Source organism: Convolutriloba macropyga, chromosome 1, assembly GCF_964194025.1.
Source record: "Convolutriloba macropyga chromosome 1, txConMacr16.3, whole genome shotgun sequence".
NCBI classification, from domain to species: domain Eukaryota; kingdom Metazoa; phylum Xenacoelomorpha; order Acoela; family Convolutidae; genus Convolutriloba; species Convolutriloba macropyga.
In genome coordinates, this window is record NC_134468.1 from 71,879,116 (window position 1) to 71,950,701 (window position 71,586).

Below are 71,586 nucleotides of genomic sequence, written 5' to 3' on the forward strand. Positions count from 1 at the left end.
TGTCAAATTAAAAATTCAGGCCTAAAAAAAGCGCAACTGTCGAAAAATTTTCATCTATTTTTTTTTCCTAATGAGTTATCAAATTTTAATGATTCTCTTTTTGGGATCTTTAATGGTAAACAAGAAGAGCGATCCAAGTATGGGACCAAAACACAGGTGAAATAGGAAATATGCGAAAACTACAGAAACGCTGAGCCGGGACCACCCGGTTGAGCAAAAGAAGAAACTTTACAGACCTAGCATCTAAATAAGCAGCAATCGTGAACTGTGCCGCCGAACAAGACCAAACAAACTACAGTACGGCGAGGAACAAGCATCAAAAGCAGGACATGGCGGAACGACTGAATGCTACAATTAACGAGCTCTCTCAACCTTAGTAGAAAATCAACCTTAAAGGTCACGGACCGCGGCCAGAATTTGACATGTCTCAGTGAGAACCTGACGCAAAGGCTGCTTCAGCATAGAATTTTCTTCCTTCAACATCTACGGCCTTGTGTAATCACAGTTGATATATCAGGTATTCTTAAACGAAGAACTAAGTCAATTTGATGCGTTAAAATCAACGTCAACATCTTAAATTTGAAATCATTTTTCTGGCGCCATTGATACTGTTTTGGAATTTTGGATACTTTTGTCTGCTTTTTGATTCTGAGTCAATCAACAAATCATTAATCAAACTGTTACGATTACTTTCCAACAGAATAAAAAGTTCCGATAACTCTGGTGCTTGAAAATTAGACGGTAAATTAGAAGTCAAGGCGTGATTTTATACAGTCTTACAAAACTCGACGTCCCCCTTGCAACGCAAACCACCATCAGAGAAATGTGATTTTTTCTGTGTATAGATAAATTGAATTGGGTTTACACTGTAAACTCAAATAGCAAAAAAGAGCGCTTTTATGCATGTTACTTTTTCGGCGCATTATTTGAAGCAGGACACCATGAGCTTGCTCTCATAACGGATAACAATCTCTAACGTCACCCTTTTTTTCTCAAAATTTCTTCTAAAAAACTAATTAATTAAAAAGATCAAAAGAGGCGAAGCAAAATTGCTATAATCAACCGGAATTATGTTTTAAAAGGCTTACCGGATCGCAACAATGAAGAAACTGACAATTTCATAACAATTTTACTATTTTTTTATTTTCCAGTAATTCACATCAAATGATTTTAAAAACACTAAATTTTGACCAAAAATTGATTTAATTTTCCTAATTATTCGCTCGGTTCGAACAATACCAAACAAATGGTTTCTAATTAGTCTGAAATTTCTTAATTACCACAAGTTTGTTTTAGATGTCCTGATTTATTTCTGTCAACTGTGGATAATTTAGTCTATTCTTCTGCATGTCTTTTTCTACGCAAGTTGTCTCAATTTTACACTTTTTCAATGTTTGGCTGGACCGCCGAGACGATCATCAAAAATGTTCCAGGTACCTGACTGTCAGGCAAAAATGGTGACTAAAGCCACCTCTCACTCTTCTAGGCCGACAAACCTGATGATAATTGAAAACCAGTTGTCTTTCTTCTCTTTTTTTCTGTAGGTGGATTAAAACGACAGCTGTCGTTGACTTAGCATTACAAATTTTGAGAATAAACCAAAAATTTTGACCAAAAACACGAAATCAAGACTTAAAATTCAGACATCAACTGAGTTTTACTCTGTTTCGGCGCAACAAACCCCGCTACTACTTGTGTTTGGCTACGCATTATCAACAGAAATCTCAATACTAAAAAAGACGAGCGAGATAAACAGATGCAACCCGGGTTGAGGTCCAGATCCAAATGATCGTCTGATAAGACTTTCCAGACCGAAATTATCTCTGATCAAACTTTCCAGACGGAAATTAACCCTGATCAGACTTTCCAGACCCAAGATACCTCTGATCATACTTTCCAGATACAAATGGTCTCAGATCAAACTTTTCAGACCGAAGGCGTTCTCATCAGACCATCTTCAGACCATGGTCCAGACTCAAATTCAGACCATTGCCCAGAACTTAATCAGAATATGATCAGACTCAAGTGGGCTCGAAGAGGTTATGATCAGACCCAGTTGCGCTCAAAGCATTCATGGTCAGACTGAAGCGCGCTCGAAACCGGTTCTGATCAGATTCAAGTGCGCCCGAAATAGTTTGATCAGAGAAAGATTTTACTTACGGACCAATCTCTTATTTTTGCTATAATAAATTCAATTCATAAAACTGATGTTTGCAGTATTTAATTCATCTGAGGAAAAATTAATTATAAAAGTATTGCTAAAGAAAAAGAAAACCAATTACTGAGAACAAATTTTATTTAAGGTACCGTTTAGTGTATATTTCTGACTCAATGGACGAGTTTAGACAGCTTTCCATAAGAAAAATAGTGGTCTCCAGTTGATCAAAGTTTCCTCTGAAGGGGACCGGCTTTTGCTATCAGCTGAACTCCTTTTTTTCTGAGCAGAGCTATCGGACTTCAGATGAGTCTTTGATCAGAACACTGTTTTATTGTTGCCTCTTTGCAGAGCCAACATCTCTCAGTAAAAAAAAGACAAAAAATAATGAAAAAAATAGGGCGCTCGAAATTGTCCCTGATCAGACCCATTTGCGTTCGAAAACATTTCTGATCAGACCCAACGGCGCTCGAAGAGGTTATGATCGGACCGAATTGCGCTCGAAGTCACCTCTGATCAGAATCAAGTGCGCTCGAATCCGCCTATGAGCAGACTTTTCAGACCAAATTAACCTCTGATCAGACCATCTCCAGACCATCGTCCAGACTGTAGTGCGCTCGAACTTCCGTCCAGACCCTGTAATTCAGGTCTGGGAACACACGGGTGTGCGCTCGACTGGCTCTGATCATAAACCAATTTGGGTCTGCACCTCAACCTGGGATTCTTACAAGATTAATCAGAGATCAACAAATGCAAAACTTACTCAATCACACGACTAGCAAGGTTGTCGGTAAAACGTTTTTGATGCTCTTTTCAAGGTGAAAAAAAGTCGAAACTGAGATTATCTTGACCTCTAGATTCGAAGTATGCAGCAGAAAATCCAACTGGTTAACTCTAGGTTAAGTGAACTAGGTTCTAATAAATAATGCAAAAGCAAAAGTTTCGTACTATTTAATTTACTTACCCCAATCTGCAACACACCCAAGCCCGGACGCACATACAAACACACACACACAGGAGCGCGCGCGCACGCACAGACACATAAACACACACACGCTAGAAGTTTTCTATTGAAAGGGAAACAGATGGGATTTTTCACTGCGTTAAATGAAGGAGTAAGGACTCAAAGAAGAGTGCACCTGTTTATTTTTTGTTTAATCATAGCCCGTTATTATGATCAATATAGGCAGTTTAATGTGTGGACGCCGTATTGGCAAGACAAATTGTCGACTGAAACATAAAAATGGTTAAAATTCAGCAAAAAGGAGCAAATTGTGCTGCAAGTGAAACTTGGGGCGGTGATTGTTCAAATTCAAACGTTACTTTTGACGCTGTGAATGTGAGATGCATGACGGATTTTTGTTTTTTGGAGTGTAACTAATGTCTTTCCTTGGTGGCCTCTCGAGTATGTTCTAATTTTATCGATACTTTCCCAGTTTTCATAAAGAATTTTGCTTCGTTCAAGTAACTAATTCTATAGTAATGGAATCAAATAAGTGACATTACGAGCAGAAGTTCATTTTCCTATCTTAGTGGCTGTTAGTGGTTTTTCGTGATTAGAAGTGATAATACCTTGTCACAGATTTTCGCATTCAGTCACTTTTAATCACCATGAGAAATCTCTACGTTAATTATGGACATAAGTGACAAAAACTGTGCATTTCGGTTTTAGTAGTCAGGCTTAAGCGTGACCCTTATGTACGCATATAATTAGCTTAAAAACATTTTGCGCCTAAAATTTTTTTTAATAATTGGGAGCCAAATCAAAGACTGTCAATCTAAATGTTCTTGTCAACCGTGGTATGGGGAATGGCAAAACTGCTAATTATCTCACTAATCCGAAAATAGTATTGCGAGGGATGCTTAAGAAATTAATCAGTTATTACACTTTCCTTCATTTCGGTCGGTCTAATTGACGCTATTGTAATTTTTACTGCAACCGTGGATAACAGTGACGCGTGGGCAATTGTGACAAGGACTGTGCTTAATAAAGTCAAACTCGGTCCCTGTTGTCCACGCTTGCACCAAAAAAGACTTCGTGGATAACTTCGTGGACACATTTTCTCAAACTTTCCAATTGGCAATAAAATTGCTCACTACACACGCTCATAAACCTATTTTTTAGAAATGGTTATGAGTAAAACTGACGAAGTCGAGCAACTGAACTCAAGCAAATTGCACTTTTGCTGCGTAATGAGAACAAGCTAAAGAGTCACAGCCAAATTACGAACAAACACAAACAAAATAACAAGACATTCACATTTTATTGAACCTGATTACTGCAAGGGAGACAGGAAAAATTGGATCACGTCCACAAAGACTACTTGCTGCTCTAAATGTATACAGCCAATCATGATAGTGTCTAGTGAAATGTATTATAGATCACAGCTGCAATGTGGTTTTTATCGTGCCTGCATGGTTGACAAACTGACAAGAAACTGGTCCTTGCTTACGCCAATCACAAAGATTCTTATCTCTTCCGGGTAATGCAACGACACCGCACTCCTTGATTCACAGGTTTTTAAATACTTTGCAATCCCTGATGCCATCAAGAGCAAATTTGGCAAACAATTGTTTTTCTACTTTGGTGGTACCTGGCAGCTAAAGATGATTTTCACACTAACCAAAGAAGGTAGCAAGAGGCAAGCTGGTAATCGCAAACACTCAAAAGTGAAGATGTCTCTTTTGTTAGAATTACCAAAAGCAATCAGATGCCACATATCAACAAAGTTGAACAAAACTGCCTACATGAAAAAATGTGGAAAATGGTCAAAAGAGGTCTGACCGATTACAAAACCAGCAATTGACACGTTACGACCAGGTACTCTATTCGACTACTGGTAACCCTTTGCGCATGAACTGAGCAATCGGAGACAAATTATTCTTTATTGTACAATGAATAGCTGATGCGCTAAAAAAGTCTTAGTCTTACCATAGCCATTAAAAAATGTGTAGCCTTACAGTCATGATCTCATTGTGTCGTTATAATTGAGAAATTTGCTCTAGAGGTGTTTCACCAGTCTTTGGTTTCTACAAAGACATTTTTCACGTGCAGTAAAGTCGTAGTTAACTTCACTGCACGTGAAAAAATGGATGCACTCTATCGCCACTACAAAAGACTTTAAAAGTATCCCAAAAAGATGGGCCAGAATGATAGACGTAGGTAAAGCGATATCCAGCTTTTTCGCCCCCATCAGTTTCACCACCGAATATTGACATTGATTATTTCAATCGTCCAACATTTCACCCCGATTTCAACCCGATTTCATAGATAAAGCATTTGATGCGTTCAAAGCATTGAGCATACGATGTGTCTCGAATAGCAAACGCATCTTTATAGCGAGCATCTTTTCCCAGGCTGAGGTCCCATCCGGAAGTGACCTCTGATCATGCGAAGTCCAACGCACACGGTGTGTTCCCAGACCAAAATTACAGGGTCTGGGATTTGGTTCCCGATGGGAATGGGCTGGTCATAGGTCACTTCCGGATGGCACCTCAACCTGGGTTTTGCTACATGCTACTAGGAAATTTCTCAAAATACACCATAAATACAGTACTTCACTGCAGAGAAGATGGATTCGAAGTCTCTAAAAACTAAGTAAGCTGCGAGCAAATGAATAAAAAACAATTAAATTGACATCGGTTGTTTTCCACTGTTACTTTGCTACTGCCTCCAACATTTCAATTTGATGACGCTTTATTTCGCTTTCAAGTTGGATTTTTAACTGAAAACTTGCACAGGTAAAAAATTTTGCTATCTTTTTTTGTTCCATGAGCGCTTTTTACTCTAAATATGCTAAAATCAACAAAGTTGTATTGGTGCTAGGCGTAATCGTGAACTTTTTCTGCTTTAGTTTGCGCTCATTATAAATATAACTAAATGAACAAGCGCTACTTTTTGTCGTAATAGCACAGGTAGTAAACAAACAAGCAGGATGCAATTACGACAATAATTGGAGGTTGCTTGTGGAAAAATATAGATTTGTAACGCGGAGAAAATATTTCACTTTCAAAGCGGAATAAAAGCATCGTTCAGCTATTGAAAAATGGAAAGAACACGAAGTGAAAATAATTGAAGTTTTGATAACAGAAAAACGCTTTTGTTTGCATTTTGTTTTGTTTATTTTTGCGCTCACAACAATAATAACAATTTTTAGCTGCTCAAACGTTTTTTATAGTTATCTAATCAACTTTGCGGAAACATCTGAGTGCGTATAAGAGTTTCGGCGCCAGGCAACAAAAAAATTGAAAGAAAGTTGCCGTTTTTGCTGCAATTTTAATCATCTCAAGTCAATCAATTCATCAGCTTAAGTGCTGAGAAGAAGAAACAAATAATTGAAAGCGAGAAAATTTTATTGACATTTGAGCGATTTTTGAGTGAAAAGGAAACGATTAAAAGAAAGAAGGAAAGAAAAGTTTTGTTTCTATTTTGAGACAAAAATGAGTGATAAATCGGAACAGAGAACGGCGTTGTTGTCGTTGATCGAACAGCTCAAATACCAAGCCAACATGAAACGGGAGCCGATATCAGTCACCGTTCAAGGGTAAGTCTATCCTTTCTTCTCACTCTCCCAAAACTCCTCCTCTTTTCTCACCAATCTAACTCTTTTCAGAATTCAACATTTCAAATTTCACTGTTACAAAATTTAACACAAACTTCTTGTTCATACGAAAGCGTTTATTTACATTTATTTATCATCTTTTTCTATTTTTCAAAATCTCTAAATACCAGTGGCGAAAACAAAAGTGAATCTTGTAAGATCTTGTTTGATTTTTGCAAAATAATTAGTCTTGTAAGATCTTATAAACAAAAATAAAATTAAAATCAAATGAATGGGTTTAAAAATCTAATCACTTCTTATTTTCTGTTCATACTTTGGGAAGTCATAGCAACCAAGATCTGACTGACACTGACCGAATATTTCAACACAAATATAAAAAGAACAAAGTATTCTTTCTTTTACGGAAACTTATTTAACTCGACCATTTACAGTTACTGACATCCAGTTAATACACGTAGAAAATAAATCAACGCAAAGCAGCCGCTCAGCTGATAGAAATTTCCTACTTCTTGAGGTTTTTAAAATCGTCTAACAGAGGTCTTTCCTCAACGGGATACAGCAACGGAGATGCCAAGATTACATTACGTTGCCAATTTCAGAAAAAGCATATTTTGTCATAGGCATACATTGTGTCACGTGTATTTATGGATGGCCGTAACCCGTTTCCACAAGTTGAGCACGTAAGAAGCCAAAAACTTTATAGCCAGAATTTTATTTGTAATTGCTTGAGACCCAAGAAACGTAACCGGAAGACTCCGGAACCGACTTCACTAAGGCCCCAGCCAAACACTCACTAAATGAAATGATCCTATTAATTGGTTCACTTATCATAACATTAACAGAAGAAAATATAACATCAGAAAAGCTAAAATTGATATCTGGAAAAACACCTGATAAATAATATGTCACGAATTCCGACTCTGAAACAACAACAATCGGCAAAACAGCTTGCAATACAGATAGAAATCATTCAATAAATGGCCACCATATGATTAAAAAAACAACAGAAACGGTAAATACAGAAAACCCTGCGGAAAAATGAAAAAAAAAATTGATAAAAAAAATTCCATAAGAAATTAAAATGCTACCTCCGGAATTGTTTTCTGGAAATTCTTCATACTTAATTAGGATGTCCATCAAAGAACATCCCAATGCTAGTCAGAAAACGCTAATCAACAACCATAAGAGTAACAAACAACGAAACGTTGAATCGAAATTACAAATGTATATAGTTCATTGATTTGTTTCAGTAAAAATGTAGAAATATGTAGAAGCCCGAAATGACAACTCTTAGTAGCAATGTATCTTATTAAAAAATATTAGCTCAAGATTATTTAGTGAACAAGAAAAGCTGCTGCAAAAATTTTAATTTAAATTTAAACATAAAAAAACGCAAAATTTTAAAAATGAGTAAAAATTGGACAAAATTTGATTAAAATTTACGCATTTTCTCTAAAAAGAGGACCTCAAAATAAAATTTATTGGGACGAAAGACCATCTGAACCACTTAAACTGCTAAACTCAACCAAAAAACTACATAGACCCCTTGATACAGGAAAAATTTTCCAAAAACTGCCAATAAGTGTCCAACAGTGCAAAAATAGCTCAAAATTGCATCTTAAAGTCTAATATTTGCATCTAATGTTCAAAAATGATTCTAAACGTACAATAACTAGCTTATATAAAACAGACAAACATCTTTGGCTGAAAAATTGGAGGTAAAACTAAAACCGCAATATGAATAAAGAACCGTACCTCAAAAAAATTATCGCCAGCTTTACACAAAATTATTTCACGCCTATTTTTCTCGCGCTTTCTCTCTTTCTCTCCCTCTCTCTTTCTCCCTCTCTCTCTCTCTCTCTCTCTCTCTCTCTCGCTTTCTTTCTCTCTCAGAGTGATGCGGGAACAAAACCGCTTTAAATTCTCTCTCTCTGCTTAACTTTGTTCAGCAGATTGTCCTGAATAATTCTTTTCACGTGCAGTTTTGACTTTTTCTAAAACACATCCTCTTGGAGTAGAAGTTCGTGAATAAAACATAGCCCGAATATTTCCAGATACGAATCCAAGATGACAATTAACCACCCTAAATGACAATGATTCTCCAACTTAATAACAGAAAGTATTGCAACGCTCACAGAAGAAGCAACTATATATAGAGTATTGAACAAGCAATTCATAATAAGCTACAAAACTTGTCTAACGTAAGAAAATAAACAAAAAAAACTGTACAAAATTTAAGGAAAATAATTTAAAAATTTTGTCATAATTTAAATTTTTATTGTATTGTCATTTTTCTCAACGAAAAACGTTTGATACTAATATTGCTGCAATCAGTTGGCATTGAAAACTATAAGTATTCGGCGTCTTTTTGCATCCCACAAAAATCAGTTAATTAAAACAAAAACAGCAAAAACGTAGAAATTGGCTTAAAATTCGGCAAAATAGCAGTAAAACTTCCAAATTGGTATGGAATTCAATTAATTACCAGAAATCATCAAACCACTATCAAAACAACACTAAAAACAATACAAAATCATATTCAAACTTTTAAACAAAAAAAAATAAGAAAAATTGTTTTAAAAATTTGCACATGAACAAAAATTTGGCTCGCTTACAGAAATTATTGTTCTGATCTCAATTTCTCGATTTCTCTAAAAAAACAATCTGAACAAAAAAAAAACATTCTACTTTCGTTCAACTCTTCAACTTTGTTTAGCACAAAACTCAAAAAATTTTCACGCGTTTCATTTCCTGCTTCAAAGTTCACTCCGAAAAAAATAAATAAAAGAAAGGTCTTCTTCAGTACTCCTTTTCAAGTCATCTTTCGCTGAAGAATTGGAACTAAAACCAAAATATGAAAGTTACCGTATGTCATAAAAAACAGCTTTAAGTAAAATTATTTCACGTCTATTTTTCTTGCGCTTTCTCTCTCTCAGAGTGATGCGGGAACAAAACCGCTCTAAAATCTCTCTCTGCTTAACTTTGTTCAACAGATTGTCCTGAATACTTCTTTTCACGTGCAGTTTTGACTTCTTCTAAAACACGTCCTCTAGAAGTAGAGGTTATTGATAAAAACATAGCCCGAATTTTTCTGGAAACGACTCCAAGATGACAATTAACCACCCTAAATGACAATGATTCTCCAACATAATAACATTAACCATTTTGAAACAATTAGGAGAGCATATAGAGCCAAAAAAAAGTTCCTTGGAGCAAAAAGAGTATTGCAACGCTCACAGAAGAAGCAACTATATATAGAGTATTGAACAAGCAAGTCATAAAAAGCTATAAAACTTGTCTAACGTAAGAAAAAAAAACAAAAAATTGTACAAAATTTAAGGAGAATAATTTAAAATACTGTCATAATTTAAAATTTTATTGTTTTGTCAATTTTCACAACAAAAAACGTTTGATAACAATGAAGCTGCAATCAGTTGGCATTAAAAACTCTATAAGTATTCGTCGTCTGTTTGCATCCCACAAAAATCACTTTAACAAAACAAAAACAGCAAAAACGCAGAAATTGGCTTAAAATTCAGCAAAATAGCAGTAAAACTTCCAAATTGGTATGGAGTTCATTTAATTACCAGAAATCATCAAACCACTATCAAAACAACACTAAAAACAATACAAAATCATATTCAAACTTTTAAACAAAAAAATAAGAAAAATTGTTTTGAAAATTTGCACATAACCAAAAATTTCGCTCGCTTAAAGAAATTATTTTTCTTATCTCAATTTCTCGATTTCTCTAAAAAAACAATCTGAACAAAAAAAAACATTCTACTTTCGTTCAACTCTTCAACTTTGTTTAGCACAAAACTCAAAAAATTTTCACGCGTTTCATTTCCTGCTTCAAAGTTCACTCCGAAAAAAATAAATAAAAGAAAGGTCTTCTTCAGTACTCCTTTTCAAGTCATCTTTCGCTGAAGAATTGGAACTAAAACCAAAATATGAAAGTTACCGTATGTCATAAAAAACAGCTTTAAGTAAAATTATTTCACGTCTATTTTTCTTGCGCTTTCTCTCTCTCTCAGAGTGATGCGGGAACAAAACCGCTCTAAAATCTCTCTCTGCTTAACTTTGTTCAGCAGATTGTCCTGAATACTTCTTTTCACGTGCAGTTTTGACTTCTTCTAAAACACGTCCTCTAGAAGTAGAGGTTATTGATAAAAACATAGCCCGAATTTTTCTGGAAACGACTCCAAGATGACAATTAACCACCCTAAATGACAATGATTCTCCAACTTAATAACATTAACCAATTTGAAACAATTAGGAGAGCATATAGAGCCAAAAAAAAGTTCCTTGGAGCAAAGAAAGTATTGCAACGCTCACAGAAGAAGCAACTATATATAGAGTATTGAACAAGCAAGTCATAATAAGCTACAAAACTTGTCTAACGTAAGAAAATAAACAAAAAAAAACTGTACAAAATTTAAGGAAAATAATTTAAAAATTTTGTCATAATTTAAATTTTTATTGTATTGTCATTTTTCTCAACGAAAAACGTTTGATACTAATATTGCTGCAATCAGTTGGCATTGAAAACCATAAGTATTCGGCGTCTTTTTGCATCCCACAAAAATCAGTTAATTAAAACAAAAACAGCAAAAACGTAGAAATTGGCTTAAAATTCAGCAAAATAGCAGTAAAACTTCCAAATTGGTATGGAGTTCATTTAATTACCAGAAATCAATAAATCACTATCGAAACAACGCTAAAAACAATGCAATATCATAATCAAACGTTTAATTCGAAAAATAGGAAAAATTGTTTAAAAAAATTGCACATGACCAAAAATTTCGCTCGCTTGCAGAAATTATTGTTCTTATCTCAATTTCTCTAAAACAACAATCTGAACAAAAAAAAAACAATCTACTTTCGTTCAACTCTTCAACTTTGTTTAGCGCACACAAAACTCAAAAAAATTTCACGCGTTTCATTTCCTGCTTCAAAGTTCACTCCGAAAAAAATGATTAAAAGAAAGGTCTTCTTCAGTACTCCTTTTCAAGTCATCTTTGGCTGAAGAATTGGAGGTAAAACTAAAACCAAAATATGAAAAAAACGTACGTCATAAAAACAGCTTTAAGCAAAATTATTTCACGTCTATTTTTCTTGCGCTTTCTCTCTCTCAGAGTGATGCGGGAACAAAACCGCTCTAAAATCTCTCTCTGCTTAACTTTGTTCAACAGATTGTCCTGAATACTTCTTTTCACGTGCAGTTTTGACTTCTTCTAAAACACGTCCTCTAGAAGTAGAGGTTATTGATAAAAACATAGCCCGAATTTTTCTGGAAACGACTCCAAGATGACAATTAACCACCCTAAATGACAAGGATTCTCCAACTTAATAACATTAACCATTTTGAAACAATTAGGAGAATATATAGAGCCAAAAAAAAGTTCCTTGGAGCAAAAACAGTATTGCAACGCTCACAGAAGAAGCAACTATATATAGAGTATTGAATAAGCAAGTCATAAAAAGCTATAAAACTTGTCTAACGTAAGAAAAAAAACAAAAAATTGTACAAAATTTAAGGAGAATAATTTAAAATATTGTCATAATTTAAAATTTTATTGTATTGTCATTTTTCACAACAAAAAGCGTTTGATAACAATGAAGCTGCAATCAGTTGGCATTAAAAACTCTATAAGTATTAGTCGTCTGTTTGCATCCCACAAAAATCACTTTAACAAAACAAAAACAGCAAAAACGCAGAAATTGGCTTAAAATTCAGCAAAATAGCAGTAAAACTTCCAAATTGGTATGGAGTTCATTTAATTACCAGAAATCATCAAATCACTATCGAAACAACACTAAAAACAATGCAATATCATAATCAAACGTTTAAACCGAAAAATAAGAAAAAATGTTTAAAAAAATTGCACATGACCGAAAATTTCGCTCGCTTACAGAAATTATTTTTCTAATCTCAATTTGTCGATTTCTCTTAAACAACGGTCTGAACAAAAAAAAAACATTCCACTTTCGTTCAACTCTTCAACTTTGTTTAGCACACACAAAACTCAAAAAATTTTCACGCGTTTCATTTCCTGCTTCAAAATCACGCCGAAAAATTGATTAAAAGAAAGGTCTTCTCCAGTATTCCTTTTCAAGTCGTAAAAATAAATCACCATTACTCAACTTTGAGTGTTAGCAATGAAAACAACAATAGAAATAAAAAGTTATGAAGTTTTAGAACGGAAAACATCTTAGCGTCTTGCTCGATTAGGTCGAGCATAAATGTTCGCAAGCTTCAGTTCGTATAGCTTCTGCTGAGGAACTGTTTGCGGGACTTGCCTTCCAATTGTGAAGTTGAAGCATGAGGTCATTTATTCGAACTAGTAAAAATCGGGTTTTACAAAAATCAAAACGGCGATTTTAAAAACAAGGTATTCTTGTCCTTATGTTGAATCCTTTCAACAACTGTTGCTAACAGTTCCAGGTTTTTTTTTTTAACTGAATTGACTAATTCGTGCGACAAATTGTAAACAAATGATTAGAAAAATGCATTGCAGAATTTTTGATGCCTTTTGTATTCGGAGTTATCAATGCAAAGTACGAGTGCACTACATTATGTGTAAAGTACATACGTAGAAAACTGTAACGTTTGCGTATATGTCAATTGATTCTTTTATTAGTTGTGGTACGCTAAGAAAATTATTTTATTTCCATTGTTTTGCTATTAAATGAAGCTGTTCTTTTATGAGATAATCATTTATATATGCCATTCCAAACACGAATGGCTTAAAACTCTATGAAAGAATTAAAACTTTGATAAGAGGATGACTAATTTGTAGGAAATGAGAGTTAAAACTAAAGGGGAACGGAGTTCGTAAAATTTTTATGGCCAAAATAACTGTTAATAAATGTTGTTTATTTGAGCAGCTTATTCACTTATTTAATAGCAACAATGACAAATCAGACTCAAGGAGACATATATTGAAAATTAGATTGGATTTTCAAAAAAATAGAGAAAAATTATCGAGAACATCAACAATTTGACCTCATCCATAAACCACAATCACCCTTAATTTTGTTCAGTTTGTTATTTTACTTCTTTTTTCAACCTCAGTACGCACAAAACTTAATGACTAAATTAAAAAACTTAACAAATTTCAAAGTTTGCAACAAAATTGACCAAATTTATTTCGATTTTTGCCTGCAGTTACTCTAATAAACATATTACTATAACTACGTTGCAATTTTTATTGACTGAGTTTTGGTTAAACATTTAGTGCAGATCCAATTTCAACAATATCACAATTTCAATGACTTTTTCTAGAGTGAAGTTGACAAATTGTTTTTGATTTGAAAAAGAAGATTCCATTTGTTATAATTTGAGAGACAACGATTTGTTTAATTTAATTCGTGAATAACACGGTTTTTTAACAATAGGCTTTTCTTTGCTACTAGGAAAGAGTAAAAAAGACTTTGTTACTGTGAAATGGTGACTAAATAGAGCAATAGTTCAGACAGAGGAGGTCAGTTGCATAGAGCATCAAATTTAGGCAACTTTGTTGAAAATTTTCATTGAGTACGCGTTTTTCCACGTGCAGTTCTGGAACCTAATTGCAAACTAATTGACTAAACTCACTGACAGAACTTGTGCCTAACTATATTTCACCTTCGATTCTCTATCGTTTAAAAGTCAAGCTATTCAAAACCTATTTGTAAACTTGCGAATAGCTTCCGATTATGTGAATATCTTTTAGCTGATTTAACTGGAAGTTGAAATTATCGTCTGTTTAATTGTACCATACACAACTATAAACCATATTTTCTTGGCTAATTTTCCGTCAGATTTTCTGCATCTTTTTGGGAAATTGCTTAGATAACTATCTTGATAAAGTTTCGGGATCTATTCTGTTTCAACCCCAGCACCCCTCCCCCTCCCCTATCGCCACTACCACCAACTTAGTGTACATATAATTTTCATTCCCCAGGCATACGCGCTATTTTCTTACATAGTAACGTGCTATATAACATTATATAATTGTGCGTGGGAGGGGGGGCATAAAAAGCACTGGAGGCCGAAACAGAATAGATCCCAGCTTCTTGTTCAAAAACTTTAAAATCCGACATTTTGAACAAAATTTGTTTCTTCTGTGAGAATTAGTGGATGATAGACATCCAAACACTATATAGTTTAAATCACACAATATCCTTGTAAGTTGCACGTTATTAGTCTTTCTATTAACATTTTTGCAAATTCATATTCAGAATTTATTTACCGGATTTTGTTCTTGGTAATTGGCTTATTTCTGGACATTACTTACTTTCATGGAGCTTTCTGTACAATGCAGACGCTCACACTAGTTCTCGTAATAATCACATCTTCAAAAGAGTTCAACTTTTAAAAAAGCTGAAATAAATCATCATTTTCAAATAGTAAGTGAGGCTAGTTGTTGTCTATGAAAGTTCTAAGCATGATAGCGGGAAAGGTGTCTCATTGAGATCCTCGCAATCAAATTTAGCTCATCATAAGGAAATAAATTTATTTCTCGATCACTTTGCCGAAGACATTAGATACTTTTAGAAGCAAAACTGAAGCAATTCTGGAGCAACGGGATTGGCCGCTGCAATTGGGGTCTTTCTCTATTTTGTTAACTCTTGTTTAACGCTGTTGTTGAATTTAAATTCTTATGAAAATAAAAATTAACTTGCACAAAATTTAACTAGTTTTAATTTTAAATATCTAGTTATTCTCCACCTCCATATTCATCATGTATACTCAAATATTTAGTGATCCTCACACACTCACAAAACCTTAATGTTCGTTGCTTTATGCGGAGATAACACATCTAACAAAAAAAGACATTTGCCTCGGATAATTGCGCATCTCTTATTAAAACAAAAATACTTTCCCAGCCAGTCTCCTTGCATTAAAACCTATTACTACGGATGCATCGCCTTTTAGTTCAATAGTTATATCTCTTCCATTTGAGACACTCGAAAACAGGCCTTTTAGGCCTAAAAATGTTGTCACCGAGTGTCCTCTGGACTTGAAAGGTCCGCAAATAGTTTTGAAGAAGTTACTAAATTTAATTGCAGCCTCTGAAAACTGTTTATTATTATTTGCCTGGACGGGAAAATCAGTTCCAGCATTTAAACAAAATTCTCCCTTCTGTTGTCAACGTTCTATAATTTGCGCGCGATAATCACATTCAAATTGTTCCTAAAGTTTACAATTGAACTACTTTTAATTGGATAGCTTCATGGCCTTTTCCTCTTCACTCAATTTTTTTGAGCAAGAATAGCTGCTACAAAATGAACTATCGTGTCAGTTGACATCAATCAACAACTGACATCTAAAAATTAGATTGCGTACTAGTACTAATTGTTCACTGTTTTCACTTACTTTTACGGCACCGTGGATCCCCCCCCCCCCCCACCCCCGGTCAACTATGCTCATCTATTTCACATTAGCATAACATTTTAATGCGCTCTTCTTAAGGCCCTACAACACTTTTCAAATTATTGTAGATTAGATTTCAAATCTTGACAGACAGATACTGTTTATGCATGTCCTTACTGATAGTTATCAAGGGTTATGAAGCACTGAATTCTTGACCCACACAATACTCTTAATTGGGGCGTCATTATTTTCAGGTTGATAGACTTCATGGAAAATGAGAAAGAGGAGGACCACTTTGTCAATCCAGTGAGGGAGAACAAAAACCCGTATGCTGACAAAGCCAAATGCGACCTACTCTAGTCACACGACCACACATACTTATTCCCGACACAAGAAGCACACTTCTAGATGACACATCAGTGCATACCCGAATGGCACACGTACATACCATGCTTATCCACCAAAAGTGACACGGAACCAAGCAACTTTTTCAATTATTTTTTAGAAATATCACTCTGAATTTTTCATGTAGTTCATTTCTCCTATGACCGTTCATTGCTATTTATCCTCAGTAACTCAATAAAACCTCTTCTGAATCTTTTCTAAATTAAAAAAACGCGTTTCGACCTTACCTAATAATGAAGACTCTTTTTAACAAGGCTCGCATCATTCTCTGCGTGACACAGAATGTTCGCATGTTTTTAACGGCGTGGCGTAATTTGCGTCAAAACCTTACCGAAATTTTTGCATTTATTCAAATTACTTGCATTTATAGCATGTTTGTTTGAGAAGGCTGCTCAAAAAACTGTTTTATTAGGATATTTTTTAAAGGAGGCGCTATAGAGAAATTTTTGGGCCACCAAACGCGGTCAAACAATCTTCAGTTTTGAATGAACTCGATGTGTACGTCGAACTCTGATCATAGTTTCCACAACATAGTTTGAAGGTCCACACCACATGAACCGTCTGAGATGTGGGGAATAATTGGAAAAGGACAGCTGGGAACAGGCTACCGTTAATACACTGCAGACTGAAAGCCTACCCAGGTTGAGGTCGCGCTCGAAATTGTCCCTGATCAGACCGTCCCAGACAAGTGTGACCTCTGATCAGACCGTCCCAGACCGAAGTGACCTCTGATCAGACGAGTGTGCGCTCGAAGATCGTTGTGCGCTCGAAGTGCGCTCGAAGCCGCCTCTGATCAGACGAGTTCCAGACCGAAGTGACCCCTGATCAGACAACTTCCAGACCGCTGCCCAAACGAGTTCCAGACCATTGCCCAGACTAAAGTGCGCTCGAAATATTGTCCCAGACCATATGCATGGATGATCTCTGCAGACCTTCAATAACGAAAGTATTGCACAAAATTGGCAATAAATAAAAAAATAAAAAAAATCAATGAAAAAAAAATAAATTTTCTTACCAATAAACGAGTCCGTATATAGCCCAGGTTAAAGTACCGAAGAGAGTATGTCCATACTGAAGATGAACAAAATGCCTGGAATGCTAAATTTTGGGTTAGTGGATTCTTAGAATAGACAGGGATGCTCAGTCATATACGCTCCTACACAATGTACCGACTCCGCTCATCCACGTTTTTATTTAATTGTCTACCAAATGATGAAGAGATGAAAATTTTCAAAATTCCACAAAACAATGTGAAAAATAATGCTGGATTAAGTGAACAAATATGCTGGACTTCATGGCCGATGAGACTTGCCATTAATGAAAGTAAAAGACATCAACAACAATAAAACCGTATAACAGAAAACAAAAATTGCGACACAAAAGTTGGTGTCTAATACAACTCTAATTAACAAAGTGAAAAAGGAATCAGCTAAAACGTGATTTCAACAAATTAACCTGTTTCTCACTAGATAAGATACGAGGCCTTTCAGTAATGAGATGCAGTAACAGGTCGACGAAGAACAGAAAAGAGGCAAAGATCAAACATACGTTTTTGTTTTCAAAATAGCAATCCTCCAATCGATTTAAACCTATACATATCAACTCGCCACATTAACAAAATATATGTGGAACCATATAGGAAGTTTTTAAACTTTCATTATATGTCAGATGAACACAAAAAGAACAGTAAAAACAAAAAATCAAAAAAAAATACTAAGAAAGCTTTATCCTTGTCGTTAAAACCCTAGGCTGTTCAAAAAAATTGAACTTCTTAAATAGCGTTTCTATTTTTCAAAGTTCAATTTATTTCAAAGTTCAATTTCACATGACTTACTTCTTCAAAATTCAAAAACAAATCAAAGATAGTTGGAGTCTATAACAACAAAAACTGGAACAAAAATTGACGGTCTGTGGGTCGTCTTAGAGTAAAAAACTGGGAAAATAAGTATAAAACAATAAAAAAAAATTGTTTATTTTTTTGCAAAGTATATTTTTTTCAAGTTTATAGTTTCCTTCTGATCAAGAGATTGAAAAGGTCCTTTCTCACATTGACTTGTTGTTTTTACTTCATCAATAGAAATGCTCTTGTGAAAAAACTTTTTAAGAAAATCAGCAAATCTTTTTCTGATGATTTTCAATTTTTTTGCATCTTGAGTATCATTAGCTCTCCTGGAACAATCGCCACTGTAAATAATTTTCTGAGAAACCACTTCTTGTTGCCTTATTTTTGGTTCACGGGAGCTGAAGAATGATTTCACAAATCGAGACGACTATTGGATATTAAAACGAAAGACTAAGAAAAATCTGCAAATTATCATTTCTGATTTTTGCTTTCCTTTTAAAAGAGTGATGTGCCGGATCTTATTCGGTCAACTGAAACCAATTTACATGAGAAAATCATTTAAAAAACATTACAGACGTCGTATCCTGATATAAAAATGTGAAAACAGACCTTGGTACTAAAAAATATACATAAAACGATCATTAAAAAGGATTTGTTCTTCATTATGTTACTGATTCGTCAAGGAGTGAAAATTAAATTAGCGAGTATAATAAATTATCAACATTTTTAGTAAATGAGCCGTAAATTAATTTATGACAGCACTAAAATCAACTTAAATTAACGGGCGAGTGCTAAAATTAATAAAGAAAGTCACGGTTTTTTACAAATCATGGTTTAATAAAGAAAATCATTGAGAATCTTATATTTGTTTATTCGGGCATTGTTTTGCAAAGTTTTTCAGATTAAAATTTAGCATTTTTAATGGCTCTTACAAACCAAAAAACGTTTGTATTTTATTTATTTTTTGAACGGTATTAAGACTCTGTAGTGCTACTAAGAATTACAAAGTTTTCGAATTTTTGGTCACTTAATCTTTCTCGTTTAATAACTTTTTAGTTAGGGTGAAATCATTCGGGTGATAAAGTCCATTTTCTAGAAGTTTTGACGTTGTTTCTTGTTAAATATAGATATATGTTAACTTTAGTGTAGTTTGAGTAGAAAAATTTATTTCGACAAAGAAATTTACCTTTTTTTTCGAGAATTTTTCACTAACATTTTTTTGTTTATGCAATATTTTGCAAAGTTTCTACAACTAAAATTTAGCTTATTTAACGTGTCTTACAATCCAAAAGAAAATCTTTGTAGTTCATTCAACGTTGGCGCTGTAATAAGCCTCTGTAGTGCTAGTAATAGTTGCAAAATTTACGAAATTTTGATCATTATTAAAGATTCGTTGTTTAATAACTTTTTAGTACGAACGAATTGAGAAACGTACTATAGCTCATTTTCTTGCATTTTTTACGCTCCTTCTAATTATAAATATATAGTTTTTCAATTTAAGGTAATACAAAACAGAAATTTTGTAAAAGAGTAACTTTCGACAAAGAATTTTACCTTTTTTTCAAGAATCTTTCACTAAAAATTTTTTCTTTAGACAATATTTTGCAAAGTTCATATGACTAAAATTCAGCTTATTTAACGGGTCTTAAAACCCAAAAGAAAATCTTTGTAGTTCATTCAACGTTGGCGTTGTAATAAGCCTCTGTAGTGCTAGTAATAGTTGCAAAATTTACGAAATTTTGGTCATTATTAAAGATTCGTTGTTTAATAACTTTTTAGTACGAACGAATTGAGAAACGTACTATAGCTCATTTTCTTGCACTTTTACGCTCCTTCTAATTATAAATATATTTTTTCACTTTAAGGTAATACAAAACAGAAATTTTGAAAAAGAGTAACTTTCGACAAAGAATTTTACCTTTTTTTCAAGAATCTTTCACTAAAATTTTTTTCTTTAGACAATATTTTGCAAAGTTCTTATGACTAAAATTTAGCTTATTTAACGGGTCTTAAAACCCAAAAGAAAATCTTTGTAGTTCACTCAACGTTGGCGTTGTAATAAGCCTCTGTAGTGCTAGTAATAGTTGCAAAATTTACGAAATTTTGGTCATTTTTAAAGTTTCTTTGTTTAATAACTTTTTAGTGCGAACGATTTGAGAAACGTACCGTAGCTCCTCTTCTTGCATTTTTAACGCTCTTTCCGAAAATATATAAATATATATATTGGGTACTTTTGTTTTAGCTTGTAGCAAAAATTTTTAACTTTTCTAAGGGATGTCAGTTTGGCCGAATTCCGGTGTCGGGCTAAAAATCGTCAAAATTTAAAAACTGTTTTTCGGAACTTGTTTATGCTCCAGATGATAGCCCTTTTCTTTCTGATTCCAAAACACCTTCATTTTTAAGAATTGGTTCAGTAGTCTTGAAGACATGGCGTTTTGAAGATCTAGCCCCCTCGTTACTCCCGTGCCCGACAAACTTCCACCCATCCCCCACTCGTCGCTGGTTCTAACGAAACTGAAATAATTTCATTTTCGTTAATTCGGTTTAGTAACAGCTTTTGAAATATGAAATTTGAATGCAAGTTGTATTTCGCCTCACTACAGGTAAGTTATGTGTTGGCAATGTGAAATATTCGAATGAACTGCCGCATTGCCAAATGACCAGCTCTATACAATCTGAGCATGTCATCTGACAGCAGGAGCAGTGCTATGAAGCGCTGTCCGGCTAGACCATTATAATTAACCTGCAAAGAGGTGCATAAGAAATGAAATGTATCGGAAACATTAAAATGGTGATAGTAAGTTAGTGAAAGCAATGAGAAAGTGTCAGAGCCCCCCCACCCAACCCCCCCCCCCAAATCCGGCAGCTACAACAGAATACCCCCGCCCGTGCTACGTGTCGTACCGTACGAGTGTTGCACGTCGCAGAATAGCTGCGCGCGCTGCTGTAGAGCGCAGATCAGAGTGTCGGGCGTGCCCAAGGTCATTTTAATAGCAGGAACTGAGTATTTTAGATCAAGTGAGATGCAGTCAAGGTATTTTGACGACCATGTACCTGGACAGGGAGTTAATGTTAATGAGTTCTTGAGTCCAGGAGGACGCAAAAAAGAGATAAGAATTAAATGTTTCGAAGGTTTTAAAAAAGACAAGCAATTATATAGGACAAGACGTCAAGTTGATTTAGATCTCGCAACCTCTATAAGGTTCGTCAATTTCCAAGCTAAGTGCAAACCTGGGCAAGTACTAGCGAAAATCTGGAAGATATTTAAGAATGCGAAATCGATCAAGTTGGGCAAATTAAGACCAAATCAGAAAACGGGCGAAAAAAAACAATGGCGTTACAATGGCTGGGTCAATTTTTTTGGCAGTGGAGACTGCAAACGTGCCAGGAGTCTTATCGAGAAAAAGAGAGAAAAATATGGCGAAATGATCATTGAAAAAGTTGGCAGGATCCGATGTCTCGGTTTTCATACCAAGAGGAATGTTGTAGCTGTACCAAAAAAAAAGAATTCCTGCGAAAAAAGAAGTGCCTCGGCAATTTTCCAGCTGGGGTAAACGATGGTCCCCAATAAACGAAAGTCGATTTGCGGATGACGTTTTTGATTGCTTATTTTCAAATGGTGTTGTGCTAGTAGAGTAATTGTTATAGCAGTGTTGTTTTAGTGTTTGTCTTGTTGTTTTTTCTTACATATTGAGAAATTGTTTATTTGATGCTTATGATTTAGCTAATCTGAATTCAGAATTGTCCCATCTGAGAGCTTTTTTTTCTTTATCATTTATTTGTACTGCTTCTATTAACTTTTGCATGGTTTGTTTTTGAGAATTCTGCAGGGGAAACAATAGATTACCAACAGAATCGTTGGAAACATTCCAATATATGCTCAAAATTACGATTTTTCCGCATTTTAGAAATTATAGAATTTTAAAAATAGGTCTTTTTCATCGGGTCAAGGAGTTATTCAAATCGAACCAAACTCGGTATGGAGTATCCCCTGTGTATCTAGATTCTAAAACAGAAAAAATTTTGGTATAGCTTGCCTAGGAGAAAAGTTAGCGTTTGATACGGAAATTTGCGATTATTTCGAATATTTAATTTCAAAAATAGAGAAATTTTATCGGGTCAAGGAGTTGTTCAAAGTGAACTAAATTGATATCTTAGACTACCAGTACTATTTAGGTTGTAATGCAAAAAGAATGGTCCGTCTAACTGTCCAAGAAAAAAAGTTCGTATCTCAATCGGAAATCTCGACTTTTTCGCTTATTCTATTTTCAAAAATATAGAAATTTCATCGGGTTAAGGAGTTATTCAAATCGAACCAAACTCGGAATGGAGTATCCCCTGTGTATCTAGAGTCTAAAACAGAAAGAATTTTTGGTATAGCTTGCCTAGAAAAAAAGTTAGCTTTTGATACGAAAATTTGCGATTATTTCGAATATTTAATTTCAAAAATAGAGAAATTTTATCGGGTCAAGGAGTTGTTCAAAGTGAACTAAATTGATATCCCAGACTACCAGTACTATTTAGGTTGTAATGCAAAAAGAATGGTCCGTCTAACTGTCCTAGAAGAAAAGTTCGTATCTCAATCGGAAATCTCGACTTTTTCGCTTATTCTATTTTCAAAAATATAGAAATTTCATCGGGTCAAGGAGTTATTCAAATCGAACCAAACTCGGTATGGAGTATCCCCTGTGTATCTAGAGTCTAAAACAGAAAGAATTTTTGGTATAGCTTGCCTAGGAAAAAAGTTAGCTTTTGATACGGAAATTTGCTATTATTTCGAATATTTTTTTTCAAAAATAGGTCTTTTTGATCGGGTCAAGGAGTTGTTCAAATCGAACCAAACTCGGTATGGAGTATCCCCAGGGTATGTAGAGTGTAAAACAGAAACAATTTTTGGTTTAGCTTGCCTAGAAAAAAAGTTCGTATTTCAATCGGAAATATCGACTTATTCGCTTATTATTCGCTTATTCTATTTTCAAAAATATAGAAATTTCGTCGGGTCAAGGAGTTGTTCAAATCAAACCAAACTCGGCATGAAGTATCCCCAGTGTATGTAGAGTCTAAAACAGAAAGAATTTTTGGTATAGCTTGCCTAGGAAAAAAGTTAGCTTTTGATACGGAAATTTGCTATTATTTCGAATATTTTTTTTTCAAAAATAGGTCTTTTTTAACGGGTCAAGGAGTTGTTCAAATCGAACCAAACTCGGTATAGAGTATCCCCTGGGTATGTAGAGTGTAAAACAAAAGGAATTTTTGGTATAGCTTGTCTAGGAAAAAAGTTCGTATTTCAATCGGAAATATCGACTTATTCGCTTATTATTCGCTTATTCTATTTTCAAAAATATAGAAATTTCGTCGGGTCAAGGAGTTGTTCAAATCGAACCAAACTCGGCATGGAGTATCCCCAGTGTATGTAGAGTCTAAAACAGAAAGAATTTTTGGTATAGCTTGCCTAGGAAAAAAGTTCTTATTTCAATCGGAAATATCGACTTATTCGCTTATTCTATTTTCAAAAATATAGAAATTTGGTCGGGTCAAGGAGTTGTTCAAATCAAACCAAACTCGGCATGAAGTATCCCCAGTGTATGTAGAGTCTAAAACAGAAAGAATTTTTGGTATAGCTTGCCTAGGAAAAAGTTCATATTTCAATCGGAAATATCGACTTATTCGCTTATTCTATTTTCAAAAATATAGAAATTTGGTCGGGTCAAGGAGTTGTTCAAATCGAACCAAACTCGGCATGGAGTATCCCCAGTGTATGTAGAGTCTAAAACGGAAAGAATTTTTGGTATAGCTTGCCTAGGAAAAAAGTTAGCTTTTGATACGGAAATTTGCTAATATTTCGAATATTTTTTTTTCAAAAATAGGTTTTTTTGATTGGGTCAAGGAGTTGTTCAAATCGAGCCAAACTCGGCATAGAGTATCCCCTGGGTATGTAGAGTCTAAAACAGAAAGAATTTTTGGTATAGCTTGCCTAGGACAAAAGTTAGCTTTTGATACGGAAATTTGCTATTATTTCGAATATTTTTTTTTCAAAAATAGGTCTTTTTGATCGGGTCAAGGAGTTGTTCAAATCGAACCAAACTCGGTATGGAGTATCCCCAGTGTATGTAGAGTGTAAAACAGAAACAATTTTCGGTTTAGCTTGCCTAGGAAAAAAGTTCGTATTTCAATCGGAAATATCGACTTATTCGCTTATTATTCGCTTATTCTATTTTCAAAAATATAGAAATTTCGTTGGGTCAAGGAGTTGTTCAAATCAAACCAAACTCGGCATGAAGTATCCCCAGTGTATGTAGAGTCTAAAACAGAAAGAATTTTTGGTATAGCTTGCCTAGGAAAAAAGTTAGCTTTTGATACGGAAATTTGCTATTATTTCGAATATTTTTTTTTCAAAAATAGGTCTTTTTTAATGGGTCAAGGAGTTGTTCAAATCAAGCCAAACTCGGCATAGAGTATCCCCTGGGTATGTAGAGTCTAAAACAGAATAAATTTTTGGTATAGCTTGCCTAGGAAAAAAGTTCGTATTTCAATCGGAAATATCGACTTATTCGCTTATTATTCGCTTATTCTATTTTCAAAAATATAGAAATTTCGTCGGGTCAATGAGTTGTTCAAATCGAACCAAACTCGGCATGGAGTATCCCCAGTGTATGTAGAGTCTAAAACAGAAAGAATTTTTGGTATAGCTTGCCTAGGAAAAAAGTTCGTATTTCAATCGGAAATATCGACTTATTCGCTTATTCTATTTTCAAAAATATAGAAATTTCGTGGGGTCATGGAGTTGTTCAGATCGAACCAAACTCGGTATGGAGTATCCCCTGTGTATCTAGAGTCTAAAACAGAAAACATTTTTGGTATAGCTTGCCTAGGAAAAAAGTTAGCTTTTGATACGGAAATTTGCTATTATTTCGATTTTTTTTTTCAAAAACAGGTCTTTTTGATCGGGTCAAGGAGTTGTTCAAATCGAACCAAACTCGGTATGGAGTATCCCCAGGGTATGTAGAGTGTAAAACAGAACGAATTTTTGGTATAGCTTGCCTAGGAAAAAGTTCATATTTCAATCGGAAATATCGACTTATTCGCTTATTCTATTTTCAAAAATATAGAAATTTGGTCGGGTCAAGGAGTTGTTCAAATCGAACCAAACTCGGCATGGAGTATCCCCAGTGTATGTAGAGTCTAAAACAGAAAAAATTTTTGGTATAGCTTGCCTAGGAAAAAAGTTAGCTTTTGATACGGAAATTTGCTAATATTTCGAATATTTTTTTTTCAAAAATAGGTCTTTTTGATCGGGTCAAGGAGTTGTTCAAATCGAGCCAAACTCGGCATAGAGTTTCCCCTGGGTATGTAGAGTCTAAAACAGAAAGAATTTTTGGTATAGCTTGCCTAGGACAAAAGTTAGCTTTTGATACGGAAATTTGCTATTATTTCGAATATTTTTTTTTCAAAAATAGGTCTTTTTGATCGGGTCAAGGAGTTGTTCAAATCGAACCAAACTCGGTATGGAGTATCCCCAGGGTATGTAGAGTGTAAAACAGAAACAATTTTTGGTTTAGCTTGCCTAGGAAAAAAGTTCGTATTTCAATCGGAAATATCGACTTATTCGCTTATTATTCGCTTATTCTATTTTCAAAAATATAGAAATTTCGTTGGGTCAAGGAGTTGTTCAAATCAAACCAAACTCGGCATGAAGTATCCCCAGTGTATGTAGAGTCTAAAACAGAAAGAATTTTGGTATAGCTTGCCTAGGAAAAAAAGTTCGTATTTCAATCGGAAATATCGACTTATTCGCTTATTCTATTTTCAAAAATATAGAAATTTCGTCGGGTCAAGGAGTTGTTCAAATCGAACCAAACTCGGTATGGAGTATCCCCAGGGTATGTAGAGTGTAAAACAGAAACAATTTTTGGTTTAGCTTGCCTAGAAAAAAAGTTCGTATTTCAATCCGAAATATCGACTTATTCGCTTATTATTCGCTTATTCTATTTTCAAAAATATAGAAATTTCGTCGGGTCAAGGAGTTGTTCAAATCAAACCAAACTCGGCATGAAGTATCCCCAGTGTATGTAGAGTCTAAAACAGAAAGAATTTTTGGTATAGCTTCCCTAGGAAAAAAGTTAGCTTTTGATACGGAAATTTGCTATTATTTCGAATATTTTTTTTTCAAAAATAGGTCTTTTTTAACGAGTCAAGGAGTTGTTCAAATCGAACCAAACTCGGTATAGAGTATCCCCTGGGTATGTAGAGTGTAAAACAAAAGGAATTTTTGGTATAGCTTGCCTAGGAAAAAAGTTCGTATTTCAATCGGAAATATCGACTTATTCGCTTATTCTATTTTCAAAAATATAGAAGTTTCGTCGGGTCATGGAGTTGTTCAGATCGAACGAAACTCGGTATGGAGTATCCCCTGTGTATCTAGAGTCTAAAACAGAAAGCATTTTTGGTATAGCTTGCCTAGGACAAAAGTTAGCTTTTGATACGGAAATTTGCTGTTATTTCGAATATTTTTTTTTTCAAAAATAGGTTTTTTTGATCGGGTCAAGGAGTTGTTCAAATCAAACCAAACTCGGCATGAAGTATCCCCAGTGTATGTAGAGTCTAAAACAGAAAGAATTTTGGTATAGCTTGCCTAGGAAAAAAAGTTCGTATTTCAATCGGAAATATCGACTTATTCGCTTATTCTATTTTCAAAAATATAGAAATTTCGTCGGGTCAAGGAGTTGTTCAAATCGAACCAAACTCGGTATGGAGTATCCCCAGGGTATGTAGAGTGTAAAACAGAAACAATTTTTGGTTTAGCTTGCCTAGAAAAAAAGTTCGTATTTCAATCCGAAATATCGACTTATTCGCTTATTATTCGCTTATTCTATTTTCAAAAATATAGAAATTTCGTCGGGTCAAGGAGTTGTTCAAATCAAACCAAACTCGGCATGAAGTATCCCCAGTGTATGTAGAGTCTAAAACAGAAAGAATTTTTGGTATAGCTTCCCTAGGAAAAAAGTTAGCTTTTGATACGGAAATTTGCTATCATTTCGAATATTTTTTTTTCAAAAATAGGTCTTTTTTAACGAGTCAAGGAGTTGTTCAAATCGAACCAAACTCGGTATAGAGTATCCCTTGGGTATGTAGAGTGTAAAACAAAAGGAATTTTTGGTATAGCTTGCCTAGGAAAAAAGTTCGTATTTCAATCGGAAATATCGACTTATTCGCTTATTCTATTTTCAAAAATATAGAAGTTTCGTCGGGTCATGGAGTTGTTCAGATCGAACGAAACTCGGTATGGAGTATCCCCTGTGTATCTAGAGTCTAAAACAGAAAGCATTTTTGGTATAGCTTGCCTAGGACAAAAGTTAGCTTTTGATACGGAAATTTGCTGTTATTTCGAATATTTTTTTTTTCAAAAATAGGTTTTTTTGATCGGGTCAAGGAGTTGTTCAAATCGAACCAAACTCGGTATGGAGTATCCCCAGGGTATGTAGAGTGTAAAACAGAAACAATTTTTGGTTTAGCTTGCCTAGAAAAAAATATCGTATTTCAATCGGAAATATCGACTTATTCGCTTATTATTCGCTTATTCTATTTTCAAAAATATAGAAATTTCATTGGGTCAAGGAGTTGTTCAAATCAAACCAAACTCGGCATGAAGTATTCCCAGTGTATGTAGAGTCTAAAACAGAAAGAATTTTTGGTATAGCTTGCCTAAGAAAAAAGTTAGCTTTTGATACGGAAATTTGCTATTACTTCGAATATTTTTTTTTCAAAAATAGGTCTTTTTGATCGGGTCAAGGAGTTGTTCAAATCAAGCCAAACTCGGCATAGAGTATCCCCTGGGTATGTAGAGTCTAAAACAGAAAGAATTTTTGGTATAGCTTGCCTAGGACAAAAGTTAGCTTTTGATACGGAAATTTGCTATTATTTCGAATATTTTTTTTTCAAAAATAGGTCTTTTTTAACGAGTCAAGGAGTTGTTCAAATCGAACCAAACTCGGTATAGAGTATCCCCTGGGTATGTAGAGTGTAAAACAAAAGGAATTTTTGGTATAGCTTGCCTAGGAAAAAAGTTCGTATTTCAATCGGAAATATCGACTTATTCGCTTATTCTATTTTCAAAAATATAGAAATTTCGTCGGGTCATGGAGTTGTTCAGATCGAACCAAACTCGGTATGGAGTATCCCCTGTGTATCTAGAGTCTAAAACAGAAAGCATTTTTGGTATAGCTTGCCTAGGACAAAAGTTAGCTTTTGATACGGAAATTTGCTGTTATTTCGAATATTTTTTTTTTCAAAAATAGGTTTTTTTGATCGGGTCAAGGAGTTGTTCAAATCGAACCAAACTCGGTATGGAGTATCCCCAGGGTATGTAGAGTGTAAAACAGAAACAATTTTTGGTTTAGCTTGCCTAGAAAAAAATATCGTATTTCAATCGGAAATATCGACTTATTCGCTTATTATTCGCTTATTCTATTTTCAAAAATATAGAAATTTCATTGGGTCAAGGAGTTGTTCAAATCAAACCAAACTCGGCATGAAGTATTCCCAGTGTATGTAGAGTCTAAAACAGAAAGAATTTTTGGTATAGCTTGCCTAAGAAAAAAGTTAGCTTTTGATACGGAAATTTGCTATTATTTCGAATATTTTTTTTTCAAAAATAGGTCTTTTTGATCGGGTCAAGGAGTTGTTCAAATCGAACCAAACTCGGTATGGAGTATCCCCAGGGTATGCAGAGTGTAAAACAGAAACAATTTTTGGTTTAGCTTGCCTAGGAAAAAAGTTCGTATTTCAATCGGAAATATCGACTTATTCGCTTATTATCCGCTTATTCTATTTTCAAAAATATAGAAATTTCGTTGGGTCAAGGAGTTGTTCAAATCAAACCAAACTCGGCATGAAGTATCCCCAGTGTATGTAGAGTCTAAAACAGAAAGAATTTTTGGTATAGCTTGCCTAGGAAAAAAGTTAGCTTTTGATACGGAAATTTGCTATTATTTCGAATATTTTTTTTTCAAAAATAGGTCTTTCTTAACGGGTCAAGGAGTTGTTCAAATCGAACCAAACTCGGTATAGAGTATCCCCTGGGCATGTAGAGTGTAAAACAAAAGAAATTTTTGGTATAGCTTGCCTAGGAAAAAAGTTCGTATTTCAATCGGAAATATCGACTTATTCGCTTATTATTCGCTTATTCTATTTTCAAAAATATAGAAATTTCGTCGGGTCAAGGAGTTGTTCAAATCGAACCAAACTCGGTATGGAGTATCCCCAGGGTATGTAGAGTGTAAAACAGAAACAATTTTTGGTTTAGCTTGCCTAGAAAAAAAGTTCGTATTTCAATCGGAAATATCGACTTATTCGCTTATTATTCGCTTATTCTATTTTCAAAAATATAGAAATTTCGTCGGGTCAAGGAGTTGTTCAAATCAAACCAAACTCGGCATGAAGTATCCCCAGTGTATGTAGAGTCTAAAACAGAAAGTATTTTTGGTATAGCTTGCCTAGGAAAAAAGTTAGCTTTTGATACGGAAATTTGCTATTATTTCGAATATTTTTTTTCAAAAATAGGTCTTTTTTAACGGGTCAAGGAGTTGTTCAAATCGAACCAAACTCGGTATAGAGTATCCCCTGGGTATGTAGAGTGTAAAACAAAAGGAATTTTTGGTATAGCTTGCCTAGGAAAAAAGTTCGTATTTCAATCGGAAATATCGACTTATTCGCTTATTATTCGCTTATTCTATTTTCAAAAATATAGAAATTTCGTCGGGTCAAGGAGTTGTTCAAATCGAACCAAACTCGGCATGGAGTATCCCCAGTGTATGTAGAGTCTAAAACAGAAAGAATTTTTGTTATAGCTTGCCTAGGAAAAAAGTTCGTATTTCAATCGGAAATATCGACTTATTCGCTTATTCTATTTTCAAAAATATAGAAATTTCGTCGGGTCATGGAGTTGTTCAGATCGAACCAAACTCGGTATGGAGTATCCCCTGTGTATCTAGAGTCTAAAACAGAAAGCATTTTTGGTATAGCTTGCCTAGGAAAAAAGTTAGCTTTTGATACGGAAATTTGCTATTATTTCGAATTTTTTTTTTTCAAAAATAGGTCTTTTTGATCGGGTCAAGGAGTTGTTCAAATCGAACCAAACTCGGTATGGAGTATCCCCAGGGTATGTAGAGTGTAAAACAGAACGAATTTTTGGTATAGCTTGCCTAGGAAAAAGTTCATATTTCAATCGGAAATATCGACTTATTCGCTTATTCTATGTTCAAAAATATAGAAATTTGGTCGGGTCAAGGAGTTGTTCAAATCGAACCAAACTCGGCATGGAGTATCCCCAGTGTATGTAGAGTCTAAAACAGAAAGAATTTTTGGTATAGCTTGCCTAGGAAAAAAGTTAGCTTTTGATACGGAAATTTGCTATTATTTCGAATATTTTTTTTTCAAAAATAGGTCTTTTTGATCGGGTCAAGGAGTTGTTCAAATCGAGCCAAACTCGGCATAGAGTATCCCCTGGGTATGTAGAGTCCAAAACAGAACGAATTTTTGGTATAGCTTGCCTAGGACAAAAGTTAGCTTTTGATACGGAAATTTGCTATTACTTCGAATATTTTTTTTTCAAAAATAGGTCTTTTTGATCGGGTCAAGGAGTTGTTCAAATCGAACCAAACTCAGTATGGAGTATCCCCAGGGTATGTAGAGTGTAAAACAGAACGAATTTTTGGTATAGCTTGCCTAGGAAAAAGTTCATATTTCAATCGGAAATATCGACTTATTCGCTTATTCTATGTTCAAAAATATAGAAATTTGGTCGGGTCAAGGAGTTGTTCAAATCGAACCAAACTCGGCATGGAGTATCCCCAGTGTATGTAGAGTCTAAAACAGAAAGAATTTTTGGTATAGCTTGCCTAGGAAAAAAGTTAGCTTTTGATACGGAAATTTGCTATTATTTCGAATATTTTTTTTTCAAAAATAGGTCTTTTTGATCGGGTCAAGGAGTTGTTCAAATCGAGCCAAACTCGGCATAGAGTATCCCCTGGGTATGTAGAGTCTAAAACAGAAAGAATTTTTGGTATAGCTTGCCTAGGACAAAAGTTAGCTTTTGATACGGAAATTTGCTATTATTTCGAATATTTTTTTTTCAAAAATAGGTCTTTTTGATCGGGTCAAGGAGTTGTTCAAATCGAACCAAACTCGGTATGGAGTATCCCCAGGGTATGTAGAGTGTAAAACAGAAACAATTTTCGGTTTAGCTTGCCTAGGAAAAAAGTTCGTATTTCAATCGGAAATATCGACTTATTCGCTTATTATTCGCTTATTCTATTTTCAAAAATATAGAAATTTCGTTGGGTCAAGGAGTTGTTCAAATCAAACCAAACTCGGCATGAAGTATCCCCAGTGTATGTAGAGTCTAAAACAGAAAGAATTTTTGGTATAGCTTGCCTAGGAAAAAAGTTAGCTTTTGATACGGAAATTTGCTATTATTTCGAATATTTTTTTTTTCAAAAATAGGTCTTTTTTAACGGGTCAAGGAGTTGTTCAAATCGAACCAAACTCGGTATAGAGTATCCCCTGGGCATGTAGAGTGTAAAACAAAAGAAATTTTTGGTATAGCTTGCCTAGGAAAAAAGTTCGTATTTCAATCGGAAATATCGACTTATTCGCTTATTATTCGCTTATTCTATTTTCAAAAATATAGAAATTTCGTCGGGTCAAGGAGTTGTTCAAATCGAACCAAACTCGGCATGGAGTATCCCCAGTGTATGTAGAGTCTAAAACAGAAAGAATTTTTGGTATAGCTTGCCTAGGAAAAAAGTTCGTATTTCAATCGGAAATATCGACTTATTCGCTTATTCTATTTTCAAAAATATAGAAATTTCGTCGGGTCATGGAGTTGTTCAAATCGAACCAAACTCGGTATGGAGTATCCCCTGTGTATCTAGAGTCTAAAACAGAAAACATTTTTGGTATAGCTTGCCTAGGAAAAAAGTTAGCTTTTGATACGGAAATTTGCTATTATTTCGAATTTTTTTTTTTCAAAAATAGGTCTTTTTGATCGGGTCAAGGAGTTGTTCAAATCGAACCAAACTCGGTATGGAGTATCCCCAGGGTATGTAGAGTGCAAAACAGAACGAATTTTTGGTATAGCTCGCCTAGGAAAAAGTTCATATTACAATCGGAAATATCGACTTATTCGCTTATTCTATTTTCAAAAATATAAATTTGGTCGGGTCAAGGAGTTGTTCAAATCGAACCAAACTCGGCATGGAGTATCCCCAGTGTATGTAGAGTCTAAAACAGAAAGAATTTTTGGTATAGCTTGCCTAGGAAAAAAGTTAGCTTTTGATACGGAAATTTGCTATTTCGACTATTTTTTTTTCAAAAATAGGTCTTTTTGATTGGGTCAAGGAGTTGTTCAAATCAAGCCAAACTCGGCATAGAGTATCCCCTGGGTATGTAGAGTCTAAAACAGAAAGAATTTTTGGTATAGCTTGCCTAGGAAAAAAGTTAGCTTTTGATACGGAAATTTGCTATTATTTCGAATATTTTTTTTCAAAAATAGGTCTTTTTGATCGGGTCAAGGAGTTGTTCAAATCGAGCCAAACTCGGCATAGAGTATCCCCTGGGTATGTAGAGTGTAAAACAAAAAGAATTTTTGGTATAGCTTGCCTAGGAAAAAAGTTCGTATTTCAATCGGAAATATCGACTTATTCGCTTATTCTATTTTCAAAAATATAGAAATTTCGTCGGGTCAAGGAGTTGTTCAAATCGAGCCAAACTCGGCATAGAGTATCCCCTGGGTATGTAGAGTGTAAAACAAAAAGAATTTTTGGTATAGCTTGCCTAGGAAAAAAGTTCGTATTTGAATCGGAAATATCGATTTATTCGCTTATTCTATTTTCAAAAATATAGAAATTTCGTCGGGTCAAGGAGTTGTTCAAATCGAACCAAACTCGGTATAGAGTATCCCCTGGGTATGTAGAGTGTAAAACAAAAGGAATTTTTGGTATAGCTTGCCTAGGAAAAAAGTTCGTATTTCAATCGGAAATATCGATTTATTCGCTTATTCTATTTTCAAAAATATAGAAATTTCGTCGGGTCAAGGAGTTGTTTAAATCGAACCAAACTCGGTATAGAGTATCCCCTGGGTATGTAGAGTGTAAAACGAGAGGAATTTTTGGTATAGCTTGCCTAGGAAAAAAGTTCGTATTTGAATCGGAAATATCGGTTTATTCGCTTATTCTATTTTCAAAAATATAGAAATTTCGTCGGGTCAAGGAGTTGTTCAAATCGAACCAAACTCGGTATAGAGTATCCCCTGGGTATGTAGAGTGTAAAACAAAAGGAAGTTTTGGCATAGCTTGCCTAGGAAAAAAGTTCGTATTTGAATCGGAAATATCGATTTATTCGCTTATTCTATTTTCAAAAATATAGAAATTTCGTCGGGTCAAGGAGTTGTTCAAATCGAACCAAACTCGGTATAGAGTATCCCCTGGGTATGTAGAGTCTAAAACAGAAAGAATTTTTGGTATAGCTTGCCTAGGAAAAAAGTTAGCTTTTGATACGGAAATTTGCTATTTCGAATACTTTTTTTTTCGAAAATAGGTCTTTTTGATTGGGTCAAGGAGTTGTTCAAATCAAGCCAAACTCGGCATAGAGTATCCCCTGGGTATGTAGAGTGTAAAACAAAAAGAATTTTTGGTATAGCTTGCCTAGGAAAAAAGTTCGTATTTGAATCGGAAATATCGATTTATTCGCTTATTCTATTTTCAAAAATATAGAAATTTCGTCGGGTCAAGGAGTTGTTCAAATCGAACCAAACTCGGTATAGAGTATCCCCTGGGTATGTAGAGTGTAAAACAAAAGGAATTTTTGGTATAGCTTGCCTAGGAAAAAAGTTCGTATTTCAATCGGAAATATCGATTTATTCGCTTATTCTATTTTCAAAAATATAGAAATTTCGTCGGGTCAAGGAGTTGTTTAAATCGAACCAAACTCGGTATAGAGTATCCCCTGGGTATGTAGAGTGTAAAACGAGAGGAATTTTTGGTATAGCTTGCCTAGGAAAAAAGTTCGTATTTGAATCGGAAATATCGATTTATTCGCTTATTCTATTTTCAAAAATATAGAAATTTCGTCGGGTCAAGGAGTTGTTCAAATCGAACCAAACTCGGTATAGAGTATCCCCTGGGTATGTAGAGTGTAAAACAAAAGGAAGTTTTGGTATAGCTTGCCTAGGAAAAAAGTTCGTATTTGAATCGGAAATATCGATTTATTCGCTTATTCTATTTTCAAAAATATAGAAATTTCGTCGGGTCAAGGAGTTGTTCAAATCGAACCAAACTCGGTATAGAGTATCCCCTGGGTATGTAGAGTCTAAAACAGAAAGAATTTTTGGTATAGCTTGCCTAGGAAAAAAGTTAGCTTTTGATACGGAAATTTGCTATTTCGAATACTTTTTTTTTCAAAAATAGGTCTTTTTGATTGGGTCAAGGAGTTGTTCAAATCAAGCCAAACTCGGCATAGAGTATCCCCTGGGTATGTAGAGTCTAAAACAGAAAGAATTTTTGGTATAGCTTGCCTAGGAAAAAAGTTAGCTTTTGATACGGAAATTTGCTATTATTTCGAATATTTTTTTTCAAAAATAGGTCTTTTTGATCGGGTCAAGGAGTTGTTCAAATCGAGCCAAACTCGGCATAGAGTATCCCCTGGGTATGTAGAGTGTAAAACAAAAAGAATTTTTGGTATAGCTTGCCTAGGAAAAAAGTTCGTATTTCAATCGGAAATATCGACTTATTCGCTTATTCTATTTTCAAAAATATAGAAATTTCGTCGGGTCAAGGAGTTGTTCAAATCGAGCCAAACTCGGCATAGAGTATCCCCTGGGTATGTAGAGTGTAAAACAAAAAGAATTTTTGGTATAGCTTGCCTAGGAAAAAAGTTCGTATTTGAATCGGAAATATCGATTTATTCGCTTATTCTATTTTCAAAAATATAGAAATTTCGTCGGGTCAAGGAGTTGTTCAAATCGAACCAAACTCGGTATAGAGTATCCCCTGGGTATGTAGAGTGTAAAACAAAAGGAATTTTTGGTATAGCTTGCCTAGGAAAAAAGTTCGTATTTCAATCGGAAATATCGATTTATTCGCTTATTCTATTTTCAAAAATATAGAAATTTCGTCGGGTCAAGGAGTTGTTTAAATCGAACCAAACTCGGTATAGAGTATCCCCTGGGTATGTAGAGTGTAAAACGAGAGGAATTTTTGGTATAGCTTGCCTAGGAAAAAAGTTCGTATTTGAATCGGAAATATCGATTTATTCGCTTATTCTATTTTCAAAAATATAGAAATTTCGTCGGGTCAAGGAGTTGTTCAAATCGAACCAAACTCGGTATAGAGTATCCCCTGGGTATGTAGAGTGTAAAACAAAAGGAAGTTTTGGTATAGCTTGCCTAGGAAAAAAGTTCGTATTTGAATCGGAAATATCGATTTATTCGCTTATTCTATTTTCAAAAATATAGAAATTTCGTCGGGTCAAGGAGTTGTTCAAATCGAACCAAACTCGGTATAGAGTATCCCCTGGGTATGTAGAGTGTAAAACAAAAGGAATTTTTGGTATAGCTTGCCTAGGAAAAAAGTTCGTATTTCAATCGGAAATATCGATTTATTCGCTTATTCTATTTTCAAAAATATAGAAATTTCGTCGGGTCAAGGAGTTGTTTAAATCGAACCAAACTCGGTATAGAGTATCCGCTGGGTATGTAGAGTGTAAAACGAAAGGAAGTTTTGGTATAGCTTGCCTAGGAAAAAAGTTCGTATTTGAATCGGAAATATCGATTTATTCGCTTATTCTATTTTCAAAAATATAGAAATTTCGTCGGGTCAAGGAGTTGTTTAAATCGAACCAAACTCGGTATAGAGTATCCCCTGGGTATGTAGAGTGTAAAACAAAAGGAAGTTTTGGTATAGCTTGCCTAGGAAAAAAGTTCGTATTTGAATCGGAAATATCGATTTATTCGCTTATTCTATTTTCAAAAATATAGAAATTTCGTCGGGTCAAGGAGTTGTTCAAATCGAACCAAACTCGGTATAGAGTATCCCCTGGGTATGTAGAGTGTAAAACAAAAGGAATTTTTGGTATAGCTTGCCTAGGAAAAAAGTTCGTATTTCAATCGGAAATATCGATTTATTCGCTTATTCTATTTTCAAAAATATAGAAATTTCGTCGGGTTAAGGAGTTGGTCAAATCAAACCAAACTCGGCATGGAGTATCCCCAGTGTATGTAGAGTCTAAAACAGAAAGAATTTTTGGTATAGCTTGCCTAGGAATAAAGTTATCTTTTGATACGGAAATTTGCTATTATTTCGAATTTTTTTTTCAAAAATACGTCTTTTTGATCGGGTCAAGGAGTTGTTCAAATCGAACCAAACTCGGTATGGAGTATCCCCAGGGTATGTAGAGTGTAAAACAGAACGAATTTTTGGTATAGCTTGCCTAGGAAAAAGTTCATATTTCAATCGGAAATATCGACTTATTCGCTTATTCTATTTTCAAAAATATAGAAATTTGGTCGGGTCAAGGAGTTGTTCAAATCGAACCAAACTCGGCATGGAGTATCCCCAGTGTATGTAGAGTCTAAAACAGAAAGAATTTTTGGTATAGCTTGCCTAGGAATAAAGTTAGCTTTTGATACGGAAATTTGCTATTAATTCGAATATTTTTTTTTCAAAAATAGGTCTTTTTGATCGGGTCAAGGAGTTGTTCAAATCAAGCCAAACTCGGCATAGAGTATCCCCTGGGTATGTAGAGTCTAAAACAGAATAAATTTTTGGTATAGCTTGCCTAGGAAAAAAGTTAGCTTTTGATACGGAAATTTGCTATTATTTCGAATATTTTTTTTTTCAAAAATAGGTCTTTTTGATCGGGTCAAGGAGTTGTTCAAATCGAACCAAACTCGGTATGGAGTATCCCCAGGGTATGTAGAGTGTAAAACAGAAACAATTTTTGGTTTAGCTTGCCTAGGAAAAAAGTTCGTTTTTCAATCGGAAATATCGACTTATTCGCTTATTATTCGCTTATACTATTTTCAAAAATATAGAAATTTCGTCGGGTCAAGGAGTTGTTCAAATCGAACCAAACTCGGCATGGAGTATCCCCAGTGTATGTAGAGTCTAAAACAGAAAGAATTTTTGGTATAGCTTGCCTAGGAAAAAAGTTCGTATTTCAATCGGAAATATCGACTTATTCGCTTATTCTATTTTCAAAAATATAGAAATTTCGTCGGGTCATGGAGTTGTTCAAATCGAACCAAAGTCGGTATGGAGTATCCCCTGTGTATCTAGAGTCTAAAACAGAAAGCATTTTCGGTATAGCTTGCCTAGGAAAAAAGTTAGCTTTTGATACGGAAATTTGCTATTATTTCGAATTTTTTTTTTTCAAAAATAGGTCTTTTTGATCGGGTCAAGGAGTTGTTCAAATCGAACCAAACTCGGTATGGAGTATCCCCAGGGTATGTAGAGTGTAAAACAAAACGAATTTTTGGTATAGCTTGCCTAGGAAAAAAGTTAGCTTTTGATACGGAAATTTGCTATTATTTCGAATATTTTTTTTTCAAAAATAGGTCTTTTTGATCGGGTCAAGGAGTTGTTCAAATCGAACCAAACTCGGCATAGAGTATCCCCTGGGTATGTAGAGTCTAAAACAGAAAGAATTTTTGGTATAGCTTGCCTAGGAAAAAAGTTAGCTTTTGATACGGATATTTGCTAATATTTCGAATATTTTTCTTTCAAAAATAGGTCTTTTTGATCGGGTCAAGGAGTTGTTCAAATCGAGCCAAACTCGGCGTAGAGTATCCCCTGGGTATGTAGAGTGTAAAACAAAAAGAATTTTTGGTATAGCTTGCCTAGGAAAAAAGTTCGTATTTGAATCGGAAATATCGATTTATTCGCTTATTCTATTTTCAAAAATATAGAAATTTCGTCGGGTCAAGGAGTTGATCAAATCGAACCAAACTCGGTATAGAGTATCCCCTGGGTATGTAGAGTGTAAAACAAAAGGAATTTTTGGTATAGCTTGCCTAGGAAAAAAGTTCGTATTTCAATCGGAAATATCGATTTATTCGCTTATTCTATTTTCAAAAATATAGAAATTTCGTCGGGTCAAGGAGTTGTTTAAATCGAACCAAACTCGGTATAGAGTATCCCCTGGGTATGTAGAGTGTAAAACGAAAGGAATTTTTGGTATAGCTTGCCTAGGAAAAAAGTTCGTATTTGAATCGGAAATATCGATTTATTCGCTTATTCTATTTTCAAAAATATAGAAATTTCGTCGGGTCAAGGAGTTGTTCAAATCGAACCAAACTCGGTATAGAGTATCCCCTGGGTATGTAGAGTGTAAAACAAAAGGAAGTTTTGTATAGCTGGCCTAGGAAAAAAGTTCGTATTTGAATCGGAAATATCGATTTATTCGCTTATTCAATTTTCAAAAATATAGAAATTTCGTCGGGTCACGGAGTTGTTCAAATCGAACCAAACTCGGTATAGAGTATCCCCTGGGTATGTAGAGTGTAAAACAAAAGGAATTTTTGGTATAGCTTGCCTAGGAAAAAAGTTCGTATTTCAATCGGAATTATCGATTTATTCGCTTAATCTATTTTCAAAAATATAGAAATTTCGTCGGGTCAAGGAGTTGTTTAAATCGAACCAAACTCGGTATAGAGTATCCCCTGGGTATGTAGAGTGTAAAACGAAAGGAATTTTTGGTATAGCTCACCTAGGAAAAAAGTTCGTATTTGAATCGGAAATATCGATTTATTCGCTTATTCTATTTTCAAAAATATAGAAATTTCGTCGGGTCAAGGAGTTGTTCAAATCGGACCAAACTCGGTATAGAGTATCCCCTGGGTATATAGAGTGTAAAACAAAAGGAAGTTTTGGTATAGCTTGCCTAGGAAAAAAGTTAGTTTTTCGTACGTTAATTTCCGATTAATTCGAATAATTAATTTTAAATAATTTTAAAAAATAGTTTATTTTTATCGGGTCAAGGAGTTGTTCAAAGTGAACCAAATTGATATCCCAGACTACCAGTAACGTTTAGGTTGTAATGCAAAAATAATGGTCAGCCTAACGTTCCTAGAAAAGAATTTCGTATCTCAATCGGAAATATCGATTTATTCGCTTATTCTATTTTCAAAAATATAGAAATTTCGTCGGGTCACGGAGTTGTTCAAATCGAACCAAACTCGGTATAGAGTATCCCCTGGGTATGTAGAGTGTAAAACAAAAGGAATTTTTGGTATAGCTTGCCTAGGAAAAAAGTTCGTATTTGAATCGGAAATATCGATTTATTCGCTTATTCTATTTTCAAAAATATAGAAATTTCGTCGGGTCAAGCAGTTGTTCAAATCGAACCAAACTCGGTATAGAGTATCCCCTGGGTATGTAGAGTGTAAAACAAAAGGAATTTTTGGTATAGCTTGCCTAGGAAAAAAGTTCGTATTTCAATCGGAAATATCGATTTATTCGCTTATTCTATTTTCAAAAATATAGAAATTTCGTCGGGTCACGGAGTTGTTCAAATCGAACCAAACTCGGTATAGAGTATCCCCTGGGTATGTAGAGTGTAAAACAAAAGGAATTTTTGGTATAGCTTGCCTAGGAAAAAAATTCGTATTTCAATCGGAATTATCGATTTATTCGCTTAATCTATTTTCAAAAATATAGAAATTTCGTCGGGTCAAGGAGTTGTTTAAATCGAACCAAAATCGGTATAGAGTATCCCCTGGGTATGTAGAGTGTAAAACGAAAGGAATTTTTGGTATAGCTTGCCTAGGAAAAAAGTTCGTATTTGAATCGGAAATATCGATTTATTCGCTTAATCTATTTTCAAAAATATAGAAATTTCGTCGGTTCAAGGAGTTGTTCAAATCGAACCAAACTCGGTATAGAGTATCCCCTGGGTATGTAGAGTGTAAAACAAAAGGAAGTTTTGTATAGCTGGCCTAGGAAAAAAGTTCGTATTTGAATCGGAAATATCGATTTATTCGCTTATTCTATTTTCAAAAATATAGAAATTTCGTCGGGTCACGGAGTTGTTCAAATCGAACCAAACTCGGTATAGAGTATCCCCTGGCTATGTAAAGTGTAAAACAAAAGGAATTTTTGGTATAGCTTGCCTAGGAAAAAAGTTCGTATTTCAATCGGAATTATCGATTTATTCGCTTAATCTATTTTCAAAAATATAGAAATTTCGTCGGGTCAAGGAGTTGTTTAAATCGAACCAAACTCGGTATAGAGTATCCCCTGGGTATGTAGAGTGTAAAACGAAAGGAATTTTTGGTATAGCTTGCCTAGGAAAAAAGTTCGTATTTGAATTGGAAATATCGATTTATTCGCTTATTCTATTTTCAAAAATATAGAAATTTCGTCGGGTCAAGGAGTTGTTTAAATCGAACCAAACTCGGTATAGAGTATCCCCTGGGTATGTAGAGTGTAAAACAAAAGGAAGTTTTGTATAGCTGGCCTAGGAAAAAAATTCGTATTTCAATCGGAATTATCGATTTATTCGCTTAATCTATTTTCAAAAATATAGAAATTTCGTCGGGTCAAGGAGTTGTTTAAATCGAACCAAAATCGGTATAGAGTATCCCCTGGGTATGTAGAGTGTAAAACGAAAGGAATTTTTGGTATAGCTTGCCTAGGAAAAAAGTTCGTATTTGAATCGGAAATATCGATTTATTCGCTTAATCTATTTTCAAAAATATAGAAATTTCGTCGGTTCAAGGAGTTGTTCAAATCGAACCAAACTCGGTATAGAGTATCCCCTGGGTATGTAGAGTGTAAAACAAAAGGAAGTTTTGTATAGCTGGCCTAGGAAAAAAGTTCGTATTTGAATCGGAAATATCGATTTATTCGCTTATTCTATTTTCAAAAATATAGAAATTTCGTCGGGTCACGGAGTTGTTCAAATCGAACCAAACTCGGTATAGAGTATCCCCTGGCTATGTAAAGTGTAAAACAAAAGGAATTTTTGGTATAGCTTGCCTAGGAAAAAAGTTCGTATTTCAATCGGAATTATCGATTTATTCGCTTAATCTATTTTCAAAAATATAGAAATTTCGTCGGGTCAAGGAGTTGTTTAAATCGAACCAAACTCGGTATAGAGTATCCCGTGGGTATGTAGAGTGTAAAACGAAAGGAATTTTTGGTATAGCTTGCCTAGGAAAAAAGTTCGTATTTGAATTGGAAATATCGATTTATTCGCTTATTCTATTTTCAAAAATATAGAAATTTCGTCGGGTCAAGGAGTTGTTTAAATCGAACCAAACTCGGTATAGAGTATCCCCTGGGTATGTAGAGTGTAAAACGAAAGGAATTTTTGGTATAGCTTGCCTAGGAAAAAAGTTCGTATTTGAATCGGAAATATCGATTTATTCGCTTATTCTATTTTCAAAAATATAGAAATTTCGTCGGGTCAAGGAGTTGTTCAAATCGAACCAAACTCGGTATAGAGTATCCCCTGGGTATATAGAGTGTAAAACAAAAGGAAGTTTTGGTATAGCTTTCCTAGGAAAAAAGTTAGTTTTTCGTACGTTAATTTCCGATTAATTCGAATAATTAATTTTAAATAATTTTAAAAAATAGTTTATTTTTATCGGGTCAAGGAGTTGTTCAAAGTGAACCAAATTGATATCCCAGACTACCAGTAACGTTTAGGTTGTAATGCAAAAATAATGGTCAGCCTAACGTTCCTAGAAAAGAAGTTCGTATCTCAATCGGAAATCTCGACTTTTTCGCTTATTCTATTTTCAAAAATAGGGAAATTTTATCGGATCAAGGAGTTGTTCAAAGTGAACCAAATTGATATCCCAGACTACCAGTAACATTTACGTTGTAATGCAAAAAGAATGGCCCGCTTAGCTTTAATAGAAAAGAAGTTCGTATCTCAATCGGAAATCTCGACTTTTTCGCTTATTCTATTTTCAAAAATAGGGAAATTTTATCGGATCAAGGAGTTGTTCAAAGTGAACCAAATTGATATCCCAGACTACCAGTATCATTTAGGTTGTAATAAAAAAGAATGACCCGCTTAGCTTTCCTAGAACAAAAGTTCGTATTTCAATCGGAAATCTCGACTTTTTCGCTTATTCTATTTTCAAAAATATAGAAATTTCGTCGGGTCAAGGAGTTGTTCAAATCGAACCAAACTCGGCATAGAGTATCCCCTGGGTATGTAGAGTGTAAAACAAAAGGAATTTTTGGTATAGCTTGCCTAGGAAAAAAGTTCGTATTTCAATCGGAAATATCGATTTATTCGCTTATTCTATTTTCAAAAATATAGAAATTTCGTCGGGTCAAGGAGTTGTTCAAATCGAACCAAACTCGGTATAGAGTATCTCATGGGTATGTAGAGTGTAAAACAGAAAGAATTTTTGGTATAGCTTGCCTAGGAAAAAGTTCGTATTTCAATCGGAAATATCGACTTATTCGCTTATTCTATTTTCAAAAATATATAAATTTTATCGGGTCAAGGAGTTATTCAAGTCGAACCAAACTGTGTATGTAGTATCCCACGGGTACCTTGAGTTTTAAACAAAAAGAATTTTTGGTATAGCTTGCCTAGGAAAAAAGTTCGTATTTCAATCGGAAATATCGATTTATTCGCTTATTCTAATTTCAAAAATATAGAAATTTCGTCGGGTCACGGAGTTGTTCAAATCGAACCAAACTCGGTATAGAGTATCCCCTGGGTATGTAGAGTGTAAAACAAAAGGAATTTTTGGTATAGCTTGCCTAGGAAAAAAATTCGTATTTCAATCGGAATTATCGATTTATTCGCTTAATCTATTTTCAAAAATATAGAAATTTCGTCGGGTCAAGGAGTTGTTTAAATCGAACCAAACTCGGTATAGAGTATCCCCTGAGTATGTAGAGTGTAAAACGAAAGGAATTTTTGGTATAGCTTGCCTAGGAAAAAAGTTCGTATTTGAATCGGAAATATCGATTTATTCGCTTAATCTATTTTCAAAAATATAGAAATTTCGTCGGGTCAAGGAGTTGTTCAAATCGAACCAAACTCGGTATAGAGTATCCCCTGGGTATGTAGAGTGTAAAACAAAAGGAAGTTTTGTATAGCTGGCCTAGGAAAAAAGTTCGTATTTGAATCGGAAATATCGATTTATTCGCTTATTCTATTTTCAAAAATATAGAAATTTCGTCGGGTCACGGAGTTGTTCAAATCGAACCAAACTCGGTATAGAGTATCCCCTGGGTATGTAGAGTGTAAAACAAAAGGAATTTTTGGTATAGCTTGCCTAGGAAAAAAGTTCGTATTTCAATCGGAATTATCGATTTATTCGCTTAATCTATTTTCAAAAATATAGAAATTTCGTCGGGTCAAGGAGTTGTTTAAATCGAACCAAACTCGGTATAGAGTATCCCCTGGGTATGTAGAGTGTAAAACGAAAGGAATTTTTGGTATAGCTTGCCTAGGAAAAAAGTTCGTATTTGAATCGGAAATATCGATTCATTCGCTTATTCTATTTTCAAAAATATAGAAATTTCGTCGGGTCAAGGAGTTGTTCAAATCGAACCAAACTCGGTATAGAGTATCCCCTGGGTATATAGAGTGTAAAACAAAAGGAAGTTTTGGTATAGCTTGCCTAGGAAAAAAGTTAGTTTTTCGTACGTTAATTTCCGATTAATTCGAATAATTAATTTTAAATAATTTTAAAAAATAGTTTATTTTTATCGGGTCAAGGAGTTGTTCAAAGTGAACCAAATTGATATCCCAGACTACCAGTAACGTTTAGGTTGTAATGCAAAAATAATGGTCAGCCTAACGTTCCTAGAAAAGAAGTTCGTATCTCAATCGGAAATCTCGACTTTTTCGCTTATTCTATTTTCAAAAATAGGGAAATTTTATCGGATCAAGGAGTTGTTCAAAGTGAACCAAATTGATATCCCAGACTACCAGTAACATTTACGTTGTAATGCAAAAAGAATGGCCCGCTTAGCTTTAATAGAAAAGAAGTTCGTATCTCAATCGGAAATCTCGACTTTTTCGCTTATTCTATTTTCAAAAATAGGGAAATTTTATCGGATCAAGGAGTTGTTCAAAGTGAACCAAATTGATATCCCAGACTACCAGTATCATTTAGGTTGTAATAAAAAAGAATGACCCGCTTAGCTTTCCTAGAACAAAAGTTCGTATTTCAATCGGAAATCTCGACTTTTTCGCTTATTCTATTTTCAAAAATATAGAAATTTCGTCGGGTCAAGGAGTTGTTCAAATCGAACCAAACTCGGCATAGAGTATCCCCTGGGTATGTAGAGTGTAAAACAAAAGGAATTTTTGGTATAGCTTGCCTAGGAAAAAAGTTCGTATTTCAATCGGAAATATCGATTTATTCGCTTATTCTATTTTCAAAAATATAGAAATTTCGTCGGGTCAAGGAGTTGTTCAAATCGAACCAAACTCGGTATAGAGTATCTCATGGGTATGTAGAGTGTAAAACAGAAAGAATTTTTGGTATAGCTTGCCTAGGAAAAAGTTCGTATTTCAATCGGAAATATCGACTTATTCGCTTATTCTATTTTCAAAAATATATAAATTTTATCGGGTCAAGGAGTTATTCAAGTCGAACCAAACTGTGTATGTAGTATCCCACGGGTACCTTGAGTTTTAAACAAAAAGAATTTTTGGTATAGCTTGCCTAGGAAAAAAGTTCGTATTTCAATCGGAAATATCGATTTATTCGCTTATTCTAATTTCAAAAATATAGAAATTTCGTCGGGTCACGGAGTTGTTCAAATCGAACCAAACTCGGTATAGAGTATCCCCTGGGTATGTAGAGTGTAAAACAAAAGGAATTTTTGGTATAGCTTGCCTAGGAAAAAAATTCGTATTTCAATCGGAATTATCGATTTATTCGCTTAATCTATTTTCAAAAATATAGAAATTTCGTCGGGTCAAGGAGTTGTTTAAATCGAACCAAACTCGGTATAGAGTATCCCCTGAGTATGTAGAGTTTAAAACGAAAGGAATTTTTGGTATAGCTTGCCTAGGAAAAAAGTTCGTATTTGAATCGGAAATATCGATTTATTCGCTTAATCTATTTTCAAAAATATAGAAATTTCGTCGGGTCAAGGAGTTGTTCAAATCGAACCAAACTCGGTATAGAGTATCCCCTGGGTATGTAGAGTGTAAAACAAAAGGAAGTTTTGTATAGCTGGCCTAGGAAAAAAGTTCGTATTTGAATCGGAAATATCGATTTATTCGCTTATTCTATTTTCAAAAATATAGAAATTTCGTCGGGTCACGGAGTTGTTCAAATCGAACCAAACTCGGTATAGAGTATCCCCTGGGTATGTAGAGTGTAAAACAAAAGGAATTTTTGGTATAGCTTGCCTAGGAAAAAAGTTCGTATTTCAATCGGAATTATCGATTTATTCGCTTAATCTATTTTCAAAAATATAGAAATTTCGTCGGGTCAAGGAGTTGTTTAAATCGAACCAAACTCGGTATAGAGTATCCCCTGGGTATGTAGAGTGTAAAACGAAAGGAATTTTTGGTATAGCTTGCCTAGGAAAAAAGTTCGTATTTGAATCGGAAATATCGATTTATTCGCTTATTCTATTTTCAAAAATATAGAAATTTCGTCGGGTCAAGGAGTTGTTCAAATCGAACCAAACTCGGTATAGAGTATCCCCTGGGTATATAGAGTGTAAAACAAAAGGAAGTTTTGGTATAGCTTGCCTAGGAAAAAAGTTATTTTTTCGTACGTTAATTTCCGATTAATTCGAATAATTAATTTTAAATAATTTTAAAAAATAGTTTATTTTTATCGGGTCAAGGAGTTGTTCAAAGTGAACCAAATTGATATCCCAGACTACCAGTAACGTTTAGGTTGTAATGCAAAAATAATGGTCAGCCTAACGTTCCTAGAAAAGAAGTTCGTATCTCAATCGGAAATCTCGACTTTTTCGCTTATTCTATTTTCAAAAATAGGGAAATTTTATCGGATCAAGGAGTTGTTCAAAGTGAACCAAATTGATATCCCAGACTACCAGTAACATTTACGTTGTAATGCAAAAAGAATGGCCCGCTTAGCTTTAATAGAAAAGTAGTTCGTATCTCAATCGGAAATCTCGACTTTTTCGCTTATTCTATTTTCAAAAATAGGGAAATTTTATCGGATCAAGGAGTTGTTCAAAGTGAACCAAATTGATATCCCAGACTACCAGTATCATTTAGGTTGTAATAAAAAAGAATGACCCGCTTAGCTTTCCTAGAACAAAAGTTCGTATTTCAATCGGAAATCTCGACTTTTTCGCTTATTCTATTTTCAAAAATATAAAAATTTCGTCGGGTCAAGGAGTTGTTCAAATCGAACCAAACTCGGCATAGAGTATCCCCTGGGGATGTAGAGTGTAAAACAAAAGGAATTTTTGGTATAGCTTGCCTAGGAAAAAAGTTCGTATTTCAATCGGAAATATCGATTTATTCGCTTATTCTATTTTCAAAAATATAGAAATTTCGTCGGGTCAAGGAGTTGTTCAAATCGAACCAAACTCGGTATAGAGTATCTCATGGGTATGTAGAGTGTAAAACAGAAAGAATTTTTGGTATAGCTTGCCTAGGAAAAAGTTCGTATTTCAATCGGAAATATCGACTTATTCGCTTATTCTATTTTCAAAAATATATAAATTTTATCGGGTCAAGGAGTTATTCAAGTCGAACCAAACTGTGTATGTAGTATCCCACGGGTACCTTGAGTTTTAAACAAAAAGAATTTTGGCTATAGCTTGTATAGGAAAAAATTTAGTTTATCATACGGAAATTTGCGATTATTCCGAATAACGAATTTTTAAAATAGGTCTTTTTCGTATGGTCAAAAACTTCTTGAAATTGAACCAAACTCGGTATAGAGTATCCCATGTGTATCTAGAGTCTAAAACAGAAAGAATTTTTGCCATAGCTTGCTTAGGAAAAAAGTCAGTTTTTCGTACGTTAATATCCGATTAATTCGAATAATTAATTTTAAATAATTTTAAAAAATAGTTAATTTTTATCGGGTCAAGGAGTTGTTCAAAGTGAACAAAATTGATATCCCAGACTAACAGTACTATTAAGGTTGTAATGCGAAAAGAATTGTCCGCCTAACTTTCCTAAAAAAAGTTCGTATTTCAATCGGAAATATCGACTTATTCGCTTATTCTATTTTTAAAAATATAGAAATTTTATCGGGTCAAGGAGTTGTTCAAAGTGAAATAAATTGATATCCCAGACTACCAGTACTATTTAGGTTGTAATGCGAAAAGAATGGTCCGCGTAACTTTCCTAGAAAAAAGTTTGTATTTCAATCGGAAATATCGACTTTTTCGCTTATTATATTTTAAAAAAGTTAATTTTTATCGGGTCAAGGAGTTGTTCAAATCGAACCAAACTCGGTATGTTTTCAGTTTTCACTATGACACAGACCACAATTGTTGTAAGTGAGAAGGGGGTTTTTTGCGAAAGGCCTCGTGTGTTTTCAAATGCTCAAGAAGAGACTTTAAGTCAACACGACAATTTGAGAAGCGAAATCCTCAGCTGAAGTTATAGACTTGACTCAAGATGATAGCTTTACGACTACTGCCTCTGTTCACTCTGAAGATCTAAGTCCAGTTGAGAATGGATTGATACATTAGATGAGCATAATGTTTCCCTCGAAAATCCCTGATTTTGAATCGGATGTATGCCTTGAACTAGCTGAAAAAATTGTTTAATTAGGTAATTGTTTACGAGTTGTCTGTGACAATATTTTGTTACTTTGCTTCATTGATGAAGTTTTGTTAATTTGTAGTCAATGTACCATTATTTTGGTTTTCGTAAGGAAGCGATGTTTGAGCTATGAAGAGTGTTTTCAGTTAATTTCTTCGAGTTTCTTTTTTAGCGATCGTAATTTGAATGTCGGCGCTTTGTTTTCTCTTCGTGAATTGCACTTTCAACTTATTTTCAGATAATCTGACAAATGTCTTCTGTCAAATGCAGTTTTGGATGGTTACTTCTCTCTACGGACAAGAAAGATGCCAGAATTAATGATGCGAAATCGGAGTTGTGCTGTTCAACAAGTCATTTTGACAAACTTACAAAGACGGAGGGGACAGAAGTTCAGCTCCTTGTGGGAAACAAACAAGTCACGTACGTTGTGGTGCAGCAAGGAATGGGAAATTTTGAAAAGAATTTGGCAGAACTGAGATCAAAGTATAATATGCAAATTACATCGAATATGGGCATAAGTCAAACTGAAGCTCCACCTCAATCTACCGACACAAGTTCTACAACTGTCAAGGCTGTCTCGGTAACTTTTTCAATTTTTTGCAAGCAATTCGAAAAATTTTGTTCAAACAAAAGACAATTTCAATTTTCTGTTGTTTCGTTTTCTTCACAAACTAGGCTCAACGATTTTTTCAACTTTACGAAAATCAATTGTTGTTTAGTGCTGCGCTGCTCATCGTGCAATCTCAGAAACACTTCTACAAAATGAAGAACGATTGTGTGAGACTGTCGAATTGATGCAGCAATCATCTCAACAATCAGCCGATGATTTTGCTAACCTGAAAAGAAGAATGACGGCCATTGTAAGTCAGGTTTCGTTTGCTATCTGATTTTCCAATTAGTATCGAAGCTTTCCACAAAACACATACGATCTTTTTTAGAAAACATCAATGTTGTATAGGGGAAAAACGTATTTATAAATTCCTTAAGTAGACATCTCTTCGTAGAATCCTAGTTAGTCTCACAATTCTTATCAGTTCAATGTTTCTTGGGGACAGTACCCTTTAAAATTAATTTTTTAAACTCTGATTGCATGGGTGAATAGCGCCCTGAAATCCTTTGATACAACAGAAAATGTACCTCTCTTAGATGAAGATGTGGACATCGCCGAAGTAACAGCTGACGCTGAAGAGACTGATCTCTTTCTTCTCGTTGGAAGAAATCCCCCTGTGCAATTTGGTTTGAACAATCAGAATTTAGATCTTGTGTACAGCGGTCATTTGCCTTCAACATATGGGGGAATTCTTCGGAAGTGGATATTTGGAATTAACGGACTGGCACATGAAATGATTTTGCCCTCAAAAACATTCGATGGAGGTCGAAAATGTGCTTCCGAGGAGTTGATGCTGAAATTTTTCCGTTAGAACTTCCGAATTCTTTTTGAAGGATTTTTTGTTGCTCTTAAGTTTTAAGCTGTGGCAATCAGAAATCTTATCTCTATTCGTATTTTAAAATACTGCATGATTTTTGCATCACTGAATTGAGAAGTGGCATGTATGGTCTCTTCTTAGGTTCTGTGGAGCGAAGTTTTCCTAGAGATACTTATCCCAACGCAAAGCAGCAGGCGAAAGCTGCTGCAAACAAGGCGGGCTTAAATGCACGACAGAGGTTACAGGCAACTGGAAAGTACAGCGAATCAACAAAAGCCAAGAAAAAGCAGAACCGTCTGGCCAAATAGAATGGCACTCCAAAGAAGTAATTTCGAGAAAGTTTAGCGTAGATTACATAGAGTAGTTCGAATCCTTGCCTGTTTCGATTTCAGAACATTTGCAGTCTTCGCTTTTTTATCTTAAATTTGTGTATTTTACCATGTACTTCTAATTCTGACGTATAAATGCGTATTAGTTATCGTAGTCTGAGATTTAATGTTTTTGATAGATTTTTGATTTATATCTGTCCCCAGATGATTGTCTTCTTTTACTTCACTGATTTTAATTTAAAATCACTCCTCTCCTGTTTTAATTTATATGGTTACAATCTTCGATGAGTGATTTGTCTATCGCATTGAAGTACTGTTTGTGAGTCGCATGTTTGTTAGAATGTTATATTTGCTTAAAATTTTGTTTAAATCTACACCGTTCTTTCAGAGATGTCTCAAAAACCTGTGTCTAAAAGATCAGCTTCGGGTAGACTGATCAAAAGCCGCGAATTTGAAACTGATCCAGAGACTTTAGTTGAGCGTAGCAGTCAGCAAGAAAACTTAAACACAAGATTTCTCTTTTACTGCACCCATGCTCTTTTTTCGTGCCAATTGAACAGCGATAACTGGCCCATAGGAACCACTACCGATGACAAATTGTCTCTCAAGCCAGGTACTTGGATAGACGCATTTTACCAAAGGAAACCAACCAGGTGTCTGTACTTAGGAAAAGGAACAGCAAAAGTTGTCTCTGATCACAAAGTCAAAACTTACAAGCGTCTTAAAAGAGGACTACCGCCATTGCACCTTAAAAAACCCGAAAAACTACAAACCCACGAGCCTCGTGCAAATGCTGAACCGTCAAAAGCCTCTGAGTACGTGTCGAATGTGCAACCTGCAGTGACTAACGCAAATAGGGTGCTGTTTCCAGATGACGAGCCAAATAAACAAATACAACCAGGCAGCTCGCAAGCAGTAATTCGTCCAACTACACCGACAATCGCGAGTGACAATATCTGTGGAGCTGTTTGCGAGGAGTTCAACAAATTTATCCAAGAGCATGAGCAACGAATGGTGCGCGCTAAGTCTGTGGGAGTAATCTTGAAGCAGAAATCTGACAAGAAACGCAACAGAAATGTTGCTGAACTGAACGAGCTGGTAAACTTGCTTGTTTGTTATTTCTGCTGCAAAATGTTTTTCTCAGATTAAGCTTAAGTTGGCCAAAATTTGTTAAAATTTTTCCTATTGAAAATGAATATACGAAGTAAGAAATTTGTGTGTCCCAGCTTACTTATACTTAACTTTTCAACGCTTTTTTAAGCCTTACTTGACAGAGTTTATTTCTTAGAAAGTATGAAGACTTGTGTAATTTCCGTTTTTTAAGCTGGAAGATATGGCAGAGATTGAAAAGCTGCAACAGCACGGCTTCCAGAGCATTGACGAGTACCCTCATCTTCTGGCGACCTACCCCACAAAACGTGTTGATTTCAACGGCGAAGATCTTATGAAGCGTTAAAAGACAGGGCCGCATCCATCAACCCTCGGAAGAAACTTGCGAAAGGATTTGTTTGGCTTGGACGGTTTGACCACAGATATGATTGACAGCGAGAATTCCCCTATCAGAAAAGAAGCTGATAAGAATTTGGTCAGAGTTTTTAAAGGTCAGTTGCCATTTGCTCCATATAGATTTGATTTTAAGATGAAAACTTATCTGTTTTAATTTTCCTGCACTGTTGAGATTTTAAATGTTGCTTAAACCAATATTAATAATAATAATAATAATAATATAATGAAGTAACTAGCTCAACGTTTGTCCTATACTAAAGGCATTCGATTTAATTGATGCAACACTTGTTTGCTTTTAGATGTTGTCGAGCAAAAATATCCAGTAACCCCACGACTTGCTCTCTTGAAGGCAAAAAATGCGGCAAACCAAGCTGGTCTCGAGCAGAAAAGCTACCTGCGGCAAAGTGATGAAAACGAGGTGGCCAACTATGATGTTGTCAATGATTTAGAAGATAATCAAAATGCGGATGTTGATGAGGACTAAATTACAAGGCAGTCTTTAGTTGAGTCTGTACTCTAGAATACCTTGCAGAAAACTTTAATTCTCGATTGCTTTACTTGTTGCTTAAACTTCAAACTGAAAAATTGTTTACTTTAATTTCTGATTGGAATTGCTTTTAACCAGGATTGATTTAGTGCAATAAATTTTGATTTGAACTCATTTTCTAACAGATTTGTGCAGTTAATGTCAATTTAATGTGAAGTTTGTTAATTTGGTAAAGATGGTTCATGACTTAAATGATATTCAGTTAGTTCCTAAAAATTGTTTGAATGACGTTTTCTTCGGTTAGCAGTTGCCTGAATTTTCTTTTTGTATCGCTTTTCTTTCCTATTCGTTTAAAAGATTGTGAAATGTTTTTTTTGGTACTGTTAAGATCAGAAGGATAGAATAAGTTTTTTTTGCTCTAGATTTTAATTGTATTTACGCTTCAGATATGGATTTGTGTGAAATGCTGTCACAAGCTGAGGGTTGGGTTTCCAAATCTTTTATCCAAGATACGGAAATCAGTCCACATGTTTTAACTTCGTTATTGTCGGTTGATGAGATGAAAAGAATGCAGAAATCTAATCGTCAATTCAGTAAATTGTGTAATGACATGGTAAAAATCTATTCAGCATCCTTTGACGCTGGTTTAAGGATTGAGCGAGATAAGTTTGGTGGTTTTTGTCTAGTAAATCGAAGTGGTCGAACAATTAAATCTGGCGTAATAGAAAACACAGTTGGTCTGTTGGGGAAAAAACCAAAGAATCGAGAGCTCGATGACTGGTCTATGATGGAAGGAGAGAAGATCTTAGTTGGAGTCGCGAGATGGGCTAACCACTCATGCCGCCCGAATTGTGAATATTATATGAGTGGGGGCTTCAATGGCAGACCATGCGTAAGGCTTCGTGCTCTGGATGATATTCGGGAAGGTTCTGAGCTGCTGACTTTTTATAGCGCCGATTATTTTGGTGATGGAAATGTTAATTGTCTGTGCGGTCACGATGATTTGCACCATGAAGTAAAGTGCACCCAAGAGTCCTCATCAACTGCTCAAAATTTTCGAACCTCGAAGCGAAGACGCGTTCTGCCCAGAATTAAGTTGTTTGTAGAAGAAAAACAGAATGCTCTGGAAAGTTTAATTAACTTTTATGATGAATGCTCAAATGCCAGCTTGTTATCGGTCGAAAGTTCTACTGAAATTAATTTCCCCGTGCAAATTGATGAAAATTCAGACATTGAAACGTTTCCGTTCGAAGGCTCCGTTACCTTTTTAGAAGAAAACAGTGATATTGAGTTGCATGAGAACAGCAGCAGTTCTAGGAGTCTTGTCATAAGTGGCAGCAGCTCTTCCAGCTCCAATCAGGCAAATAAAAACTCAATTTTTGATAAACGGTTCTGCTCTGATCGTTTAAATGCGGTTTCTGTTGTCTCTCCTGTCAATTTGACCGCATCTCTGATTACCCTGGTGTCCAAGCATAATGGTTCGGATGCCCTTCTGAACGATCTTTTAAAACGAGACCAAGCGCTTTTTGGTGAACGCGCCATCACGCCCTGGACCGTTAAAACACAGTTCCGAGAATTTTGTGACCGATATCAATCTGAAAAAATAATTAGCTCAAATGGCGAGCTAATCCTCATCAAATTTCGTATATTGCTATTAGATATCGTTTCCAGGTTGCTTGCGGACATTATTTCATATGCGAATGAGAAGATAAGTGGTGAAGACATACTCATGCCTAAGTTTTGTATTAATCAAGATGTAGCAACAGTTAGACTTCTGATAAACACAGATTGTGCTGCTGTCTCTAAATCACCCCCCCCCCTATCGACATGGCCACTCTTTTTAGCTGTGGCAGACCTTCCTCCAAAGAAAAGGCAGTCGTTCGAAAACATTGTGCTAGGTTGCCTCTTTGTAGGGTCCGGCTATCCTGATTTCGATGCCGTGCTTTCTCATATAGAACAAGAGTTATCAGTCTCCGAGTCAATTCTTTTTAATGGGAAACAGATCAAAGTTGTCTTCAAACCTATACTCCTTATCGCAGATTTGATTGGCAAATCCAAAGTTTTGAAAATGAAACAGTGCAATGGGTTTTACGGTTGCACTTTATGCACACAAAGAGGATTACATTACGCTGGAGCTCACCGTTACCCGCACGGAGAATCTTTCACTATGAGATCTTATGACTCCCACTTGGTAAATCTTTCGGAGTTAGAAAAAGGAGGCATTGATGAATTGAAATCGAAATACGGCAGGAATGCTGACTGCGAGGTCCGAACACAGGGTGTAAGAGGAAGGAGCAAGATTTTGAGTGTCATACCCAATCAGCCCCTTTCATCACCAATAGATCCAATGCACCAATTATTTCTCGGTGTTACCAAAGAACTTCTTGGTTATTTTTACGATAAAATGTTTTCCTCTGAGAAAAAAGAGCTCAACGAATTTCTCAACTCGGTGTTACTCCCGAAAGAGCTGAAAAATTCCGTTAGAGGTTTGGATTGTTTGTCAAATTTTAAAGCTAAAGAGCTAAAGGCGTTTTTATTCTATTTGTCGCCAATAGTTTTGCCTCCATTTTTCCACGGCGAAGACAGATCTAGTGACGAATTAGACCTCAATAAGCTTGTCTTCGCCACTCGACAACTTTTCGATACAGTTGAGCTTTCCGATTTCTGTGACACCCTGTTAAACCAATTTTGCAGAAGCATGGCCGATAAAACAGTACGCATGGAGTCAATCAATTTTCACCTGTTGAGATACCTGGCATGGCAAGTAAAAAGTATTGGCCCACTCTTCACTACGTCAGCATCTATGTTCGAACAGCCAACAGATTATTGATTGCTCCCTCAACAGGTACTGTTAATCAATGCCAGTTGTTGGTCAGAAGGTTTATTCGCGCAAAAATGCTGGCAAAAATGAACATTCAGGATGACTGCTTGACTTCCTCAATAAAAGATTTCCAGGGAAAAAAAATTTGATGAAAATTATGCGTTTCTTGAAAGTCAGGAAACAAAAAGATTTCGAGACAAAAATCCCTCGTCCCAACTCTTCTGTCGCAGTTTTGTAAACCATTTCCTGGGATCGGCGGACGCGGTTCAGCTGCTGACAACTTTGTTGCCGTAAAGCTGTACAATCTCATCGTTGGCGAAATCTTGTTCTTTTATAGAAATGAAACAACGGAATGTGTTATTCGAAAACTGGAGATATTAAGAAAACTTAGGCTTGTCAAAACTAATGTTGCCAACGAGTTGCCATTCGGTTTCCTTGTGGGTGATCATAAGGAAGTTATTGAAGTACCAATGACTGCTATCATAAGGAAATTATTCCGATTTTGCATTAATGATTCTGTTTATCTGATATCAATCCTCAAGCATTATGAGCACAACTAAGTCAACTTCACGATAGACTAATTCTTAGCTCTTCTATTTTCATTTCTGCAATCTGGCCATTCTCATTTGAAATTTTGATCCTTTAAATTTAGAAAGTTTTTTAAATCGGAGTTTTCCTTAAGTGAAGAGTAGTGCTATCCTAGACTAGCCTTGATATGCAGGCTGTAAGTCAACAATAAGTGTTAGCCAACAACTAGGAAAGAAGTTAGTTTTTCATACGCAATTTTGCGAATTTCGCGATTAGCGAATTTTAAAAATAGGCCTTTTTCATCGGGTCAAGGAGTTGTTCAAATCAACTCAAACTTGGTATGGAGTATCCCCTGTGTACCTAGAAGGTAAAAAAAGTAACTTTTGCTATAGCTTGTATAGGAAAAAGTTACTTTTTCATACAGAAATGTCCAATTATTTCGAAGAACTTGAGATTATTGAATTTTAAAAATAGGTCTTTTTTATCGGGTCAAGGAGTTATTCAAATTGAACCAAACTCGGTACAGAGTATCCCCTGGGTATGTAGAGTGTAAAACAAAGGGAATTTTTGGTATAGCTTGCTTAGGAAAAAAGTTCGTTTTGCAATCGGAAATACCGACTTTTTCGCTTATTATATTTTGAAAAATTGTTAAATTTTATCGGGTCAAGGAGTTATTCAAATCGAACCAAACTGGGTATGTAGTATACCACGGGTACCTTGAGTGTAAAACGAAAAGAATTTTTGGTATAGCTTGTATAGGAAAAAAGTTAGTATATCATACGGAAATTTGCGATTATTTCGAATAACGAATTCTAAAAATAGGTCTTTTTCGTATGGTCAAAAACTTCTTGAAATTGAACCAAACTCGGTATAGAGTATCCCCTGGGTATGTAGATTGTAAAACAAAGGGAATTTTTGGTATAGCTAGCCTAGGAAAAAAGTTCATTTTTCAATCGGAAATATCGACTTATTCGCTTATTCTATTTTCAAAAATATAGAAATTTCGTCGGGTCATGGAGTTGTTCAAATCGAACCAAACTCGGTATGGAGTATCCCCTGTGTATCTAGAGTCTAAAACAGAAAGCATTTTTGGTATAGCTTGCGTAGGAAAAAAGTTAGCTTTTGCAATCGGAAATACCGACTTTTTCGCTTATTATATTTTGAAAAGTTGTTAAATTTTATCGGGTCACGGAGTTATTCAAATCGAACCAAACTGGGTATGTAGTATACCACGGGTACCTTGAGCGTAAAACGAAAAGAATTTTTGGTATAGCTTGTATAGGAAAAAAGTTAGTATATCATACGGCAATTTGCGATTATTTCGAATAACGAATTCTAAAAATAGGTCTTTTTCTTATGGTCAAAAACTTCTTGAAATTGAACCAAACTCGGTATAGAGTTTCCCCTGTGTAGCTAGAGTTTAAAACAGAAAGAATTTTTGCTATAGCTTGCCTAGGAAAAAAGTTAGTTTTTCATACGTTAATTTCCGATTAATTCGAATAATTAATTTTAAATAATTTTAAATAGTTAATTTTTATCGGGTCAAGGAGTTGTTCAAAAGGAACTATATTGATATCCCAGACTACCAGTACTATTTAGGTTGTAATGCAAAAAGATTGGTCTGGCTAACTTTCCTAGGAAAAAAGTTCGTATTTCAATCGGAAATCTCGACTTATTCGCTTATTCTATTTTCAAAAATATAGAAGTTTTATCGGATCAAGGAGTTGTTCAAATCAAACCAAACTCGGTATGGAGAATTCCCTGTCTAATTGGAGCATAAAACAAAAGAACTTTTTGATATAGCTTGTATAGGAAAAAACTTAGTTTATCATACGGAAATTTGCGTTTATTCCGAATAACGAATTTTAGAAATAGATCTTTTTCGTACGGTCAAAAACTTCTTGAAATTGAACCAAACTCGGTATAGAGTATCCCCTGGGTATGTAGAGTGTAGAACAAAGGGAATTTTTGGTATAGCTTGTATAGGAAAAAAGTTAGTTTATCATACGGAAATTTGCGATTATTCCGAATAACGAATTTTAAAAATAGGTCTTTTTCGTATGGTCAAAAACTTCTTGAAATTGAACCAAACTCGGTATAGAGTATCCCCTGGGTATGTAGATTGTAAAACAAAGGGAATTTTTGGTATAGCTAGCCTAGGAAAAAAGTTCATTTTTCAATCGGAAATATCGACTTATTCGCTTATTCTATTTTCAAAAATATAGAAATTTCGTCGGGTCATGGAGTTGTTCAAATCGAACCAAACTCGGTATGGAGTATCCCCTGTGTATCTAGAGTCTAAAACAGAAAGCATTTTTGGTATAGCTTGCGTAGGAAAAAAGTTAGCTTTTGCAATCGGAAATACCGACTTTTTCGCTTATTATATTTTGAAAAGTTGTTAAATTTTATCGGGTCACGGAGTTATTCAAATCGAACCAAACTGGGTATGTAGTATACCACGGGTACCTTGAGCGTAAAACGAAAAGAATTTTTGGTATAGCTTGTATAGGAAAAAAGTTAGTATATCATACGGCAATTTGCGATTATTTCGAATAACGAATTCTAAAAATAGGTCTTTTTCTTATGGTCAAAAACTTCTTGAAATTGAACCAAACTCGGTATAGAGTTTCCCCTGTGTAGCTAGAGTTTAAAACAGAAAGAATTTTTGCTATAGCTTGCCTAGGAAAAAAGTTAGTTTTTCATACGTTAATTTCCGATTAATTCGAATAATTAATTTTAAATAATTTTAAATAGTTAATTTTTATCGGGTCAAGGAGTTGTTCAAAAGGAACTAAATTGATATCCCAGACTACCAGTACTATTTAGGTTGTAATGCAAAAAGATTGGTCTGGCTAACTTTCCTAGGAAAAAAGTTCGTATTTCAATCGGAAATCTCGACTTATTCGCTTATTCTATTTTCAAAAATATAGAAGTTTTATCGGATCAAGGAGTTGTTCAAATCAAACCAAACTCGGTATGGAGAATTCCCTGTCTAATTGGAGCATAAAACAAAAGGACTTTTTGATATAGCTTGTATAGGAAAAAACTTAGTTTATCATACGGAAATTTGCGTTTATTCCGAATAACGAATTTTAGAAATAGATCTTTTTCGTATGGTCAAAAACTTCTTGAAATTGAACCAAACTCGGTATAGAGTATCCCCTGGGTATGTAGAGTGTAGAACAAAGGGAATTTTTGGTATAGCTTGTATAGGAAAAAAGTTAGTTTATCATACGGAAATTTGCGATTATTCCGAATAACGAATTTTAAAAATAGGTCTTTTTCGTATGGTCAAAAACTTCTTGAAATTGAACCAAACTCGGTATAGAGTATCCCCTGGGTATGTAGATTGTAAAACAAAGGGAATTTTTGGTATAGCTAGCCTAGGAAAAAAGTTCATATTTCAATCGGAAATATCGACTTATTCGCTTATTCTATTTTCAAAAATATAGAAATTTCGTCGGGTCATGGAGTTGTTCAAATCGAACCAAACTCGGTATGGAGTATCCCCTGTGTATCTAGAGTCTAAAACAGAAAGCATTTTTGGTATAGCTTGCGTAGGAAAAAAGTTAGCTTTTGCAATCGGAAATACCGACTTTTTCGCTTATTATATTTTGAAAAGTTGTTAAATTTTATCGGGTCAAGGAGTTATTCAAATCGAACCAAACTGGGTATGTAGTATACCACGGGTACCTTGAGCGTAAAACGAAAAGAATTTTTGGTATAGCTTGTATAGGAAAAAAGTTAGTATATCATACGGCAATTTGCGATTATTTCGAATAACGAATTCTAAAAATAGGTCTTTTTCGTATGGTCAAAAACTTCTTGAAATTGAACCAAACTCGGTATAGAGTTTCCCCTGTGTAGCTAGAGTTTAAAACAGAAAGAATTTTTGCTATAGCTTGCCTAGGAAAAAAGTTAGTTTTTCATACGTTAATTTCCGATTAATTCGAATAATTAATTTTAAATAATTTTAAATAGTTAATTTATATCGGGTCAAGGAGTTGTTCAAAAGGAACTAAATTGATATCCCAGACTACCAGTACTATTTAGGTTGTAATGCAAAAAGATTGGTCTGGCTAACTTTCCTAGGAAAAAAGTTCGTATTTCAATCGGAAATCTCGACTTATTCGCTTATTCTATTTTCAAAAATATAGAAGTTTTATCGGATCAAGGAGTTGTTCAAATCAAACCAAACTCGGTATGGAGAATTCCCTGTCTAATTGGAGCATAAAACAAAAGGACTTTTTGATATAGCTTGTATAGGAAAAAACTTAGTTTATCATACGGAAATTTGCGTTTATTCCGAATAACGAATTTTAAAAATAGATCTTTTTCGTATGGTCAAAAACTTCTTGAAATTGAACCAAACTCGGTGTAGAGTATCCCCTGGGTATGTAGAGTGTAGAACAAAGAGAATTTTTGGTATAGCTTGTATAGGAAAAAAGTTAGTTTATCATACGGAAATTTGCGATTATTCCGAATAACGAATTTTAAAAATAGGTCTTTTTCGTATGGTCAAAATCTTCTTGAAATTGAACCAAACTCGGTATAGAGTATCCCCTGGGTATTTAGATTGTAAAACAAAGGGAATTTTTGGTATAGCTAGCCTAGGAAAAAAGTTCATATTTCAATCGGAAATATCGACTTATTCGCTTATTCTATTTTCAAAAATATAGAAATTTCGTCGGGTCATGGAGTTGTTCAAATCGAACCAAACTCGGTATGGAGTATCCCCTGTGTATCTAGAGTCTAAAACAGAAAGCATTTTTAGTATAGCTTGCCTAGGAAAAAAGTTAGCTTTTGTTACGGAAATGTGCAATTATTTCGAATAACTTGAGATTATTGAATTTTAAAAATTGGTCTTTTTTATCGGGTCAAGGAGTTATTCAAATTCAACCAAATTGATATCCCAGACTACCAGTATCATTTAGGTTGTAATACAAAAAGAATGGCCCGCTTAGCTTTCCTAGGAAAAAAGTTCGTATTTCAATCGGAAATCTCGACTTTTTCGCTTATTCTATTTTCAAAAATAGAGAAATTTTATCGGATCAAGGAGTTGTTCAAAGTGAACCAAATTGATATCCCAGACTACCAGTATCATTTAGGTTGTAATACAAAAAGAATGGCCCGCTTAGCTTTCCTAGAAAAAAGTTCGTATTTCAATCGAAATCTCGACTTTTTAGCTTATTCTATTTTCAAAAATAGAGAAATTTTATCGGATCAAGGAGTTGTTCAAAGTAAACCAAATTGATATCCCAGACTACCAGTATCATTTAGGTTGTAATACAAAAAGAATGGCCGGCTTAGCTTTCCTAGAAAAAAGTTCGTTTTGCAATCGGAAATATCGATTTATTCGCTTATTCTATTTTCAAAAATATAGAAATTTCGTTGGGTCAAGGAGTTGTTCAAAGTGAACCAAATTCATATTCCAGACTACCAGTAACGTTTAGGTTGTAATGCAAAAAGAATGGTCAGCCTAACGTTCCTAGAAAAAAAGTTCGTATCTCAATCGGAAATCTCGACTTCTTCGCTTATTTTTTTTTCCAAAATAATCATAAATTTAGGGTGTGCTTGGTTGGGGAAATCATGGTTTAAATCATTTTTAAGTTCAGTCAATTCTCAGAAAGTTTTCTTGCGATCAACCTTGTGCCCACAAATCACCATGGCGCCCACGCAATTGAGTATTTGCCTTTTCGTTTATTCTATTTTCAAAAATAGAGAAATTTTATCGGATCAAGGAGTTGTTCAAAGTGAACCAAATTGATATTCCAGACTACCAGTAACGTTTAGGTTGTAATGCAAAAAGAATGGTCAGCCTAACGTTCCTAGAAAAAAAGTTCGTATCTCAATCGGAAATCTCGACTTTTTCGCATATTCTATTTTCAAAAATAGAGAAATTTTATCGGATCAAGAACTTTTTCAAAGTGAACCAAATTGATATCCCAGACTACCAGTAACATTTACGTTGTAATGCAAAAAAAAATGGCCCGCTTAGCTTTAATAGAAAAAAGTTCGTATTTCAATCGGAAATCTCGACTTTTTCGCTTATTCTATTTTCAAAAATATAGAAATTTCGTCGGGTCAAGGAGTTGTTCAAATCGAACCAAACTCGGTATAGAGTATCCCCTGGGTATGTAGAGTGTAAAACAAAAGGAATTTTTGGTATAGCGTGCCTAGGAAAAAAGTTCGTATCTCAATCGGAAATCTCGACTTTTTCGCTTATTTTTGTTCCAAAATAATCTTAAATTTAGGGTGTGCTTGGTTGGGGAAATCATGGTTTAAATCATTTTTAAGTTCAGTCAATTCTCAGAAAGTTTTCTTGCGATCAACCTTGTGCCCACAAATCACCATGGCGCCCACGCAATTGAGTATTTGCCTTTTCGCTTATTCCATTTTCAAAAATAGAGAAATTTTATCGGATCAAGGAGTTGTTCAAAGTGAACCAAATTGATATTCCAGACTACCAGTAACGTTTAGGTTGTAATGCAAAAAGAACGGTCAGCCTAACGTTCCTAGAAAAAAAGTTCGTATCTCAATCGGAAATCTCGACTTTTTCGCATATTCTATTTTCAAAAATAGAGAAATTTTATCGGATCAAGGACTTTTTCAAAGTGAACCAAATTGATATCCCAGACTACCAGTAACATTTACGTTGTAATGCAAAAAGAATGGCCCGCTTAGCTTTAATAGAAAAAAAGTTCGTATTTCAATTGGAAATATCGATTTATTCGCTTATTCTATTTTCGAAAATAGAGAAATTTTATCGGATCAAGGACTTTTTCAAAGTGAACCAAATTGATATCCCAGACTACCAGTAACATCTACGTTGTAATGCAAAAAGAATGGCCCGCTTAACTTTTCTAGAAAAAAGTTCGTATTTCAATCGGAAATCTCGACTTTTTCGCATAACGAACTTTAAAAGTAGGTCTTTTTCGTATGGTCAAAAATTTCTTGAAATTGAACCAAACTAGGTATAGAGTATCCCCAGGGTAGGTAGACTCTGAGACAAAAAGAATTTTTGGTATAGCTTGCCTAGGAAGGAAGTTAGTTTTTCGTACGTTAATTTCCGATTAATTCGAATAATTAATTTTAAATAACTTTAAAAAATAGTTAATTTTTATCGGGTCAAGGAGTTGTTCAATGTTGCTCAGCTTATTTTCATAGAATCTACTATTCAATTAGATTGTAATAAACCGGCAGTTTTTGCTTTGGGGTCAATACTTCAAAAAGTGGTAGTGTAGAAAAGTTAGGTTCGGAAACGCAAAAAATTCGTCTGTTTTTTGTGTAAAATGTCTTGTTATTTCTCGACTATTGGGTCTAGGCGGCTCAAAGTGATATAACAAACCTATGGCTGGCTAACGTTGGCCATGATGTAAAGAAATTCAAGAATAGTGATATATGAAGTAAAGTTTTGCAATTTCGACAGATGTTTCTCTAAAGTCGTTTCGTATTTCAAAAATATAATGTGACCCTCTTGGTGAAGGAGTTGTTCAATGTTGCTCAGACTATTTTCATAGAATCTACTATTCAATTAGATTGTAATAAACTGGCAATTTTTGCTTTGGGGTCAATACTTCAAAAAGTGGTAGAGTAGAAAAGTTAAGTTCGGAAACGCAAAAAATTGGTCTGTTTTTTTTGTAAAATGTCTTGTTATTTCTCGACTATTGAGTCTAGGCGGCTCAAAGTGATAAAACAAGCGTATGGCAGGCTAACTTTGGCCATGGTTTGAAGAAATTCAAGATTAGTTATATATGATGTCAAGTTTTGCAATTTTTTTCAAATGTTTCTCTAAAGTCGTTTTGTATTTCAAAAATATGATGTGACCTTATGGGTCGAGGAGTTGTTCAATGTTACCCATACTGCTTTGCTTGTGCCTTCTATCCATAAGGATTGTAAGGCACTAGGTTGTTTTGTTTTGGCGTCCTTGTTTAAATTTTGGGGGTAAACTTTAAAAAAAAATTGATTTTTTGTTAAATGTCCATCCCTTTTTGCCCTTACAGGCACCTTCTCCCATGTGCTGTATTTTAATTGTGCTTTGTTTCTTTGCTTTAATGATGTTCTAGTCCTGGCCTATCCGGGATTTTAACTATATATATATATATATATATATATATATATATATATATATGTCTTGGGAAGAAAAGAGCCTCCGTTTTTGCTTATTCTGCAAGAAAAACAGTCAAATCTGTTTCCTTTTAGTTTAAGAAGCCCCTGAGGACTCACGAAAAACCAAGACTCGTTAAATGCTTCCTTTCTGTTGTTATGGAGAAGTAGTAACCATAGAACTTCCATATTATGTAGTCATAAAACGTTGTGATCATAAAACGGAAAGTTTCATACGGAAATTTGCGAATTTCATGGTTAGCTAATTTTAAAAATAGGTCTTTTTTATCGGGTCAAGGAGTTGTTCAAAGTGAACCAAATTGACATCCCAGACTACCAGTAACGTTTAGGTTGTAATGCAAAAAGAATGGTCAGCCTAACGTTCCTAGAAAAAAAGTTGGTATCAATCGGAAATCTCGACTTTTTCGCTTATTATTTTCAAAAATAGGTCTTTTTTATCGGGTCAAGGAGTTATTCAAATTGAACCAAATTGATATCCCAGACTACCAGTATCATTTAGGTTGTAATACAAAAAGAATGGCCCGCTTAGCTTTCCTAGAAAAAAGTTCGTATTTCAATCGGAAATCTCGACTTTTTCGCTTATTCTATTTTCAAAAATAGAGAAATTTTATCGGATCAAGGAATTGTTCAAAGTGAACCAAATTGATATCCCAGACTACCAGTATCATTTAGGTTGTAATACAAAAAGAATGGCCCGCTTAGCTTTCCTAGAAAAAAAGTTCGTATTTCAATCGGAAACCTCGACTTTTTCGCTTATTCTATTTTCAAAAATAGAGAAATTTTATCGGATCAAGGAGTTGTTCAAAGTGAACCAAATTTATATTCCAGACTACCAGTAACGTTTAGGTTGTAATGCAAAAAGAATGGTCAGCCTAACGTTCCTAGAAAAAAGTTCGTATCTCAATCGGAAATCTCGACTTTTTCGCATATTCTATTTTCAAAAATAGAGAAATTTTTTCGGATCAAGGAGTTGTTCAAAGTAAACCAAATTGATATCCCAGACTACCAGTATCATTTAGGTTGTAATACAAAAAGAATGGCCGGCTTAGCTTTCCTAGAAAAAAGTTCGTTTTGAAATCGGAAATATCGATTTATTCGCTTATTCTATTTTCAAAAATATAGAAATTTCGTTGGGTCAAGGAGTTGTTCAAAGTGAACCAAATTCATATTCCAGACTACCAGTAACGTTTAGGTTGTAATGCAAAAAGAATGGTCAGCCTAACGTTCCTAGAAAAAAAGTTCGTATCTCAATCGGAAATCTCGACTTTTTCGCTTATTTTTTTTCCAAAATAATCATAAATTTAGGGTGTGCTTGGTTGGGGAAATCATGGTTTAAATCATTTTTAAGTTCAGTCAATTCTCAGAAAGTTTTCTTGCGATCAACCTTGTGCCCACAAATCACCATGGCGCCCACGCAATTGAGTATTTGCCTTTTCGCTTATTTTATTTTCAAAAATAGAAACTTTATCGGATCAAGCTGTTCAAAGTGAACCAAATTGATATTCCAGACTACCAGTAACGTTAAGGTTGTAATGCAAAAAGAATGGTCAGCCTAACGTTCCTAGAAAAAAGTTCGTATCTCAATCGGAAATCTCGACTTTTTCGCATATTCTATTTTCAAAAATAGAGAAATTTTTTCGGATCAAGGAGTTGTTCAAAGTAAACCAAATTGATATCCCAGACTACCAGTATCATTTAGGTTGTAATACAAAAAGAATGGCCGGCTTAGCTTTCCTAGAAAAAAGTTCGTTTTGAAATCGGAAATATCGATTTATTCGCTTATTCTATTTTCAAAAATATAGAAATTTCGTTGGGTCAAGGAGTTGTTCAAAGTGAACCAAATTCATATTCCAGACTACCAGTAACGTTTAGGTTGTAATGCAAAAAGAATGGTCAGCCTAACGTTCCTAGAAAAAAAGTTCGTATCTCAATCGGAAATCTCGACTTTTTCGCTTATTTTTTTTCCAAAATAATCATAAATTTAGGGTGTGCTTGGTTGGGGAAATCATGGTTTAAATCATTTTTAAGTTCAGTCAATTCTCAGAAAGTTTTCTTGCGATCAACCTTGTGCCCACAAATCACCATGGCGCCCACGCAATTGAGTATTTGCCTTTTCGCTTATTTTATTTTCAAAAATAGAAACTTTATCGGATCAAGCTGTTCAAAGTGAACCAAATTGATATTCCAGACTACCAGTAACGTTTAGGTTGTAATGCAAAAAGAATGGTCAGCCTAACGTTCCTAGAAAAAAAGTTCGTATCTCAATCGGAAATCTCGACTTTTTCGCATATTCTATTTTCAAAAATAGAGAAATTTTATCGGATCAAGGACTTTTTCAAAGTGAACCAAATTGATATCCCAGACTACCAGTAACATTTACGTTGTAATGCAAAAAGAATGGCCCGCTTAGCTTTAATAGAAAAAAAGTTCGTATTTCAATCGGAAATCTCGACTTTTTCGCTTATTCTATTTTCAAAAATATAGAAATTTCGTCGGGTCAAGGAGTTGTTCAAATCGAACCAAACTCGGTATAGAGTATCCCGTGGGTATGTAGAGTGTAAAACAAAAGGAATTTTTGGTATAGCTTGCCTAGGAAAAAAGTTCGTATCTCAATCGGAAATCTCGACTTTTTCGCTTATTTTTTTCCAATATAATCATAAATTTAGGGTGTGCTTGGTTGGGGAAATCATGGTTTAAATCATTTTTAAGTTCAGTCAATTCTCAGAAAGTTTTCTTGCGATCAACCTTGTGCCCACAAATCACCATGGCGCCCACGCAATTGAGTATTTGCCTTTTCGCTTATTCTATTTTCAAAAATAGAGAAATTTTATCGGATCAAGGAGTTGTTCAAAGTGAACCAAATTGATATTCCAGACTACCAGTAACGTTTAGGTTGTAATGCAAAAAGAATGGTCAGCCTAACGTTCCTAGAAAAAAAGTTCGTATCTCAATCGGAAATCTCGACTTTTTCGCATATTCTATTTTCGAAAATAGAGAAATTTTATCGGATCAAGGACTTTTTCAAAGTGAACCAAATTGATATCCCAGACTACCAGTAACATTTACGTTGTAATGCAAAAAGAATGGCCCGCTGAGCTTTAATAGAAAAAAAGTTCGTATTTTAATCGGAAATCTCGACTTTTTCGCTTATTCTATTTTCAAAAATATAGAAATTTCGTCGGGTCAAGGAGTTGTTCAAATCGAACCAAACTCGGTATAGAGTATCCCCTGGGTATGTAGAGTGTAAAACAAACGGAATTTTTGGTATAGCTTGCCTAGGAAAAAAGTTCTATCTCAATCGGAAATCTCGACTTTTTCGCTTATTTTTTTTCCAAAATAATCATAAATTTAGGGTGTGCTTGGTTGGGGAAATCATGGTTTAAATCATTTTTAAGCTCAGTCAATTCTCAGAAAGTTTTCTTGCGATCAACCTTGTGCCCACAAATCACCATGGCGCCCACGCAATTGAGTATTTGCCTTTTCGCTTATTTTATTTTCAAAAATAGAGAAACTTTATCGGATCAAGTTGTTCAAAGTGAACCAAATTGATATTCCAGACTACCAGTAACGTTTAGGTTGTAATGCAAAAAGAATGGTCAGCCTAACGTTCCTAGAAAAAAAGTTCGTATCTCAATCGGAAATCTCGACTTTCGCATTTTCTATTTTCAGAAATAGAGAAATTTTATCGGATCAAGGACTTTTTCAAAGTGAACCAAATTGATATCCCAGACTACCAGTAACATTTACGTTGTAATGCAAAAAGAAGGGCCCGCTTAGCTTTAATAGAAAAAAAGTTCTTATTTCAATCGGAAATATCGATTTATTCGCTTATTCTATTTTCGAAAATAGAGAAATTTTATCGGATCAAGGACTTTTTCAAAGTGAACCAAATTGATATCCCAGACTACCAGTAACATTTACGTTGTAATGCAAAAAGAAGGGCCCGCTGAGCTTTAATAGAAAAAAAGTTCGTATTTCAATCGGAAATATCGATTTATTCGCTTGTTCTATTTTCGAAAATAGAGAAATTTTATCGGATCAAGGACTTTTTCAAAGTGAACCAAATTGATATCCCAGACTACCAGTAACATTTACGTTGTAATGCAGAAAGAATGGCCCGGTTAGCTTTAATAGAAAAAAAGTTCGTATTTCAATCGGAAATATCGATTTATTCGCTTATTCTATTTTCGAAAATAGAGAAATTTTATCGGATCAAGGACTTTTTCAAAGTGAACCAAATTGATATCCCAGACTACCAGTAACATTTACGTTGTAATGCAAAAAGAAGGGCCCGCTTAGCTTTAATAGAAAAAAAGTTCGTATTTCAATCGGAAATATCGATTTATTCGCTTATTCTATTTTCGAAAATAGAGAAATTTTATCGGATCAAGGACTTTTTCAAAGTGAACCAAATTGATATCCCAGACTACCAGTAACATTTACGTTGTAATGCAAAAAAAGGGCCCGCTTAGCTTTAATAGAAAAAAAGTTCGTATTTCAATCGGAAATATCGATTTATTCGCTTATTCTATTTTCGAAAATAGAGAAATTTTATCGGATCAAGGACTTTTTCAAAGTGAACCAAATTGATATCCCAGACTACCAGTAACATTTACGTTGTAATGAAAAAAGAATGGCCCGCTTAGCTTTAATAGAAAAAAAGTTCGAATTTCAATCGGAAATATCGATTTATTCGCTTGTTCTATTTTCGAAAATAGAGAAATTTTATCGGATCAAGGACTTTTTCAAAGTGAACCAAATTGATATCCCAGACTACCAGTAACATTTACGTTGTAATGCAAAAAGAATGGCCCGGTTAGCTTTAATAGAAAAAAAGTTCGTATTTCAATCGGAAATATCGATTTATTCGCTTATTCTATTTTCGAAAATAGAGAAATTTTATCGGATCAAGGACTTTTTCAAAGTGAACCAAATTGATATCCCAGACTACCAGTAACATTTACGTTGTAATGCAAAAAGAATGGCCCGCTTAGCTTTAATAGAAAAAAAGTTCGTATTTCAATCGGAAATATCGATTTATTCGCTTATTCTTTTTTCGAAAATAGAGAAATTTTATCGGATCAAGAACTTTTTCAAAGTGGACCAAATTCATATTCCAGACTACCAGTAACGTTTAGGTTGTAATGCAAAAAGAATGGTCAGCCTAACGTTCCTAGAAAAAAAGTTCGTATCTCAATCGGAAATCTCGACTTTTTCGCTTATTTTTTTTTCCAAAATAATCATAAATTTAGGGTGTGCTTGGTTGGGGAAATCATGGTTTAAATCATTTTTAAGTTCAGTCAATTCTCAGAAAGTTTTCTTGCGATCAACCTTGTGCCCACAAATCATCATGGCGCCCACGCAATTGAGTATTTGCCTTTTCGCTTATTCTATTTTCAAAAATAGAGAAATTTTATCGGATCAAGGCGTTGTTCAAAGTCAACCAAATTGATATTCCAGACTACCAGTAACGTTTAGGTTGTAATGCAAAAAGAATGGTCAGCCTAACGTTCCTAGAAAAAAAGTTCGTATCTCAATCGGAAATCTCGACTTTTTCACATATTCTATTTTCAAAAATAGAGAAATTTTATCGGATCAAGGACTTTTTCAAAGTGAACCAAATTGATATCCCAGACTACCAGTAACATTTACGTTGTAATGCAAAAAGAATGGCCCGCTTAGCTTTAATAGAAAAAAAGTTCGTATTTCAATCGGAAATATCGATTTATTCGCTTATTCTATTTTCGAAAATAGAGAAATTTTATCGGATCAAGGACTTTTTCAAAGTGAACCAAATTGATATCCCAGACTACCAGTAACGTTTAGGTTGTAATGCAAAAAGAATGGTCAGCCTAACGTTCCTAGAAAAAAAGTTCGTATTTCAATCGGAAATATCGATTTATTCGCTTATTCTATTTTCGAAAATAGAGAAATTTTTATCGGATCAAGGACTTTTTCAAAGTGAACCAAATTGATATCCCAGACTACCAGTAACATTTACGTTGTAATGCGAAAAGAATAACCCGCTTAGCTTTAATAGAAAAAAGTTCGTATTTCAATCGGAAATATCGATTTATTCGCTTATTCTATTTTCGAAAATAGAGAAATTTTTTCGGATCAAGGACTTTTTCAAAGTGAACCAAATTGATATCCCAGACTACCAGTAACATTTACGTTGTAATGCAAAAAGAAGGGCCCGCTTAGCTTTAATAGAAAAAAAGTTCGTATTTCAATCGGAAATATCGATTTATTCGCTTATTCTATTTTCGAAAATAGAGAAATTTTATCGGATCAAGGACTTTTTCAAAGTGAACCAAATTGATATCCCAGACTACCAGTAACATTTACGTTGTAATGCAAAAAGAAGGGCCCGCTTAGCTTTAATAGAAAAAAAGTTCGTATTTCAATCGGAAATATCGATTTATTCGCTTATTCTATTTTCGAAAATAGAGAAATTTTATCGGATCAAGGACTTTTTCAAAGTGAACCAAATTGATATCCCAGACTACCAGTAACATTTACGTTGTAATGCAAAAAAATGGCCCGCTTAGCTTTAATAGAAAAAAAGTTCGTATTTCAATCGGAAATATCGATTTATTCGCTTATTCTATTTTCGAAAATAGAGAAATTTTTTCGGATCAAGGACTTTTTCAAAGTGAACCAAATTGATATCCCAGACTACCAGTAACATTTACGTTGTAATGCAAAAAGAAGGGCCCGCTTAGCTTTAATAGAAAAAAAGTTCGTATTTCAATCGGAAATATCGATTTATTCGCTTATTCTATTTTCGAAAATAGAGAAATTTTATCGGATCAAGGACTTTTTCAAAGTGAACCAAATTGATATCCCAGACTACCAGTAACATTTACGTTGTAATGCAAAAAGAAGGGCCCGCTTAGCTTTAATAGAAAAAAAGTTCGTATTTCAATCGGAAATATCGATTTATTCGCTTATTCTATTTTCGAAAATAGAGAAATTTTATCGGATCAAGGACTTTTTCAAAGTGAACCAAATTGATATCCCAGACTACCAGTAACATTTACGTTGTAATGCAAAAAGAATGGCCCGCTTAGCTTTAATAGAAAAAAAGTTCGTATTTCAATCGGAAATATCGATTTATTCGCTTATTCTATTTTCGAAAATAGAGAAATTTTTATCGGATCAAGGACTTTTTCAAAGTGAACCAAATTGATATCCCAGACTACCAGTAACATTTACGTTGTAATGCAAAAAGAATGGCCCGCTTAGCTTTAATAGAAAAAAAGTTCGTATTTCAATCGGAAATATCGATTTATTCGCTTATTCTATTTTCGAAAATAGAGAAATTTTATCGGATCAAGGACTTTTTCAAAGTGAACCAAATTGATATCCCAGACTACCAGTATCATTTAGGTTGTAATACAAAAAAATGGCCCGCATAGCTTTCCTAGAAAAAAAGTTCGTATTTCAATCGGAAATCTCAACTTTTTCGCTTATTCTATTTTCAAAAATAGAGAAATTTTATCGGATCAAGGAGTTGTTCAAAGTGAACCAAATTGATATTCCAGACTACCAGTAACGTTTAGGTTGTAATGCAAAAAGAATGGTCAGCCTAACGTTCCTAGAAAAAAGTTCGTATCTCAATCGGAAATCTCGACTTTTTCGCATATTCTATTTTCAAAAATAGAGAAATTTTATCGGATCAAGGAGTTGTTCAAAGTAAACCAAACTGATATCCCAGACTACCAGTATCATTTAGGTTGTAATACAAAAAGAATGGCCGGCTTAGCTTTCCTAGAAAAAAGTTCGTTTTGCAATCGGAAATATCGATTTATTCGCTTATTCTATTTTCAAAAATATAGAAATTTCGTTGGGTCAAGGAGTTGTTCAAAGTCAACCAAATTCATATTCCAGACTACCAGTAACGTTTAGGTTGTAATGCAAAAAGAATGGTCAGCCTAACGTTCCTAGAAAAAAACTTCGTATCTCAATCGGAAATCTCGACTTTTTCGCATATTCTATTTTCAAAAATAGAGAAATTTTATCGGATCAAGGACTTTTTCAAAGTGAACCAAATTGATATCCCAGACTACCAGTAACATTTACGTTGTAATGCAAAAAAATGGCCCGCTTAGCTTTAATAGAAAAAAAGTTCGTATTTCAATCGGAAATCTCGACTTTTTCGCTTATTCTATTTTCAAAAATATAGAAATTTCGTCGGGTCAAGGAATTGTTCAAAGTGAACCAAATTGATATCCCAGACTACCAGTAACATTTACGTTGTAATGCAAAAAGAATGGCCCGC

The 71,586-nt window shown here is 34.6% G+C and overlaps 1 protein-coding gene across 1 annotated transcript; it reads left to right on the forward strand.

Moving 5' to 3' along the window:
- Positions 1–6,193: 6,193 nt before the first annotated feature.
- LOC142351176 (guanine nucleotide-binding protein subunit gamma-e-like) lies at positions 6,194–16,679 on the forward strand. Its single transcript, XM_075403299.1, has 2 exons — positions 6,194–6,699; positions 16,333–16,679. Exons 1-2 carry the CDS (start codon positions 6,596–6,598, stop codon positions 16,436–16,438), a joined length of 210 nt encoding a protein of 69 aa, XP_075259414.1. The 5' UTR covers positions 6,194–6,595; the 3' UTR covers positions 16,439–16,679.
- Positions 16,680–71,586: the final 54,907 nt, after the last annotated feature.

What these genes read in the sequence shown, in the direction of transcription:
- LOC142351176 (XM_075403299.1), top strand. Translation starts at nt 6,596, where the DNA reads ATGAGTGATAAATCGGAACAGAGAACGGCGTTGTTGTCGTTGATCGAA. An exon ending in ATATCAGTCACCGTTCAAGG is followed by an intron (nt 6,700 to 16,332) that starts GTAAGTCTATCC and finishes CATTATTTTCAG; the next exon opens with GTTGATAGACTTCATGGAAA.